At 40.7% G+C, this 71,238-nt stretch overlaps 1 protein-coding gene across 1 annotated transcript; it reads right to left on the reverse strand.

The window, feature by feature from the left end:
• Window positions 1-32,321: 32,321 nt before the first annotated feature.
• STMND1 (stathmin domain containing 1) lies at window positions 32,322-60,630 on the reverse strand. Its single transcript, XM_010352729.2, has 5 exons — window positions 60,343-60,630; window positions 48,287-48,464; window positions 42,651-42,802; window positions 34,147-34,278; window positions 32,322-33,103 (listed from the first exon to the last, which is right to left on the reverse strand). The coding sequence occupies exons 1-5, from the start codon at window positions 60,421-60,423 to the stop codon at window positions 32,816-32,818; spliced, it is 831 nt and encodes a 276-aa protein (XP_010351031.2). The 5' UTR covers window positions 60,424-60,630; the 3' UTR covers window positions 32,322-32,815.
• Between the last annotated feature and the right edge of the window lie 10,608 nt (window positions 60,631-71,238).

A 71,238-nucleotide genomic window follows, 5' to 3' on the forward strand; every position in this document is an offset into this window, starting at 1 on the left:
CAAGCTGCACAGACTTTCGCAAGTTTGGAGGGACAAAGGACTAAACAGACCTTCCTTGGATCATTAAAAGAAATGGTTCCAAGTTGTCTGGGCTAATTAAGCATTCGTTGGTTGTCACAATATTTCTGTGGAAATGGCAATTCCCTGGCATTTGCCAACTTCCTTGTAATGTTACATACAAGATCCAAAATGGAATTTTTCATTTTATTTAACTTATGAGATTAAATTTAAGACTGACTTAATAAACCAGCCTATTTATGTGGACAGTAGAATTATTTACAACAACTCCTAATACTAATAAATTAAAAATAAATAAACTTCCAACAACAGAGATCAACTAAATAAATAATAGTAATATCTTCTAACTTTTTTAGAATTGCAAACCCCTGAAGTAGTTTTAAAAGTATTATTACCAATTTTGAATGGCACTTGAAAAAGAATGGATTTTTTTTTTTTTTTTGAGACAGAGTCTCACTCTGTTGACCAGGCTGGAGTGCAGTGGCGCGATCTCGACTCACTGCAACTTCCACCTCCCAGGTTCAAGTGATTCTCATGTCTCAACCTCCTGAGTAGCTGGGACTATAGGTGTGTGCCACCATGCCCGGCTAATTTTTGTATTTTTAGTAGAGATGGGGTTTTGTCATGTTAGCCTGGCTGGTCTTGAACTCCTGACCTCAAGTGATCCACCTGCCTCGGCACCCCAAAGTGCTGGGATTATGGGTATGAGCCACCATGCCTGGCCAAGAATGGATTATTCAATAAAAATATTTTTGGCCCGGTGTGGTGACTTAAGCCTGTAATCCCAACACTTTGGGAGGCTGAGGTGGGTGGATCATGAGGTCAGGAGATTGAGACCATCCTGGCTAACATGGTGAAACCCCGTCTCTACTAAAAACACAAAAAATTAGCTGGGTGTGGTGGTGGGCACCTGTAGTCCCAGCTACTCAGGAGGCTGAGGCAGGAGAATGGCGTGAACCCGGGAGGCGGAGCTTGCAACGAGCCGAGATTGCTCCATCGCACTCCAGCCTGGGCGACAGAGCGAGACTCCATCTCAAAAAATATATATATATATATAAAATAAAATAAAAAAAATATTTTATATATATGTATTTTTAAAATTTTGATCAATATATTAAAGATTATGTTATAAAGTTTCCTTAAAATACAATAGCTGCAATTGGGTTTGAGAAGTTATTAGTTAATACAAATAGTTGTGAAATAGTAAGCTATATACATGTTGATCTCTGTCCCCAGTCCTGGGCCCACAGCTCCTACAAGCCTTGTAATTTCCTGAGTGATGGGGTGCTAGGAAAATCTTTTGTTCTAATGTTTGGTCTCTGTCCCAGTTTCTGACACAGCACTCTTCCTTCTCTTGAGATTTCCTGGGTGATAGCAGTGTCTTTTGTTCTAACGAGGTGACTCTTGATGGCTCCTGGCTGGGAGCTGATCACCAGATAGACCAAGCCGGGTTTAGAAGCTTGGAGCTTTCAGCACCGTCTCTCATTCTCTGGAGAGGGGAAAAGGGCTGGAAATGGAATTAGTAATCTGTCATGCCTGTGTGAGGACAGTGCCATAAAAATCCCTCAACTATGGGGTTCAGAGAGCTTCTGGGTTGGCAAACAAATCTCCATGCTCGAAGCGTGGCCCTCCCCAACTCCACAGGGACAGAAGGTCCTGCCCTTGGGACCTTTCTTTCACACCTTGCCCTATGCATCTCTTCCACCTGGCTATTCATCTGTAGCCTTTGTAATATCCTTTATAATAAATGGATAAATGTAAGGAAAGTGTTTCCCTGGATTTTGTGAGCCACTCTAGCAAATTAATTGAACCTGAGAAGGGGGCTGTGGGATCCCTGATTTATAGCCAGAAGTTTGGTAGTACTTAACAACCTACTGCTTGTGATTGGCAGCTGAAGTGGGAGGCAGTCTTGTGGGACTGAGCCCTTAGCCTGTGGGATCTGATGCTTTCTCCAGGTAGATCGTGTCATAATTGAATTGGATTAGAGAACACCCAGCTGGTGTCTGCTAGAGAACTGCTTGACTGTTGGTGGAGGGAAAGCACCACCCATTTTGGTGACCAGGGTTGAATTGTTCTGTGTTGTGTTGAGTGTATGAGAGTAGGAAAAGCACTTTGGCTTTTAAATAAATTAAATAAAACAGCTGGTAAAAATAGCATTAATAGGCCTTAGAATAGTCATAAGTGGTTCTTGGTAGGTATTCAACTTGACCCTTGTGTACAGGGTATACTCAGGCATGCTGGAAAGTTGTCTCCTAGTCTGGAATGTGGATCTTATTGTGGGCATTGCTCAGTGTGTTTACACACTAAATGGCAAGCATAGAGCAAACTTGAGCATGCCTCAAAATCACCGGGAGAGGCCAAGTGCGGTGGCTCATGCCTGTAATCCCAGCACTTTGGGAGGCTGAGGCAGGTGGATCACTTGAGCTCAGGAGTTCAAGAATCCCTGGGCAACATAGTGAAACCCCATCTCTACCAAAAATACAAAAAATTAGTCAGGTGTCGTGGCATGCACCTGTGTTCCCAGCTACTTGGGAGGCTGAGGTGGCAGGATTGCTTGAGTCCAGAAGGCAGAGATTGCAGTGAGCCAAGATTTTGCCACTTCACTCCAGTCTGGGCAAAAGAGTGAGACCCCATCTCAAAAAATAAAAATCACCGGGAGGCCTGGTTAAAATCCAGATTGCTGAGCCCCATGATCTGATACAGATAATCTGGAGTGGGGCCTGAGAACTTGCATTTATAACAAGTTCCCAGGTGATGCTGATGCAGCTGGTTAGGAATCACATTTTGAGATCAACTGGAATAGGCCACATACGCAAAAGATTACAACTAGACCCCTTCCTTACACCATATACAAAAATTAACTCATCACGGATTAAAGACTTAAAAGTAAAAAACCCAAAACTATAAAAACCCCATAAGATAACCTAGGCAATACCATTCTGGACTCAGGCACGGGCAAAAATTTAATGATGAAGATGCCAAAGCAATTGCTGCAAAAGCAAAAATTAACAAATGGGACCTAATTAAACCAAACAGCTTCTGCACAGCAAGAGAAACTAGCAACAGAGTAAACAGGCGACCTATAGAATGGAAGAAAATTTTTGCAAACTATGCATCTGACAAAGGTCTAATATCCAGCATCTATAAGGAACACAAACAACTTTTAAGAAGAACACAAACAACCCCATTAAAAAGTGGGTAAAATACATGAACAGACAGTTTTCAAAAGAAGACATACATGTGGTCAACAATCATGAAAAAAAGCTCATCACTGATCACTAGAAAATGCAAATTACACTGTTGCATTTACACTGTTGGTGGGAGTATAATTAGTTCCACCATTGTGAAAGATGGTGTGGTGATTCCAAGGACCTAGAAACCATTTGACCCAGCAATCCCATTACTGGGCTATACTTGAAGGAATATAAATCATTCTATTGTAAAGACACATGCACACATATGTTCATTGTATCACTATTCACAATAGCAAAGACATGGAATCGACCCAAATGCCCATCAATGATAGACCGGATTTAAAAAATGTGGTACATATACACCATGGAACACTACGCAGCCATAAAAAGGAATGAGATCATGTCCTTTGCAGGAACATGGATATAACTGAAGGCCATTATCCTTGGCAAACTAATGGATGAAGAGAAAACCAAATACTGCATGTTGTCACTTATAAGTGGGAGCCAAATGATGAGAACACATGGACACATAGAGGGGAACAACAGACACTGGGGCCTACTGGAGGGCAGAGAGTGGGAAAAGATAGAGGATCCAGAAAAATAACTAACGGGTGATAGGCTTAATACCTGGGTGATGAAATAATCTGCACAACAAACCCCCATGACACAAGCTTACCTATGTAACAAACCTGCACATGTACCTACCCTTGAACTTAAAAATTGAGAAAAAAAAAAAGAGATCCACTGGCATAGGCCAATCAAGCAAGCTGGTAAGTGGAGGTCAGTTAAGTGATAACCTCTGTAACAGTCTTTCTCTCATTTAACAAGTGAGCATTGTTGTTTATTTTAAATTAAGCAAGGAAAAGGATAAATTGTTGTCATATACATTTTTCCATGATACGTTGTATTTGGCTTAGAGATTGAACTGCATCAATATAGAGAGAAAGTTTATGTATTAATTACTGGAAATTACTAGGAATTGAGTTACTGCTTTCATGACCTGGATGTTTAGAATGATTTCATTTTGTGCTTAAAAATAGCCAATCATTTGATTTTTATGACTCACTTCTTGTTTCTAAATGACAAGAGAAAAAGTTTCAGACCCTTATCTACAAACACTTCTCTGCCAATAACATTTTGAAAATGTGGTTAGTCCTTATTCCTATCAATGAAAAGCCAATTTCGATATATGTAAATAACACTCATTTTTTTTTTCTCTTTATTACATGGACTTTTAAAAATCAAGCATACTTGAAGTCTCAGTGTGCTGAACTAAAATTGTCATGAGATGAATTCAACTTCCTGAACAGGAGAAGAGTCTGGAGGTGAATTTGCAAAACTGGTTGCATCAAGCTTCAGTGTTCGTTTACATTCATAGTCTTTGAGCGAAGAGCTCTGATCAAGAACAAAAACAATGGAAAGGAGTAATTGGGGAAAGTGAGAACAGCAGCTTCTGCTCTCTTCTGCTTTGATGGGAGAAATGTTCAAATTATTTTATTTTTCACCCAATTTCAAAACAGAAACAGAAACATAGGTTTTTGACTGTCTTTAACTATAGGAACCCTTAGAAACACAATAGGAGAGACTAATCAATATTAAGAGAGAACCTAACAGGAGAGATCATAGCATTAAGAATGGTACTGTGGAAGCAGATCTATTTATGTGGGAAGATATTGTATTCTTTAGTGAAAAAAGCAAGATACCAAGCAGCTTATGTAGGATAAGTCTATTTTTGCAAGGAGAAAGTATCGAAGTACCTATAACACAATGTGGCAAGATCAAGAAAAATGGCAGATAGGAGGCTCCCACTCGGACAGAGAGAGCAGTGTGTGGAGACTCACCCTGTGAACTTTTACTTCAAGAACTACCATAGGAACATACCAGGAAAGCCAAGAGAATCCACAGACCCTTTGAAAGAAGCGGCCCACCACTGCAGGCTCCATAAGACAGCTGAAAAATTGAGTGTCCAAAGTGTGAAAGGGGAAATGTCCACCCCCAAAGGTACATCCTCACCGGGGAATCTGAAGGACCGTATCATGGGAGAAGGATTTGACGTTACCTGGAGCTGAGATGAATTTAGAGAGCCAAGTGAAATGTAGGGGTAGAGGAAGCAGTGGGAAGAGCCTGTGGGCACTCTTGGTCCCCAGGGAAGCCATTTCTGACTTTGTCTCACAGAGGTCCTTGGGAAGGGCTGCCAGTGGAACTGGGGAAAGACCACAGGGAGAAGGAAACTTCCAGTTAAATTTTGTAACAATTTCGACCAAACACAAAGTTTCCCGGACAGAATCAGTGGGGAGGAAGCAATCTGGGAGTGCAGATAGGAGCACAGAAGCCATGGCAGGTGTGGAGGTGTGAAACCTGAAAACTCTGCTTGCTTTCTCAGTGGGGACGCTTGTAGCCTGGGGCAAGATCTCAGGCCTGCTCACTGGCTGCCTGGGTATAAACTTGGTGCTGTTGAGGGGACACAGTTGGAGTGACAATGGCCTTGCTGGCTGCATGGAAGCTGGGTAAGGCCTGTCACTAACAGCTTTTCCCCACTCCCCTGGAGACCTGCATGATGCAGTAGAGGCAGCCATAATCCCACTGGAAACAGCTCCATCAGCCTGAGAACCACAACCCCAACCCCCACAGCAGCCCAAGAAGAGTCTGAGCTCAGACATGCCTAGCTCTGCCCCGACCTGATGGTTTTTCTCTACCCACCCTGGTAGCCGAAGATGGAGGTCATAATCTCTTGGGGGCTCTGTGGCCCCACACACCACCTGAGAAATCCCAATACATATCCAGGCAATTTTAGGGCAAGCTTTATCCTCCCTACACTACTGCAACTGATGCTCTCTTACAAGTGCCACCTCCTGACTGGAGGTCAACCAACACTAAGCCAGCACACTAAACAAAACTACAACCAAGGACCCTCACAGAGTCCACTTCACTCCCCTGCTACCTCCACTGGAGCAGGTGCTGGTACTCATGGCTGAGACCTAAAGACAGATCACAATACAGGACTCTTTACAGATGCTCCCCAATACCAGCCTGGAGCCTGGTAGCTCGGCTGGGTAGCGAGACCCAGAAGAGAAATAACAATCACTGCAGTTTGGCTCTCAGGAAGCCCCATCCCTAGAGGAAGGAGAGAAAACATCACATTAAGGGAGCACCCTGAGTAGGGGTGGAGCAAGATGGCCGAATAGGAACAGCTCCAGTCTCCAACTCCCAGCGCGAGCGACACAGAAGACCGGTGATTTCTGCATTTTCAACTGAGGTACTGGGGTCATCTCACTGGGGAGTGCCGGACAATCGGTGCTGGTCAGCTGCTGCAGCCCGACCAGCGAGAGCTGAAGCAGGGCAAGGCATCGCCTCACCTGGGAAGCGCAAGGGGGAAGGGAATCCCTTTTCCTAGCCAGGGGAACTGAGACACACAACACCTGGAAAATCGGGTAACTCCCACCCCAATACTGCGCTTTAAGCAAACGGGCACACCAGGAGAATATATCCCACACCTGGCCGGGAGGGTCCCATGCCCACAGAGCCTCCCTCATTGCTAACACAGCAGTCTGCGGCGATCTATCCGCAAGGCAGCAGCGAGGCTGGGGGAGGGGCGCCCACCATTGCTGAGGCTTAAGTAGGTAAACAAAGCCCCTGGGAAGCTCGAACTGGGTGGAGCTCACAGCAGCTCAAGAAGGCCTGCCTGTCTCTGTAGACTCCACCTCTGGGGACAGGGCACAGTTAACAACAACAACAACAAAAGCAGCAGAACCTCTGTAGACGCAAATGACTCTGTCTGACAGCTTTGAAGAGAGCAGTGGATCTCCCAACACGGAGGTTGAGATCTGAGAAGGGACAGACGGCTCAAGTGGGTCCCTGACCCCTGAGTAGCCTAACTGGGAGACATCCCCCACTAGGGGCAGTCTGACACCCCACACCTCACAGGGTGGAGTACACCTCTGAGAGGAAGCTTCCAAAGTAAGAATCAGACAGGTACACTCGCTGTTCAGCAATATTCTATCTTCTGCAATCTCTGCTACTGATACCCAGGCAAACAGGGTCTGGAGTGGACCTCAAGCAATCTCCAACAGACCTACAGCTGAGGGTCCTAACTGTTAGAAGGAAAACTATCAAACAGGAAGGACACCTATACCAAAACCCCATCAGTACGTCACCATCATCAAAGACCAGAGGCAGATAAAACCACAAAGATGGGGAAAAAGCAGGGCAGAAAAGCTGGAAATTCAAAAAATAAGAGCTCCCCCGACAAAGGAGCGCAGCCCATCGCCAGCAACGGATCAAAGCTGGTCAGAGAATGACTTTGATGAGATGAGAGAAGAAGGCTTCAGTCCATCAAACTTCTCAGAGCTAAAGGAGGAATTATGTACCCAGCACAAAGAAACTAAAAATCTTGAAAAAAGAGTGGAAGAATTGACAGCTAGACTAATTAATGCAGAGAAGGTCATAAACGAAATGACAGAAATGAAAACCATGACACGAGAAATACATGACAAATGCACAAGCTTCAGTAACCGACTCGATCAACTGGAAGAAAGAGTATCAGCGATTGAGGATCAAATGAATGAAATGAAGCGAGAAGAGAAACCAAAAGAAAAAAGAAGAAAAAGAAATGAACAAAGCCTGCAAGAAGTATGGGATTATGTAAAAAGACCAAATCTACATCTGATTGGGGTGCCTGAAAGTGAGGGGGAAAATGGAACCAAGTTGGAAAACACTCTTCAGGATATCATTCAGGAGAACTTCCCCAACCTAGTAGGGCAGGCCAACATTCAAATTCAGGAAATACAGAGAACGCCACAAAGATACTCCTCGAGAAGAGCAACTCCAAGACACATAATTGCCAGATTCACCAAAGTTGAAATGAAGGAAAAAATGTTAAGGGCAGCCAGAGAGAAAGGTCGGGTTACCCACAAAGGGAAGCCCATCAGACTAACAGCAGATCGCTCGGCAGAAACTCTCCAAGCCAGAAGAGAGTGGGGGCCAATATTCAACGTTCTTAAAGAAAAGAATTTTCAACCCAGAATTTCATATCCAGCCAAACTAAGTTTCATAAGTGAAGGAGAAATAAAATCCTTTACAGATAAACAAATGCTTAGAGATTTTGTCACCACCAGGCCTGCCTTACAAGAGACCCTGAAGGAAGCACTAAACATGGAAAGGAACAACCGGTACCAGCCATTGCAAAAACATGCCAAAATGTAAAGACCATCGAGGCTAGGAAGAAACTGCATCAACTAACGAGCAAAATAACCAGTTAATATCATAATGGCAGGATCAAGTTCACACATAACAATATTAACCTTAAATGTAAATGGACTAAATGCTTCAATTAAAAGACACAGACTGGCAAAGTGGATAAAGAGTCAAGACCCATCAGTCTGCTGTATTCAGGAGACCCATCTCACATGCAGAGACATACATAGGCTCAAAATAAAGGGATGGAGGAAGATCTACCAAGCAAATGGAGAACAAAAAAAAGCAGGGGTTGCAATCCTAGTCTCTGATAAAACAGACTTTAAACCATCAAAGATCAAAAGAGACAAAGAAGACCATTACATAATGGTAAAGGGATCAATTCAACAGGAAGAGCTAACTCTCCTAAATATATATGCACCCAATACAGGAGCACCCAGATTCATAAAGGAAGTCCTTAGAGACTTACAAAGAGACTTAGACTCCCATACAATAATAATGGGAGACTTCAACACTCCACTGTCAACATTAGACAGATCAACGAGACAGAAAGTTAACAAGGATATCCAGGAATTGAACTCATCTCTGCACCAAGTGGACCGAATAGACATCTATAGAACTCTCCACCCCGAATCAACAGAATATACATTCTTCTCAGCACCACATCGCACTTATTCCAAAATTGACCACATAATTGGAAGTAAAGCACTCCTCAGCAAATGTAAAAGAACAGAAATTATAACAAACTGTCTCTCAGCCCACAGTGCAATCAAACTAGAACTCAGGACTAAGAAACTCAATCAAAATCGCTCAACTACATGGAAACTGAACAACCTGCTCCTGAATGACTACTGGGTACATAACGAAATGAAGGCAGAAATAAAGATGTTCTTTGAAACCAATGAGAACAAAGATACAACATACCAGAATCTCTGGGACACATTTAAAGCAGTGTGTAGAGGGAAATTTATAGCACTAAATGCCCAGAAGAGAAAGCAGGAAAGATCTAAAATTGACACTCTAACATCACAATTAAAAGAATTAGAGAGGCAAGAGCAAACACATTCAAAAGCTAGCAGAAGGCAAGAAATAACTAAGATCAGAGCAGAACTGAAGGAGATAGAGACACAAAAAACCCTCCAAAAAATCAATGAATCCAGGAGTTGGTTTTTTGAAAAGATCAACAAAATTGACAGACCGCTAGCAAGACTAATAAAGAAGAAAAGAGAGAGGAATCAAATAGACGCAATAAAAAATGATAAAGGGGATATCACCACCGACCCCACAGAAATACAAACTACCATCAGAGAATACTATAAACACCTCTACGCAAATCAACTAGAAAATCTAGAAGAAATGGATAATTTCCTGGACACTTACACTCTTCCAAGACTAAACCAGGAAGAAGTTGAATCTCTGAATAGACCAATAGCAGGCTCTGAAATTGAGGCAATAATTAACAGCCTACCAACCAAAAAAAGTCCAGGACCAGATGGATTCACAGCTGAATTCTACCAGAGGTACAAGGAGGAGCTGGTACCATTCCTTCTGAAACTATTCCAATCAATAGAAAAAGAGGAATCCTCCCGAACTCATTTTATGAGGCCAACATCATCCTGATACCAAAGCCTGGCAGAGACACAACAAAAAAAGAGAATTTTAGACCAATATCCCTGATGAACATCGATGCAAAAATCCTCAATAAAATACTGGCAAACCGGATTCAGCAGCACATCAAAAAGCTTATCCACCATGATCAAGTGGGCTTCATCCCTGGGATGCAAGGCTGGTTCAACATTCGCAAATCAATAAACGTAATCCAGCATATAAACAGAACCAAAGACAAGAATCACATGATTATCTCAATAGATGCAGAAAAGGCTTTTGACAGAATTCAACAGCCCTTCATGCTAAAAACGCTCAATAAATTCGGTATTGATGGAACGTACCTCAAAATAATAAGAGCTATTTATGACAAACCCACAGCTAATATCATACTGAATGGGCAAAAACTGGAAAAATTCCCTTTGAAAACTGGCACAAGACAGGGATGCCCTCTCTCACCACTCCTATTCAACATAGTGTTGGAAGTTCTGGCTAGGACAATCAAGCAAGAGAAAGAAATAAAGGGTATTCAGTTAGGAAAAGAAGAAGTCAAATTGTCCCTGTTTGCAGATGACATGATTGTATATTTAGAAAACCCCGTTGTCCCAGCCCAAAATCTCCTGAAGCTGATAAGCAGCTTCAGCAAAGTCTCAGGATACAAACTTAATGTGCAAAAATCACAAGCATTCTTATACACCAGTAACAGACAAACAGAGAGCCAAAGCATGAATGAACTTCCATTCACAATTGCTTCAAAGAGAATCAAATACCTAGGAATCCAACTTACAAGGGATGTAAAGGACCTCTTCAAGGAGAACTACAAACCACTGCTCAGTGAAATAAAAGAGGACACAAACAAATGGAAGAACATACCATGCTCATGGATAGGAAGAATCAATATCGTGAAAATGGCCATACTGCCCAAGGTTATTTATAGATTCAATGCCATCCCCATCAAGCTACCAATGAGTTTCTTCACAGAATTGGAAAAAACTGCTTTAAAGTTCATATGGAACCCAAAAAGAGCCCGCACTGCCAAGACAATCCTAAGTCAGAAGGACAAAGCCGGAGGCGTCACGCTACCTGACTTCAAACTATACTACAAGGCTACAGTAACCAAAACAGCATGGTACTGGTACCAAAACAGAGATATAGACCAATGGAACAGAACAGAGTCCTCGGAAATAATACCACACATCTACAGCCATCTGATCTTTGACAAACCTGAGAGAAACAAGAAATGGGGAAAGGATTCCCTATTTAATAAATGGTGCTGGGAAAATTGGCTAGCCATAAGTAGAAAGCTGAAACTGGATCCTTTCCTTACTCCTTATACGAAGATTAATTCAAGATGGATTAGAGACTTAAATGTTAGACCTAATACCATAAAAACCCTAGAAGAAAACCTAGGTAGTACCATTCAGGACATAGGCATGGGCAAGGACTTCATGTCTAAAACACCAAAAGCAACGGCAGCAAAAGCCAAAATTGACAAATGGGATCCCATTAAACTAAAGAGCTTCTGCACAGCAAAAGAAACTACCATCAGAGTGAACAGGCAACCTACAGAATGGGAGAAAATTTTTGCAATCTACTCATCTGACAAAGGGCTAATATCCAGAATCTACAAAGAACTCAAACAAATATACAAGAAAAAAACAAACAACCCCATCAAAAAGTGGGCAAAGGATATGAACAGACATTTCTCAAAAGAAGACATTCATACAGCCAACAGACACATGAAAAAATGCTCATCATCACTCGCCATCAGAGAAATGCAAATCAAAACCACAATGAGATACCATCTCACACCAGTTAGAATGGCAATCATTAAAAAGTCAGGAAACAACAGGTGTTGGAGAGGATGTGGAGAAATAGGAACACTTTTACACTGTTGGTGGGATTGTAAACTAGTTCAGCCATTATGGAAAACAGTATGGCAATTCCTCAAGGATCTAGAACTAGATGTACCATATGACCCAGCCATCCCACTACTGGGTATATACCCAAAGGATTATAAATTATTCTACTACAAAGACACATGCACACGTATGTTTATTGCGGCACTATTCACAATAGCAAAGACTTGAAATCAACCCAAATGTCCATCTGTGACAGACTGGATTAAGAAAATGTGGCACATATACACCATGGAATACTATGCAGCCATAAAAAAGGATGAGTTTGCGTCCTTTGTAGGGACATGGATGCAGCTGGAAACCATCATTCTTAGCAAACTATCACAAGAATAGAAAACCAAACACCACATGTTCTCACTCATAGGTGGGAACTGAACAATGAGATCACTTGGACTCGGGAAGGGGAACATCACACACCGGAGCCTATCATGGGGAGGGGGGAGGGGGGAGGGATTGCATTGGGAGTTATACCTGATGTAAATGATGAATTGATGGGTGCTGACGAGTTGATGGGTGCAGCACACCAACATGGCACAAGTATACGTATGTAACAAACCTGCACGTTATGCACGTGTACCCTGGAACTTAAAGTATAATAAAAAAAAAAAAAAAGGGAGCACCCTGTGGGACAAAAGAATCTGAACAACAACCCTTGAGGCCTAGATCTTCCCTCTGACATAGTCTACCTAAATGAGAAGGAACCAGATAAACAATTCTGGTAATATGACAAAACGAGGTTCTTTAACATCCCCAAAGATCACACTAGCTCATAAGCAATGGATCAAACCAAGAAGAAATCTCTGAATTGCCAGAAAAAGAATTCAGAAGGTCAATTATTAAGCTATTCAAGGAGGCACCAGAGAAAGGTGAATACTGACTTAAAGAAATTAAAAACAAGTTAGAGGATATGGATGAACAAATTTCTAGAGAAATATATAGCATAAATAATAAACAATCACAACTGCTAGAAATGAAGGACACACTTAAAGAAATGCAAAATACACTAGAAAGTCTCAAGAACAGAATCAAACAAGCAGAAGACAGAATTTCAGAGCCTAAAGACAAGGTTTTCAAATTAACCCAATCCAATAAAGACAAAGAAAATAGAATAAAAATAAGAAGAAAGCCTCCAAGAAGATTGGGATTATGTTAGATGACCAAATCTAAGAATAATTGGTGTTCCTGAGGAAGAGAAATCTAAAGGTTTGGAAAACATATTTGAAGGAATGATCAATGAAAATTTCCCTGGCCTTGGTAGAGATTTAGACATCCAAATACAAGAAGCTCAAAGGACACCTGATAAATTAATTGCAAAAAGATCATTGTCTTGGTACACAGTCATCAGGTTATCTAAAGTCAAGATCAAGGAAAGAATCTTAAGAGCTGTGAGACAAAAGCATCGGGTAACTTATAAAGGAAAACCTATCAGATTAACAGCAGATTTCTCAGCAGAAACCCTACAAGTCAGAAGGGATGGGGGTCCAATCTTTAGCCTCCTTAAACAAAATAATTATCAGCTAAGAATTTTTTATCCAGTGAAACTAAGCTTCACAAATGAAGGAAAGATACAGTCTTTTTCAGACAAACAAATGCTGAGAGAATTTGCCACTACCTAGCCAGCACTACAAGATCTGTTAAAAAGAGCTCTAAATCTTGAAACAAATCCTTGAAATACACCAAAATAGAACCTCCTTAAAGCATAAATCTCACAGTACCTATAAAACAGTAACACAATGGAAAAAAAAAAAAAAAAAAACCAAACCAAGATATTCAGGCAACAACTAGAATGATGAATAGAATAATACCTCACATCTCAATATTAATGTTGAATGGAAATGGCCTAAATGCTCTGCTTAAAAAACACGGTAGCAAAATGGACAAGAATTCACCAACCAAATATCTGTTGTTTTCAAGAGACTCACCTAACACATAAGAACTCACATAAACTTAAGGTAAAGGGGAGGAAAAAGATATTTCATGCAAAGGGACACCAAAGAAGGAGCAGGAGTAGCTATTTTTATTTCAGACAAAGCAGACTTTAAAGCAACATTAAAAAGGACAAAGAGGGACATTATATGATAATGCCCCTTATCATTATATGATGAAAGGACTAGTCCAACAAGAATGAAGAAGAATGAAACTGGATCCTCATCTCTCAGCTTATACAAAAATCAACTCAAGATGGATCAAAGACTTAAACCTAAGACCTGAAACCATAACAGTTCTAGAAGATAACATCGGAAAAACCCTCCTGGACATTGGCTTAGGCAAAGACTTCATGACCAAGAACCTAAAAGCAAATGCAGCAAAAACAAAGATAAATAGGTGAGACTTAATTAAACTAAAAAGCTTCTGCACAGCAAAAGAAATAATCCACAGAGTAAACAGAAAACCCAGAGAGTAGGAGACAATCTTTGCAAAGTATGCATCCAATGAAAAACTAATATCCAGAATCTGCAAGGAACTGAAACAAATCAGCAAGGAAAAAAACCAATCTCATCAAAAAGTGGGCTAAGGGTCAGGCGTGGTGGCTCATGCCTGTAATCCCAGCATTTTGGGAGGTCAAGGTAGGTGGCTCACAAGGTCAGGAGTTGGAGACCAGCCTGGCCAACATGGTGAAACCCTGTATCTACTAAAGACACAAAAAATTAGCCAGGCGTGGTGGTGTGTGCCTGTAATCCAAGCTACTCGGGAGGTTGAGGCTGGAGAATCACTTGAACCGGGGAGGCGGAGGTTGCAGTGAGCCAAGATCACACCATTGCACTCCAGCCTGGGTGACAGGGCGAGACTCCATCTTAGCCAAAAAAAAAAAAAAAAAAAAACAAAAAAGTGGGCTAAGGACATGAATATATAGACAATTCTCAACAGAAGATATACAAATGGTCAAACAACTTATGAAAAAATGTTCAATATCACTAATTATCATGGAAATGCAAATCAAAACCACAATGTGACACCACCTTACTCTTTTTTTTTTTTTTTTTTTTTTTTTTGAGGCGGAGTCTCGCTCTGTCGCCCGGAGTGGAGTGCAATGGCCAGATCTCAGCTCACTGCAAGCTCCGCCTCCCGGGTTTACGCGATTCTCCTGCCTCAGCCTCCCGAGTAGCTGGGACTACAGGCGCCCGCCACCTCGCCCGGCTAGTTTTTGTATTTTTAGTAGAGACGGGGTTTCACCGTGTTAGCCAGGATGGTCTCGATCTCCTGACCTCGTGATCCGCCCGTCTCGGCCTCCCAAAGTGCTGGGATTACAGGCTTGAGCCACCGCGCCCGGCCAACACCACCTTACTCTTGCAAGAACGGACAAAATAAAAAAATGTAAAAACAAAAGATGTTGGTACGGATGTGGCAAAAAGGGGACACTTTTAGACTGCTGGTGGGACTGTAAACTAGTACAACCATTACGGAAAACAATGCGGAGATTCCCTAAAGAACTAAAAGTAGACTGGGTGTGGTGGCTCACGCCTGTAATCCCAGCACTTTGGGAGGCTGAGGTGGGTGGATCACAAGGTCAGGAGATCGAGACCATCCTGGCTAACATGGTGAAACCCCATCTCTACTAAAAATACAAAAAATTAGCTGGGCATGGTGGCAGGCACCTGTAGTCTCAGTTACTCGGGAGGCTGAGGTAGGAGAATGTTGTGAACCTGGGAGGCGGAGCTTGCAGTGAGCCGAGATCATGCCACTGCACTCCAGCCTGGGTGATAGAGTGAGACTCTGCCAAAAAAAAAAAAAAAAAAAGAACTAAAAGTAGATCTATCATTGGATCCAGTAATCCCACTACTAGGTATCTACCCAGAGGAAAAGAAGTCGTTATACAAAAACAATACTTGAATTTATAGCAATTCACAACTGCAAAAATATGGAATCAGCCCAAATGTCCATCAATCAATAAATGGATAAAGAAAATGTGATATATATATATTCAGCCATAAAAAGGAACAAAACAATGGTATTTGCAGCCACGTGGGTGGTGTTGGAGACCATTATTCTAAGTGAAGTAACTCAGGAATGGATAACTAAACATCATATGTTCTCACTCACAAGTAGGAGCTAAGTCATGAGGACACAAAGGTATAAGAATGACACAATGGACTTTGGGACTCAGGGGAAAGGGTGGGAGGTGGGGGTGAAGAATGAAACAGTACATATTGGGTGCAGTGTACACTGCTTGGGTGGTGGGTGCACCAAAACCTAAGAAATCGCTGCTAAAGAGCTTATCCATGCAACCAAATACCACCTGTTCCCCAAAAACTATTGAAATAAAAAAATGTTGCTGCAGTTATTTTAAGGGGAGGTAAAAGCGTTGATTCTTGGTGTTGTTTTCTTCTTATAGTTTTTAATATTTCCTATTACATATTACTCATGTAATTTTTAAAAAACTGGCAGGGCGCAGCGGCTCATGCTTGTAATCCCAGCACTTTGGGAGACCAAGGCTGGCGGATCATGAGGTCAGGAGATCGAGACCATCCTGTTCAGCATGGTGAAACCCCGTCCCTACTAAAATTACAAAAAATCAGCTGGGCATGGTGGTGCGTGCCTGTAGTCTGTTACTGCGGAGATTGAAGCAGGAGAATCGCTTGAACCTGGCAGGCGGAGCTTGCAGTGAGCCAAGATTGGGTCACTGCACTCCAGCCTGGCGACAGAGCGAGACTCCGTCTCAAGAAAACAAAACCAAACCAAAGAGGCAGCTGTTATTTTTAAAAAGCAGATACAAGTGACACAAAGAGAATGTTAATTGTCATCTTTCACAGTTTATTTTACAATAATGCCCTTACGGAGCTGTCTGAGATATAGGCTCCACTCTGCCCTACATGAAGGTTTTGTTTATACAGATTATGTGGATGCAAAAGTGATGTATACACTGACACAACTGAGCATTACATATCTTTAGAATGTAGTACTTACTGTATCAATTCTTCTTCAAATACTAGCGATTTACTGATAATGAAATAATGAACACAGAAATAGGCACAGTCATACATTTCTGGTAGTCACTATAGCAACACTGTGATAAATCTGATTTTATCCCTGTGATTACAAAATTACTTTTGCAAAACAAGTATCTCACAATGTGAGTTATTTCAAATATATGTGAATATTTAAAAATACACCTCAAATATTATTTTAAATGTATTACCTTAAATATGAGTTATCCATAACTATTTTTTCCCACCTAGAATTAAAGAATTGCTAACTATCAAAGTACATTCTGTTAGACACAGCAAGGTCCCCTTTCACAAGGAAACCTATGCAGGCATTTTTCAGTTGCTACCAATTCAGATGATTGTAAAAATTTACCTAATCATGTGTTCCCTGCCTCATAACTACCAGAAGGTTGTGGTTTGATTTTAGTTGAAATACTCTGGTGGCTGTTCAAATATTTAGCTTTTAAGCATTAGAAAACCAACATTATTTTGATATATAAAATTGACATTATCCCAGAAGCTGTATTTTAGGTATCTCAATCTTTCTTTTAGATTACTCATCAGTACAAAACATCCTTTAAGAAGAAAGAAAAGAAAGATGATCAGGGAAAAAGCCACATATGCATTTGAAGTTTTTAAAAAATATTGAAGTAACGGAATTGATGGCATTTTGAAGGCAGAGTAGTATTCAAATACAAACTCCCTCTCTGGTTGATGGTAATGGCTCTGTGAGGGTGGGAAGTTGCTCAGGGTCTCTGATCTCTGTTTCCTTATCTCCAAACCCTGAGATGGTTTTTGTGAGTAGTAATGCACTTGGAACTTTAGAGAAGTTTCTGGGATCTAGGCACTCTGCAGTCTAATAATCGCTCTTCCCATCCTGTGAAAATGATATCACTAAGTAAATATACAAAGTAATACAAGGTAATTTCTATTTTATAAATTATAATAAATGATAATATGGTTACTTTCCTAGTGATATAATTATATAAATGGTATCATATAAATGATGATATACAGTACACTATTATCTGTGTATTTTCTTAGTAAAAATATACACATAAGAAAATACATTTTCTTAGTGAAAACATACAGATTATCATTTAGGATGTGTTTGTCTTTTGCATATGTAACTATATATGTAGAGAGGTTTTCAAGTCAGGATATCAATGATAATGATAATGTTCACATTTATACCGTATAGGTTTTTTTTTTTTTTTTTTTTTTTGCCAGAGTCTTGCTCTATCGCCCAGGCTGGAGTGCAGTGGCCTAATCTTGGCTCGCTGCAACCTCCACCTCCCAGGTTCAAGTGATTCTCCTGCCTCAGCCTCCCGAGTAGCTGGGACTATAGGTGTGTGCCACCATGTCCGGCTAATTTTTTGTATCTTTAGTAGAGATGGGATTTCACTGTGTTAGCCAGCATGGTCTCGATCTCCTGACATCATGATCAGCCTGCCTTGGCCTCCCAAAGTGCTGGAATTACAGGCGTGAGCCACTGCACCTGGCCTACCATATAGATTTTAATGCAATGAGCATGTCATCTGAGCCATTATAAATAACAGGCAAGAGCATAAGATTATAAGAGAAAATATTATTCCAGTATTTGTCAAATTTGGGAATTTAATTTGGAAGTACTATAAATTTGGGTTGAACATATTTTGTGGTCATTTAAATTTTATTATTTGCAGAGATACGAATGATACCCAAATCTTTTTAAAGTTGTCCTTGGACAATCATTTTAGCTACTCTAATATTTTATAAGATTGACACATGCCACCATATGAACACTTCCATAGAAAAGTCTCAGGATGGGTGGAAAATATCATGTTGCTTACACAGAATTTTAGACAACTTATATGCTGTAAAATAGTGGCATATTCTAGATTACATGGTACATTTTATTATTTATTTGTGTTTTAAATCTGAGATAGATTTATTTTAAATTTTAAATTTTACTTACTTTTTCAACTTTTATTTTGGATTTAGGAGCACATGCACAGGTTTGTTACAAGGGTATATTGCATGATACTGAGGTTTGGGCTATGAGTGATTGCATCACCCAGGTACTGAGCACAGTACCCAATAGTTAGTTTTTCAACCCTTGCTTCCTTCCCTTCTTCCCCCATCTAGTAGTCCTTAGTTTCTATTGCCATCTTTATGTCCATGAGTACCCAGTGTTTAGATCTCACTTATAAGTGAGAACATGTGGTATTTGATGTTCTGTTCCTGTGTTAACTCACTTAGGATAATGACCTCCAGTTCCCTCCATGTTGCTGCAAAGGACATGATTTCATTCTTTTTTATGGTTACATAGTATTCCACGGTATATATGTACCATATTTTCTTTATCCAGTCCACCATTGATGGGCACCTGGGTTGACTCCATGTCTTTTCTGTTGTAAAGAGTGTTGCAATGAACGTACAAGGCCATGTGTCATTTTGGTAGAAAGATTTGTTTCTTTTGGACATACACTCAGTGATGAGATTGCTGGGTCAAATGGTAGTTCTGTTCTCAGTTCTTTGAGGAATCTCCAAACTGTTTTCCATAGTGGCTGAATTTGCATTCCACCAAGTGTATAAACATTCCCTTTTCTGCATAAACCTTGCCAGCATCTGTTGTTTTTTGACTTTTTGATAGTAGCTATTCTGCCTACTGTGAGATGGTATCTCATTGTGGTTAGGATTTGCATTTCTCAGATGATCAGTGATGTGGAGCATTTTTTTTATGTTAACCACTTGTGTGTCTTCATTTGAGAAGTGTCTGCTCATGTATTTTGCCCATTTTTAATGGGGTTATTTGTTTTTTGCTTGTTCTATTGTTTAAATTCCTTATAGGTTCTGGAGATTAGACTTTTGTCAGATGCATAGTTTGCAAATATTTTCTCTCAATTTGTAAGTTGTCTGTTTACTTTGATGATAGTTATTTTTCTGTGTAGAAGTTCTTTAGTTTAATTAGCTCCCACTTGTCAATTTTTGTTTTTGTTGCTATTGCTTTTGAGGATATTGTCATAAATTTTTTCCCAAGGCTGATGTCTAACGTGTTTCCTAGGTTTTCTTCTAGGATTCTTATAGTTTGAAGTCTTATCTTTAACTCTTTGATCCATCTTGAGTTAATTTTTGTCGATGGTGAAAGGTAGGAGTCCAGTTTCATTCTGCGTATGAATAGCCAGCTATCCCAACACCATTTACTAAATAGGGAGTCCTTTCCCTCATTTGTTATTTTTGTCAACTTTGTCAAAGATCAGATGGTTGTAAGTGTACAGCTTTATTTCTGGGTTCTGTATTCTGTTCTGTTGGTCTATGTCTCTGTTTTTGTACCAGTACCATGCTGTTCTGGTTATTGTAGCCTCATAGTGTAGTTTGAAGTTGGGTAATGTGAAGCCTCCTGCTTTGTTCTTCTTGCTTGGGATTGCTTTGGCTATTCAGGCTCTTTTTTGGTTCCATATGAATTTTAGAATAATTTGTTTCTAGTTCTATGGATTTTAGGGTACTTTTTTCTAGTTGATAGTTGTGATAGGAATAGGGTTGAATCTGTAAATTGCTTTGGGCAGTATGGCTCTTTTAACAATATTGATTCTTCCAATCCATGAGCATGGAATGTTTTTCCTTTTGTTTGTGTCATCTGTAATTTCTTTCAGCAGTGTTTCATAGTTCTGCTTGTAGAAACAAAAAGGTATTTTGTTTTTGTGTGTGGCAATTGTAAATGGGATTGTGTTCTTGATGTGGCTCTCTGTATGAACGTTGTTGGTGTATAGAAATGCCACTGATTTTTATACATTGATTTTGCATCCTGAAACCTTACTGAAGTCATTTATTAGTTCCAGTAGCCTCTTGGTGGAATCTTTTCAGGCTTTTCTAGGTGTAGAATCTTTTTTTTTTTTTTTTTTTTTTTTTTTCTTTTTCTTTTTTTTTTTTTTATTATACTTTAAGTTCTAGGGTACAGGTGCATAACGTGCAGGTTTGTTACATATGTATACTTATGCCATGTTGGTGTGCTGCACCCATCAACTCGTCAGCACCCATCAATTCATCATTTATATCATGTATAACTCCCCAATGCAATCCCTCCCTCCTCCCCCCTCCCCCCTCCCCATGATAGACCCCAGTGTGTGATGTTCCCCTTCCCGAGTCCAGCTGATCTCATTGTTCAGTTCCCACCTATGAGTGAGAACATGCGGTGTTTGGTTTTCTCTTCTTGTGATAGTTTGCTAAGAATGATGGATTCCAGCTGCATCCATGTCCCTACAAAGGACGCAAACTCATCCTTTTTTATGGCTGCATAGTATTCCATGGTGTATATGTGCCACATTTTCTTAATCCAGTCTGTCACAGATGGACATTTGGGTTGATTCCAAGTCTTTGCTATTGTGAATAGTGCCGCAATAAACATATGTGTACATGTGTCTTTGTAGTAGACTAATTTATAATCCTTTGGGTATATACCCAGTAGTGGGATGGCTGGGTCATATGGTACATCTAGTTCTAGATCCTTGAGGAATTGCCATACTGTTTTCCATAATGGTTGAACTAGTTTACAATCCCACCAACAGTGTAAAAGTGTTCCTATTTCTCCACATCCTCTCCAACACCTGTTGTTTCCTGACTTTTTAATGATTGCCATTCTAACTGGTGTGAGATGGTATCTCATTGTGGTTTTGATTTGCATTTCTCTGATGGCCAGTGATGATGAGCATTTTTTCATGTGTCTGTTGGCTGTATGAATATCTTCTTTTGAGAAATGTCTGTTCATATCCTTTCCCCACTTTTTGATGGGGTTGTTTGTTTTTTTCTCGTATATTTGTTTGAGTTCTTTGTAGATTCTGGATATTAGCCCTTTGTCAGATGAGTAGGTTGCAAAAATTTTCTCCCATTCTGTAGGTTGCCTGTTCACTCTGATGGTAGTTTCTTTTGCTGTGCAAAAGCTCTTTAGTTTAATTAGATCCCATTTGTCAATTTTGGCTTTTGCTGCCGTTGCTTTTGGTGTTTTAGACATGAAGTCCTTGCCCATGCCTATGTCCTGAATGGTACTACCTAGATTTTCTTCTAGGGTTTTTATGGTATTAGGTCTAACATTTAAGTCTCTAATCCATCTTGAATTAATCTTCGTATAAGGGGTAAGGAAAGGATCCAGTTTCAGCTTTCTACTTATGGCTAGCCAATTTTCCCAGCACCATTTATTAAATAGGGAATCCTTTCCCCATTTCTTGTTTCTCTCAGGTTTGTCAAAGATCAGATGGCTGTAGATGTGCGGTATTATTTCTGAGGACTCTGTTCTGTTCCATTGGTCTATATCTCTGTTTTGGTACCAGTACCATGCTGTTTTGGTTACTGTAGCCTTGTAGTATAGTTTGAAGTCAGGTAGCGTGACGCCTCCAGCTTTGTCCTTTTGACTTAGGATTGTCTTGGCAATGCGGGCTCTTTTTTGGTTCCATATGAACTTTAAAGCAGTTTTTTCCAATTCTGTGAAGAAAGTCATTGGTAGCTTGATGGGGATGGCATTGAATCTATAAATAACCTTGGGCAGTATGGCCATTTTCACGATATTGATTCTTCCTATCCATGAGCATGGTATGTTCTTCCATTTGTTTGTGTCCTCTTTGATTTCACTGAGCAGTGGTTTGTAGTTCTCCTTGAAGAGGTCCTTTACATCCCTTGTAAGCTGGATTCCTAGGTATTTTATTCTCTTTGAAGCAATTGTGAATGGAAGTTCATTCCTGATTTGGCTCTCTGCTTGTCTGTTACTGGTGTATAAGAATGCTTGTGATTTTTGCACATTAATTTTGTATCCTGAGACTTTGCTGAAGTTGCTTATCAGCTTAAGGAGATTTTGGGCTGAGACGATGGGGTTTTCTAAATATACAATCATGTCATCTGCAAACAGGGACAATTTGACTTCTTCTTTTCCTAACTGGATACCCTTGATTTCTTTCTCTTGCCTGATTGCCCTAGCCAGAACTTCCAACACTATGTTGAATAGGAGTGGTGAGAGAGGGCATCCCTGTCTTGTGCCAGTTTTCAAAGGGAATTTTTCCAGTTTTTGCCCATTCAGTATGATATTAGCTGTGGGTTTGTCATAAATAGCTCTTATTATTTTGAGGTATGTTCCATCAATACCGAATTTATTGAGCGTTTTTAGCATGAAGGGCTGTTGAATTTTGTCAAAAGCCTTTTCTGCATCTATTGAGACAATCATGTGGTTCTTGTCTTTGGTTCTGTTTATATGCTGGATTACGTTTATTGATTTGCGAATGTTGAACCAGCCTTGCATCCCAGGGATGAAGCCCACTTGATCATGGTGGATAAGCTTTTTGATGTGCTGCTGAATCCGGTTTGCCAGTATTTTATTGAGGATTTTTGCATCAATGTTCATCAGGGATATTGGTCTAAAATTCTCTTTTTTTGTTGTGTCTCTGCCAGGCTTTGGTATCAGGATGATGTTGGCCTCATAAAATGAGTTAGGGAGGATTCCCTCTTTTTCTATTGATTGGAATAGTTTCAGAAGGAATGGTACCAGCTCCTCCTTGTACCTCTGGTAGAATTCAGCTGTGAATCCATCTGGTCCTGGACTTTTTTTGGTGGGTAGGCTATTAATTGTTGCCTCAATTTCAGAGCCTGCTATTGGTCTATTCAGGGATTCAACTTCTTCCTGGTTTAGCCTTGGGAGAGTGTAAGTGTCCAGGAAATTATCCATTTCTTCTAGATTTTCTAGTTGATTTGCGTAGAGGCGTTTATAGTATTCTCTGATGGTAGTTTGTATTTCTGTGGGGTCAGTGGTGATATCCCCTTTATCATTTTTTATTGCATCTATTTGATTCCTCTCTCTTTTTTTCTTTATTAGCCTTGCTAGTGGTCTGTCAATTTTGTTGATCTTTTCAAAAAACCAACTCCTGGATTCATTGATTTTTTGGAGGGTTTTTTGTGTCTCTATCTCCTTCAGTTCTGCTCTGATCTTAGTTATTTCTTGCCTTCTGCTAGCTTTTGAATGTGATTGCTCTTGCCTCTCTAGTTCTTTTAATTGTGATGTTAGAGTGTCGATTTTAGATCTTTCCTGCTTTCTCTTGTGGGCATTTAGTGCTATAAATTTCCCTCTACACACTGCTTTAAATGTGTCCCAGAGATTCTGGTATGTTGTATCTTTGTTCTCATTGGTTTCAAAGAACATCTTTATTTCCGCTTTCATTTCGTTATGTACCCAGTAGTCATTCAGGAGCAGGTTGTTCAGTTTCCATGTAGTTGAGCGGTTTTGATTGAGTTTCTTAGTCCTGAGTTCTAGTTTGATTGCACTGTGGTCTGAGAGACAGTTTGTTATAATTTCTGTTCTTTTACATTTGCTGAGGAGTACTTTACTTCCAATTATGTGGTCAATTTTGGAATAAGTGCGATGTGGTGCTGAGAAGAATGTATATTCTGTTGATTTGGGGTGGAGAGTTCTATAGATGTCTATTAGGTCCGCTTGGTGCAGAGATGAGTTCAATTCCTGGATATCCTTGTTAACTTTCTGTCTCGTTGATCTGTCTAATGTTGACAGCGGAGTGTTGAAGTCACCCATTATTATTGTATGGGAGTCTAAGTCTCTTTGTAAGTCTCTAAGGACTTGCTTTATGAATCTGGGTGCTCCTGTATTGGGTGCATATATATTTAGGAGAGTTAGCTCTTCCTGTTGAATTGATCCCTTTACCATTATGTAATGGCCTTCTTTGTCTCTTTTGATCTTTGATGGTTTAAAGTCTGTTTTATCAGAGACTAGGATTGCAACCCCTGCTTTTTTTTGTTCTCCATTTGCTTGGTAGATCTTCCTCCATCCCTTTATTTTGAGCCTATGTATGTCTCTGCATGTGAGATGGGTCTCCTGAATACAGCAGACTGATGGGTCTTGACTCTTTATCCAGTTTGCCAGTCTGTGTCTTTTAATTGGAGCATTTAGTCCATTTACATTTAAGGTTAATATTGTTATGTGTGAACTTGATCCTGTCATTACTGGTTATTTTGCTCGTTAGTTGATGCAGTTTCTTCCTAGCCTCGATGGTCTTTACATTTTGCCAAGTTTTTGCGATGGCTGGTATCGGTTGTTCCTTTCCATGTTTAGGGCTTCCTTCAGGGTCTCTTGTAAGGCAGGCCTGGTGGTGACAAAATCTCTAAGCATTTGCTTATCTGTAAAGGATTTTATTTCTCCTTCACTTATGAAACTTAGTTTGGCTGGATATGAAATTCTGGGTTTAAAATTCTTTTCTTTAAGAACGTTGAATATTGGCCCCCACTCTCTTCTGGCTTGTAGAGTTTCTGCCGAGAGATCTGCTGTTAGTCTGATGGGCTTCCCTTTGTGGGTGACCCGACCTTTCTCTCTGGCTGCCCTTAAGATTTTTTCCTTCATTTCAACTTTGGTGAATCTGGCAATTATGTGTCTTGGAGTTGCTCTTCTGGAGGAGTATCTTTGTGGCGTTCTCTGTATTTCCTGAATTTGAATGTTGGCCTGCCCTACTAGGTTGGGGAAGTTCTCCTGGATGATATCCTGAAGAGTGTTTTCCAACTTGGTTCCATTTTCCCCCTCACTTTCAGGCACCCCAATCAGACGTAGATTTGGTCTTTTTACGTAATCCCATACTTCTTGCAGGCTTTGCTCATTTCTTTTTCTTCTTTTTTCTTTTGGTTTCTCTTCTCGCTTCATTTCATTCATTTGATCTTCAATCGCTGATACTCTTTCTTCCAGTTGATCGAGTCGGTTACTGAAGCTTGTGCATTTGTCACGTATTTCTCGTGTCATGGTTTTCATCTCTGTCATTTCGTTTATGATCTTCTCTGCATTAATGAGTCTAGCTGTCAATTCTTCCACTCTTTTTTCAAGATTTTTAGTTTCTTTGCGCTGGGTACGTAATTCCTCCTTTAGCTCTGATAAGTTTGATGGACTGAAGCCTTCTTCTCTCCTCTCGTCCAAGTCATTCTCTGACCAGCTTTGATCCGTTGCTGGTGATGGGCTGCGCTCCTTTGCAGGGGGAGATGCGCTCTTATTTTTTGAATTTCCAGCTTTTCTGCCCTGCTTCTTCCCCATCTTTGTGGTTTTATCTGTCTCTGGTCTTTGATGGTGGTGACGAACTGATGGGGTTTTGGTATAGGTGTCCTTCCTGTTTGATAGTTTTCCTTCTGACAGTCAGAAGGACTCTCTGTTGGTCTGTTGGAGATTGCTTGAGGTCCACTCCAGACCCTGTTTGCCTGGGTATCAGCAGCAGAGGTTGCCGAAGATAGAATATTGCTGAACAGCGAGTGTACCTGTCTGATTCTTCCTTTGGAAGTGTCCTCTCAGGGGTGTACTCCACCCTGTGAGGTGTGGGGTGTCAGACTGCCCCTAGTGGGGGATTTCTCCCAGCTAGGCTACTCAGGGGTCAGGGACACACCTGAGCAGGCAGTCTGTCCGTTCTCAGATCTCAACCTCCGCGTTGGGAGATCCGCGGCTCTCCCCAAAGCTGTCAGACAGAGTCGTTCGCGTCTGCACCGGCTCCCGCTACTTCCCCTGTTGGTCTTCAGCTGTGCGCTGTCCCCAGAGGTGGAGACTACAGAGACAGGCAGGTTTCCTTGAGCTGCTGTGAGCTCCACCCAGTTCGAGCTTCCCAGCGGCTTTGTTTACCTACTTAAGCCTCAGCAATGGCGGGCGCCCCTCCCCCAGCCTCGCTGCTGCCTTGCGGATAGATCGCGGCAGACTGCTGTGTTAGCAGTGAGGGAGGCTTCGTGGGCGTGGGACCCTCCCGGCCAGGTGTGGGATATATTCTCCTGGAATGCCTGTATGCTTACAGCGCAGTAGGGGGGTGGGAGTTACCCGATTTTCCAGGTGTTGTGTGTCTCAGTTCCCCTGGCTAGGAAAACGGATCCCCTTCCCCCTTGCGCTTCCAGGTGAGGCGATGCCTCGCCCTGCTTCAGCTCTCGCTGGTCAGGCTGCAGCAGCTGACCAGCACCGATTGTCCGGCACTCCCTAGTGAGATGACCCCAGTACCTCAGTTGAAAATGCAGAAATCACTGGTCTTCTGTGTCGCTCGCGCTGGGAGTTGGAGACTGGAGTTGTTCCTATTCGGCCATCTTGCTCCGCCCCCCTACAATTCTAGGTGTAGAATCTTATCATCTGTGAAGGGAGATGGTTTGACTTTTTTTTTCTTCTTTTTTCTATTTAGATGCCTTTTATTTCCTTCTCTTGCCTGTTTGCTCTGGCTCACAGTTTCAGTACTATATTGGATAGTGAGACTGGGCATCCTTGTCTTGTTACGGTTCTCAGGGGGAAATGCTTCCAGTTGTTGCCCATTCAGCATGATGTTCACTGTGGGTTTGTCATAGATGGCTCTTATTAATTGGAGGCATGTTCCTTTGATGCTTAGTTTCTTGAGGGTTTTTATCATGAAGAGATGTTAGATTTTATGAAAAGCTTTGTCCATGTCTGTTGAGATGATCATATAGTTTTTGTTTTAGTTCTGTTAACGTGGTGAATAAAGTTATTGATTTGCATATGTTGAACCAATCTTGCATCCTAGGAATGAAGCCTACTTGATCATGAGGAGTTAACTTTTTGATGTGCTATTGGATTTGGTTTTCTAGTATTTTGTTGAGGATTTTCATGTCTATGTTCATCAGGAATATTGGCCCGTAGTTTTCTTTTTTAATTGTTGACTTTGTAGAATGAGTTAGGAAGGAGTCCCTCCTCCTAATTTTTTGGAATAGTTTCAGTGGAATTGGTACCAGCTCTTCTTTGTACATGTGGAGAATTCCACTGTGAATCCATCTAGTCTGGGGCTTTATTTGGTTGGTAGTTTTTTTCTATTATTATTATTGATTCCATTTTGGAACTAGATATTGGTCTGTTCAAGTTTCAATTTCTTCCTGATTCAATTTTGGGAGGTTGTGTGTTTCTACGAATTTATCCATTTCCTCTAGATTTTCTAGTTTGTGGGCATAGAGTTGTTCATAATAGTCTCTGGGGATCTTTTGTATTTCTGTGGGATCAGTTGTAATGTCGACTTTATTGTTTCTGAGTTTGCTTATTTGGATCTTTTCTTCTTTGTTAATGTAGCTATCCATATATTGATCTTTCTTATTCTTTTAGAATATTAACTTTTGGTTGCATTGATTCTTTGTATGAATTTTTGGGTCTCAATTTTGTTCAGTTCCATTCTGATTTCAGTTATTTCTTTTCTTCTGCTAGCTTTGGGGTTAGTTGGTTCTCGTTTCTCTAGTTCCACTAGGTGTGACATGAGATCATTTTTGAGATATTTCTAACTTTTTGAGGTAGGCATTTAATGCTTTAAATTTTCCTCTTAACACTGCTTTTGCTGCAATCCCACAGATTTTGGTATGTTGTGTCTCTGTTTTCATTTATTTCAAAGAATTTCTTGATTTCTGCATTAATTTTTTTGTTTACCCAAAAGAAATTCAGGAGCAAGTTGTTTAATTTCCATGTAATTGTGTGATTTTGAGAGGTATTCTTGATATCAATTTCTATTTTTATTCCACTGTAGTCCAAGAGTATGGTTGGTATAATTTCAATTTTTTTTAAACGTATTGAGACTTGCTTTATGGTTGATCATGTGGTCAATCGTGGAGTATGTTCTATGTGCAGTTGAGAAGAATGTTTATTCTGTGGTTGATGGGTGATGTGTTCATTCTGTAGATATCTATTAGGTCCAATTGATTAAGCGTTGAATGTAAGTCCAGAATTTCTTTGTTAGTGTTTTGCCTCAATAATGTGTCTAATGCTGTCAGTGGGGTGTTGAAATCCCCTACTGTTATTGTGTGGCTGTCTAACTCTTTTCATAGGTCTAGAAGTACTTGCTTTATAAATCTGGATGCTCCAATGTTGGGTGCATATGCATTTAGGATAGTTAAGTCTTCTTATTGAATTAAACCCTATGTCATTATGTAATGTCCTTCTATGTCCTTTTTTACTATTGTTGGTTTAAAGTGTATTTTTTCTGATGTAAGAATAGTGATCCCTGCTCTTTTTTTTTATTTTCTGTTTTTGTGGTAGATCTTTCTCCAACTCTTTACTTTGAGCCTGTGGGTGTCATTATGTATTAGATGGGTCTCTTGAGACAGCAGATAGACAGGTCTTGTGTCTTGTTATTTTATCCAGTTTGCTTCTCTGTGCCTTTTAAATGGAGCATTTAAACCACTTACATTTAAGGTTAATATTGATATGTGAGGTTTTGATTCTATCATGAAGTTGTTAGCTGGTTGCTTTCCAGTTTCGATTGTGTAGTTATAAGGTCTGTGTCAACTTAAGTGCCTTTTTGTGGTAGCAGATATTGTTCTTTTATTTCCATGTTTAGAATTCCAGTACAAATCTCTTGTAAGGCTGGTCTAGTGGTAACAGGTTCCCTTAGTGCTTGCTCATCTGGAAAAGATTTTATTTCTCCTATGCTTATGAAGCTTAGTTTGGCAGGATATGGAATTCTTGTTTGGATTTTCTTTTCTTTCAGAATTCTGAAAATAGGCCCACAATTTCTCCTGGCTCATAATATTTCTGTTGAGAAGTCTGCTATTAGCCTCATGGGGTTCCCTTTGTACATGATCTGGGATTTTTCTCTAGCTGCCTTTAATTTTTTTTTTTTTTTAGTGTTGACAATCTGGTGACTGTATGCCTTGTTGATCATTTTGTATAGTATCATGCAGGTGTTATCTGGATTTCTTGTATCTGGATGTTTACCTATCTAACAAGATTCGAGAAAATTTCTTGAATTATTCTCTCAAATATGTTTTCCAGGATTTTTTTTTCTTTTTTTCTCTCAGGAATACCAATAATTAATAGGTTTAGCCATTTAACATAATCCCATATTTCTCAAAGACTTTGTTCATTTTTAAAAATTATTTTTTCTTTATTTCAGTCTGACTGGGTTGATTTGAAAGACCAACCTTTAAGCTCTGAAATTCTTTCTTCTGCTTTATTCAGTTTATTGATAAAGCTTTCAGTTGTATTTGAAATTCCTTGAGTTTTTCAATTTCAGAAGCTCTGATTGATTTCTTTTTAAGATGTTTATGACTTCCTTTATTTTCTGGATTGCTTTAGAAGTTTCTTTGTACTGCTTTTCGATCTTGTCCTGTATCTCATTGAGCTTCCTTGCAATCCATGCTTTGAATTCTTTATCTGTCATTTCTGAGTTTCCATTTTAGTTAGAAACCATTGCTGGAGAGCTAGTGCAATCCTTTTGTTTGTCACTATATTCAGATTTTTCATGGTGCAGAATCCTTGTGCTGGTTCCTTCTCATCTGGAGATACTGGCACTTCTAATTTTTGTTATTATTTTCCTGAAGATAGGGTTTTTTCTTTTTCTTTCTTTTCCTACTATATATATATATATATATATTTTCTTTCCATTTCCTTTCCCCCTTCTCCCCGTACAGTTCCCGTTACTGGGGTACTGTACTGTACCCCAACAGTGTAGGGTCTTTTGGCTTTGCTTCTATAGTCCTATGCATTTCTTTCAGCAGGTTTTATATTGGGCTGTGCAGTTTGACCTACAAGCCCTTAGATGGCGCTTGTAAGTAGGAGCCAGCTGTGGCCAATATGGCTATGTATATACTTGATCTTTGTTTGTTGCAGAAACTGTCTGTTGCCTTAGGCAATGGGATGATTTGTGGAATTCACAGTGGTCTGAGTTCCCCTATGCAACCCTGGAGGGGGCAGGGGCAGGGGCCATGATGGGTGGGGCCAGACCAGGCAGGTTTGCCTGCACATTCCCCAGTGGCAGACACAAGCACAAGCTCTGAGGGATAATCTAGTGGTTGGCCACCAAGCATCCAGACTTGTGCCTAGGTGTGGAGCTGGGAAACCTCGTCAGTCCCAAGTTTTCTGCACAGGGATGGGAGTTGGCCCAGATTCCTAATGCAGGAGATTAGGTGCTCCAGATGCCTGATGATCTGCCTGGGAGTAGAGCAGAGAGGGCCCCTCTGCACCAAGATCTCTGCACAGGAAGGGTGGGGTGATTCAGGCTGCTGTTCCAGGTGAGTGGGTACTACAAATGCCTGGAGAGCTGTCTGGGCATGGACAGGGCACCCCTGAATCAAGATATCTGCATAGAAGGGGTGGGACAACTCAGTCTGCTGAAGCAAGCAGGTACACAGTATCTTTAAACACATTATTTCATTTGATTCAACTCTGTGACTGTGGCTATCCCAAATTAACATGTAAGGTAATCGAGACACAGAGAGCCTGCATGCCTCAGGGTCACACTGTAAGAAGTAGACTGACTCTAAAGCTTTTGGCTCTGCAATGAGTTTTGAAGAAGCCCCTCTACCCGCTTCTACCACCACCATCATACCTCACTGGCTGTAGGTGTCTGAAGTCCTACAGGCTATAGGAACATATACAACAGAGGTCCCCAACCTTTTGGCACCAGGGACTGGTTTCGTGGAAGACAAGTTTCCCATGAATGTGGGGGAGGGGGTGTGGATAGTTTCAAGATGATTCAAGTGCATTACATTTATTGTGCACTTTATTTCTATTCTTATTACATTGTCATATATAATTAGATAATTATACAACTCACCATAATGTAGAATCAGCGGGAGCCTGAGCTTGTTTTCCTGCAACTAGATGGTCCCATCTGGGGTGATGGGAGACAGTGACATCCGAATTGTGTTGCTTATGTCCAGTCTACTCCATAATCTCGTTTTGTTTGCTGTCACTGCAGAAAACCCTGCTGCACAAAGATAGGATGCTGGAAATGGAAGCAGGCTTTTCAGTGCTTTTGTGGCAATGTCAGGATATTCCACCAGGACTTTAATTCAGAACATACAGAGATTTGAAGTTGCCTTAAACATATTTTGAAGGCCACCAGATGCAGATGTACAACTGAAGTACATCGACTCACTTGCCACTCTACAGCCTGCCACCAGATGCAGCTTCATTGTCACTTGCCACTCACTGACTTTTGATATATGTTTGCAAGCAAATGAGGTGGGTGGATCATTTGAGCTCAGGAGTTTGAGACTAGCCTGGGCAACATGACAAAACCCCGTCTCTACAAAAAATTAGCCAGGTGAGGTGATGTGTGCCTGTAGTCCTAGCTACTTGGAGGTCTGAGGCTTGAGGATCGCTTGAGCTCCAGGAGGTCAAGGCTGCAGTGAGCCAAGATCATGTCACTGTACTCCAGCCTGGGTGACAAAGTGAGACCCTGTCTCCAAAAAAAAAAAGCATCTAGACTCATAAGACCTGACAATTGATTGGATGTGAGTGGTAAGGGAGAGAAGAACCAAGGTATAATTCCAATAAGATGAGAACCAGCAGCTTCTCAGCTCAGCATGCCTGCAGGGAAGACAGACACTGGTAGCAGGCTGACTCCCAGTCTATCCCCACCCTCACAACTTCCTTCCTTCCACCCCTAGCCTCAACTGAAGTTCTTCCGTTTGCGCAAGAAGAAAACTCCATTCTTCATATAATTCTGAGAATTAGATATTGCTAACATAAACTCTATGGATAAAACTGTAATTCAACCAACTTCAAGACATTGCTTTATTCCTTCACAACACAGAGAAAAAAATTTATAAAACCCTAGACATACAGCATAAAAAACATGCAAACCATTAAAATACTTAATACAAATCCATGCAATTTGTCTTAAAGGACGAGCAGAAGATGGACTCTGCCACAAGGCAGGAGTAAACAGGAAGGATTTCATTTGGCATGAACTTATTCATGTAAGCTGAAGGCACTTATAAATTCAAGACATCTCCATAATGTTTGAAGCCACACAAAGGAGAGTGCCAAATATCTATGCTGGTCAAGTCTCCCCCTTGCTCATTTTTTTAAAGCTAGCATAGCTACTTAATTTACTCAACTAACCTTCAGCCTGTGCAACCCACACAATCATCCTTAAGCCCAAGGCAGAAATTCCAGTGGAATGAGGTCAGTCAGTCAAAGAATATGAGACATACTACAAATGTCACAAATGGGGAGAATGGATGCTTTCTTATGAAATTCACAAAAAATGGCTTAATAGACTATGTCATCTTCTTGGTTGTAGGACATGTCTGACTCCACGACCCCAAAACTTTCATCACTTTTGTTTCTATCAATCAAGGTTGCATCACTTTTACTCTTCTTCCTCTTCAATGGTTTTCCTCCCTGCAGGTCAGATGGTTCAAATCCAGCAGATCTCACCTTTTGAAGTCCTTTGGCAAATGCAAGCTCAGCCCCACCTACTTCAGCTGAATCTGAACGATTAGCTGAAGGCAAAAGTCGGTCACTCCGTAACCTTTTCCTTATTTCTTCTTCTTTAGTCTGAAATGCAGTATTAAAGAATGAAAAAGAGCCTGAATAACTTTCTACAAGTTGTGATTAATGTTGCTTGTACTGAACATTCATGACTTCTCTATGTCATTATTCCGCCATATAACAAACATTTGTTGAGAAACTCTTGTTCAAGAAGGCAGACATGGGGCCTGCCCTCATGGAGCTTGGAGTCTGGTTCTTGCTCTCTGATAGGCCAATTAGAGAGCTGGGAAACGAAGGCTGTCGGACCCAGCTGTGAAGGCTGGGTCTGGCCAAGGGCATGTGGAGGGCTATGGGGGCCCTTGGTGAAAATGCAGCAGGAGTAATGCAGCCTGATGCTCTGCAGTGGTTTCTCTCAGTTTAACACCACAACCCAACCCTGTTTCTCCTCCTGCTCCCAGCCTCTATTGAAGTTTCTCTTTTCCCATATGAAGAATGCTCCATACTTCATTTAATTCCAAGAATTGGATGTTGCTTACTTAGGCTATATGGATGCAACTGTAATTTTCACCCAACCTGATTTATTCCTTTACAACAGAAAGGAAATTTTTAAGAAAAACCCACTAAACATATAACATATAATAAAAAGCATAAAGATCATTAAAATCCTAGCTAAAGACCAGACACAGTGACTCATGTCTGTAATCCCAACACTTTGGGAGACCAAGGCAGGAGGATCATTTGAGGCCAGGAGTTTAAGACCACCTGGGCTACATAACAAGACCCCATCTCTAAACAAAATTTTTTTTTTTTAAATCAGCCTCATGTAGTGGTATGGGCCTGTAGTCCTAGCTACTCAGGAGGCTGAGACAGGGGGACCACTTGAGCCGAAAAGTTCAAGGTTGCAGTGAGCTCTGAGCATGCCACTGTACTCCAGCCTGGGAAACACAGTGAGACTTTGTCTCTTAAAAAAATTACTAAAAACAAAAACAAAAAAACTGATTATAGATCCATGCAATTTGTCTTAAAACTGTTGATAGGAAAGGTCTGGCATGAGATCATTTTAGCAGACAGTGAACTCCTCAAGCCTAGAGCATCTGAGAGCTCAGTACCTTCCTGCGCTCCTCGGCGCCCTCCATCTTCTCCTTGATGTCCTTCATTGTGAAATCCTTCACTTGCTTTCCGATCGTGAGTTTTTTCAGTCTGGCAGGTGGCTTTCTCAATGGCTTCTCAGTCATGGTTAACTGGAATAAAAACATTTTTTTTTACATGAAGAAACAATCATATTCACTGGCAGAGGAGAAGGGCAAAAGAGTTAGAATAAACAATATAAAATGTACATTCTAGGCTGGGTGCAGTGGCTCATGTAATCCCAGCACTTTGGGAGGCTGAGGTGGGAAGACTGCTTGAGCCCAGGAGTTCGAGGCCAGCCTGGGCAACATAGTGAAACCTTGTCTCTACAAAAATACAAAAAATTAGCCAGGTGTGGTGGTGTGTGCCTGCAGTCCCAGCTACTTGGGAGGCTGAGGGTGGAGGATTGCTTGAGCCCAGGAGCTGGGGGTTGCAATGAGCCAAGATCATGCCACTGCACTCCAGTCTTGGCAACAGAGTGACACCCTGTCTCAAAATAAATAAATAAATAAATAAATAAATAAATAAATAAGTAAATAAAGTCAATTTTAAAAATCTAACTTTTCAGGGGCAGATTTAAAAAACAACGATGTAAAAGTTGGTAACAACAGAATTATAATGATAAGATCTATTCGATGCCTTAAAAGCACCAGGCTATTACAAAAAGGCCCTACGAATGCAGGTGTTCTTAGACTGCATAAAAGATGACCCCTTAGAAGGAAAAAATCTTGAGAATGAATATAAGATGAAAAGCAGTGGAGAATGGGGGTGAATTTGTAGTTCAAGGTGAAGAGTTCAACCTGATGATTTTATAATATTCCACACACTACAAGTTACTTCCATCTGGGGTAGAGATTAGTTCTCATTGCTTCTGGTTTTGTGGTAGAAAGAGATAATTAACGATTGCTGAACAACAACTCTGTGCTGGGCTTTGCTGGAGGAACTTGACAAACATTTTCATGACAGTGGGGGAAAAATCCCACTTCATATGATCAACTACGCTTTCAATAGTGCAAAGCGGTAATAATGACTTTCTAATTATAATTTCTAGTTCCAAAATAAGTAAAATTGTCATAAAGTATTTATGAAGAAAGTTTTAATGTATATGTTTTTGTTTTAAAAATTGGTTTTAAGATAATATAGATGGATTATAAAAAGTATAACTGATACACAAATCATCTCCTTATCCTCTATTTAACCACCCGGCCCCCAATCCCAGTCCTTAGCACGAATCTTTGTAAAGAGTTTAGTGTGTGTCTTCCCAGATATCTGCTCTGCACACATATATATACACATATATATATGTTAAGGATATCTGTAATGTTAAACAAAACCTAAATGGAGTTATACTATACACACTGCTCTGCAATTCACTTTCTTCAATTAACTTAATACGGACATCTTTCTATATAAATATAGATTTATTACAACTGGGTGGGGGGTGGTTAACTCCAAGGCTGCATTACAAAATGAACTGAATATTGTTCTAGATAATTTCTCTAAAGCCTTTTTTTTTTTTTTAAAGACAAAGGAGCTATTAATATTCACTGTAATTTCTAAAAGATTGTTTTTCCAGACCATAATGCTGTAGGTACCGACAAAATAAAACAAAGAGAGGCAGTTTAGCGCAGAGTAAAACAAGGTACCAGACTGAGACTTAGCCAGCCCTGGGTTTGAATCCTAGCTGGACTATTGAATGATTTTTTTTTTTTTTTTTGAGACCGAGTCTCACCCTGTCACCCAGGCTGGCGCACATTGACACGATCTTGGCTCACTGCAACCTCCGCCTCCCAGGTTCAAGCGATTCTCCTGCCTTAGCCTCCCAAGTAGCTGGGGTTACAGGTGTGTGTCACCATGCCTGGTTAATTTTTGTATTTTTAGTAGAGACTGGGCTTCACCATGTTGGCCAGGCTGGTCTTGAACTCCTGACCTCAGGTGTTCCACCTGCCTCAGCCACCCAAAGTGCTGGGATTACAGGCGTGAGCCACCACGCCCAGCGTGTGCATTGATTCTCTATGGTTCCATAAACTCTGCAATCTATGGTTTCCTCATTTGTAAAATAAGTTTAATAATACATATTTTGGAATTGGTTTTAAAAAAGAAAGAAAAGGATAAAGTAGCCATTCTGCAAATGATAGCTACTTTTCATTCAGTCAAAGCAGTGACTTTTTCCAAAGGTAGAACACAAACTCGTAACCAGGACAAAGCGGAAAGGGGCCGAAGCACAGAAGCACAGAGGAGAGGAAGGAGAGCCTGCAGTCGGGCGGGACCATCAGGCAGCAGGCCTGAGCTTCAGCTCTGGGGCGGCAGGAACGCCCAGCGCGTAGTGGAGACCCAGGCAGCTCTTCTCTTTGGACTCAATTTTCTCAACTGTGAAGCAGCAAGGGGGTGGAGGCCTATTAAGCTTTCTTTCAGCTCTAAAATCTATGATTCTTAGAAAGTCTTCTAAAGAAAAAACATGTATTGACGTTTTGGCTCCTTTAAACCCATCGGACAGTTTATACGGTGCAAAGGTTTCACTACTTGAAAACTGTGGAATGTTTGTCAAACCAAGTTCCCTCTGCCATCATCATTTTGCATTATTTTTTATGACAATTGGCTCTTGAGTTTCCTGCTGGCAAAAAGCACCCGCTGAAAAGAGGGAAATACTTGCTTTGGTGGCTCAACTAGAGATACTGTGAAATTAGCAAGAAAATGATTTTTTAGGGATGTTCATGCGTAGAAGGCTAAAAGAAAATTAAGTAGTAATCCAAGATCCACTAAAGAAATGCCAGATTAGGCTATACATAGGAGCCTGAATCTTGACTAAAATTCTGAGATCAGGAGTTCCGAGAGAACTTGAATTTTTCTGTTTTGGTCACCTCTTCCCGTGGCTTAATCCTACAATGATCCTCCCCATAGAGGAAGTTAATCCTACCTGTGCAAGCCATGTTCTTTCTTGAGTTCCACATTTTAGGTAAAAAAACAAAAATCATCTAGAAAGATATCTGTATTCTTTACAATTGAATTTTATGAAGTCAGAATTTATCAAATGTTGGCACTTAAAAATGTTAACAATGGGCTGGGCGCAGTGGCTCACGCTATAATCCCAGCACTTTAGGAGGCTGAGGCAGGCGGATTGCTTGAGTTTAGGAATTCAAGACCAGCCTGGGCAATGTAGTCAGACCCTGTCTTTTTAAAAAAATAATAATAATAACAATGATCACCTTATGCTTAGAGAGGTGTTACCAGTGGAAACAGCAACAAATTGGCCACAACAAAATCAACCTACAGAAGTTACCAGTTCAATTATTTTCTTAAAGAATACTTTGAGAGGACTGCCAAGTTCAAAATGCTACAATTAGATTAGAGTCCTGTTTTTAGCTACTAACTTGTATATTTTACTTCTTACATACACTGTGCATTCCTCAGAGCTTTCTTAATTAACTATTGACCTATGGATGAACCTGTCTTCATTTTGTTCCCTTAAGGGAGTCTTGTGGATAGAACAGGCCAGTCCTGCAAAAGATCCTTCATTCTTGTTTTGTCACTGTTAGGCCTCCTGGGGAAGGTCACTCAGATCATTAGCTGGCGTTACTGAGTCCTAACTCAGTCAGCTTCCTCCTCCTTAAAAACTCTCCGTGAGGTTCAACAAATAATGTTAGAGACTCTTATTTAATGTGAACAAACTCTCCAATTACACTTCAGGTTCCCAAGTACAGAAGTTGCACAGAGAAGGGAATAAACTTTGACCAGACACAGAGGTCAGTAGTGAATTCACAGGGCCTCAGGTAGGGAGACCCATGATGTGCTAAGTGGCAGGGAGAAATGAATTTGGGATAAAAGACGAACTCAATAATACCTATGTGGATAAATGAGAGCCAATTACATTTCTCTGAAGAGGTCTATACCAATCCATACACATATTGACATGTGTACATAAAACCAATGTTTGCTTATAATATAGTCACTTAAGTCTCATTAGAATGTTTAAAAATACACCGATTCACTCAACAATCTGATACTTAGCTTCTTAATCTTATATTTCTTACATATCATTTTAACTCTTAATTTTTTTTTTTTTTTTTTAAGAAATGGCATCTTACCATGTTGCCCAGGCTGGTCTTGAACACCTGGACTCAAGGGATGCTCCCAGCTTAGCCTCCTAAAGCACTAGGATTACAAATGTGAGCCTAGCACATTTAACTCTTTTTTTTTTTTAATTGGGTTTTTTATTTGACAGGGTTTCGCTCTTTCACCCAGGCTGGAGTGCAGTGGTACAATCAAGGCTCATTGCAGCCTTGACCTTCTAGGCTCAAGTAATCCTCCAGCCTCAGCCTCCTAAGTAGCTGGAACTACAGGTGCACACCACCAAGCCCAGCTAATTTTTTTTTTTTTTTAGAGATGGGTTTTTACCATGTTGCCCAGGTGATCTCAAACTCCTGGGCTCAAGCCATCTGCCTGTCTTGGTCTCCCAAAGTGCTGGGATTACAGGCATGAGCCACCTAGCTCAGCCTGATTTTCACTCTTAAGTAAACATAAAATATTCTAGCATAAACATTTTTGAAAGATGGCTATCCAGAGAGTACTATGAAATTACTGTGGTGTTCACTAGCAAGCTTACAAAGAAAATTAAGAAAAAAGACAAAGGGGGCTCTGTGGTGGACACAGATCCTCTCCTTACCTCTAGGGAGAGACTAGCTTATGGGGGATGCCCCTGCTTCAGAAGAGGGACCTTCATGAAGGTGAACCCTCAATTTTCAACATCCTTTATTCAATTTCACTCTAAATAACTCAATGAAAGATAATGACCTGGCTAAGAAGCAGCCAGATCTAAGTCTGAAATGTCCTCGTATATAAATACACTATTGTTCCACATAAGAAGTCTTATTTTTAAATTATTCTCCTTGGCTGCTTGGCTTGTTCAGTTGGTAGAGCATGAGACTCAAAGTATTTTCACATTTATTCCATTTTTCCCATAATATTTTATTTAAAAGAATGTTTTCCCCTAGAGCAATGAAGAAATAATATTTACATGTCTGTTAAGATTCACCACATTGTAGTAACTGCTGACATAATATCTTTTATTGACTATCCCTTTTTTGTTTCCCTTGACTTCTTATTTTGTTTTTAGCCAGTTTTATCAGTCTGGGTTTGAAAAACTTACTAAATATTAGATATTCAAAGTATTAATATTATTAATGATTAATATTATCTTATAATATTTCCATTCTTAATACGGTTCCCCTCTCAGTCCTTCAATATTCATTCTCATCTTTTTACATTGGCCTCATAACTCTTCCCAAAATATGCAAGACACCTGGTGTCTGACACACATATGTTCTCAGTTACCCCTGAATTGAAAGAAGTTTTATCTGTGACACAGAAACTGCATCTCTTTTATTTCCTTAGGCTTCCTGAGTATAATCTTAGTTCCTATTCCTGAAATGGTATATTTTCAGGAATATTTCAGAATTTTCTTTCACAATGAATAGGGAATCAAGAATGATTTCAAATGCTTTAACCCTTCCCAGCTTTGGTAATGAATTTGGGAGCATTGTGTAGAGTTTTGGTGACACTTCAGGGCAGTAGTTCTCAACCTGGGCTGCCCATGGGAATCGCCTGGGAGCTTTCAGAAGTGTGAAAGCAGGGCCACATGCCCAGGCTGTGTGGTAGGAAGTGGTACCTAGACACTGGGATGTCTGAAATATCCCCAGGTGACTCCAATGTACCGGCAGGTTAAGGACCACTGGATTAGGCGATGAAACAAGAGAGTTGTGTGTTACTGCCTGGTCTGTTGCAAGCCTGGCTTATGCTGGGGTATCTTGGCCTAATACCAAAGTCAAAAAAACAAAATTGTGCCATTCCTGAAGGCTGTCACATTTAAATCCTTTTGAGAACATTCCCAACAACCATTCTATGCCTATATAATATGAAAAATAGTCTTCATCTTTGGTTCACTTAATGATGCTATTAAAAGTCCAGCCCATAGTTATTATTTTTTTAAAGGTGCATCTCTTTCACAAGGTAGTTTATATTAATTAACCTTGCAGGCTCCCTTGCGAAGTCTAAGTCAGAACTCATTCATCTCTGGCAATTGAATCACGGAGAATGTTTTAATGTGATTCCTACTGGTGTATGTATGCAGACATAGAAGTGTCTATAGCATTTTCCTTAAGGAGACATTGTTTAGCTACTGAATGTTTCCACAATCTATTTGCCTCCTCTCAAACTTGCTTTCCTTTTTCTTTTGACATGCCTTCTTTTTTTCTGACCCCTACAGACTGACCTACAGCTAGAAAAAAATCTTTCCTCTCCCCTTTGATATTAAAAACCCCATCCTTCTTCTAGTACTTTCAAATAAGATAAGGCACTCTAAAATGCCTTGTATCATGAGAGCGTTGTGCAAATGTAAATTGTCATATGTTGGCATTATCTTTTCCATTATATAATCCATTTTTACCTTCCTTTCTGCCCTCCCCCCACCCCCCGACATCCTCTTATTATTGGCAGCCTGATAATGTTATTCACAAGGTTTGGCAATCTCCTTTCCTTTCTCCCAAATACTTTCTGCAGGATTTATTTTCCTTTTTCAAAAGAAAATGCCACTTTGGCTTTTATTCATGAGTTCTCAACATTCCCCACACACAAAGAAGGAAATTAACTTTATTCAAACACTAAGTAACTCAGTCTAGGTGGCAAATTTGATTGAAATGAGTTTTTAATTCCTAATGGACTGTTTTCCCTACAACACAGGGATAGACAACCATTAAGTAGCCTTTGGGTAGTTTCTGGTCTCTATTTCCACCATTTCCTTTTCTTTCTTTTCTTTTTCATTCATTTTTTTCTCTGGCTTCTTTTCTTTTCTTTTTTTTCTCTGACTTCTTTTCACTGTTATTTCTTTTTTTTTTCTTTCACTTTCTCTCTTCTGCCTGTACTTCAAGGACTACTGGGAGTGCCTGGGAGCATTGGCTTAAAAAAAAAAAAAAACCCAAACAAACAAGAAAACAAAACAAAATAACAGCAACAACTAAGTCTGCTATCTTCTTCACAGGCTTCCACATAATTTATTTAACAATTTAGAACTCAGTCAGGGCAGGGCGCAATGGCTCACACCTGTAATCTCAGCACTTTGGGAGGCCGAGGCGGGTGAATCACGATGTCAGGAGTTCAAGACCAGCCTGGCCAAGATGGCGAAACTCCATCTCTACTAAAAATACAAAAATTAGTCAGGCATGGTGGCGGGCACCTGTAATCCCAGCTTCCAGGGAGGCTGAGGAAGAAGAATCGCTTGAACCCAGTAGGCAGAGGTTGCAGTGAGCCAAGATCGCACCACTGTAATCTAGCCTGGGCGACAAAGCAAGACTCCATCTCAAAAAAAAAAAAAAATTTAGAACTCTAGACTTTAACCAAGCTAGTTAAAATCATAGTAAAAATATTATTCATGCTGAGGAAAAACTATGACAGATTAATCAGGATAAATTAACAAAGAAAAATAATAGTACAGCAATTTCTAGAATTCTATTTAATTCTTCATGTTCGATTTTGGGGTGTGCATATGGATAAATGTATAGCCATATTTGTTTTAGCTTTGGCATTTAGGTCTATTTTTTTCTCTTTTAAAGTTTTACTTTATTTTTAATGGACATGGAATTGTATATATTTATAGGGTACAGTATGATGTTTTGATACATGTGTAATGATGAAGTCAGGGTAATTAGCATATCCATCACCTCAAACACTTGTCGGGCCTATTTTCTTACTGAATAAATCAGATTCAGTTTTACATTTCTAATTCCCGCACAATGCCTATTACATAGGTAGTGCTCAAGAAAAACTGTTGAAAGAATGAAAGTATGTTATTCAGTGGGGCCTATTGTTTCTGAAATTTAGTAAAACCCAATATATGTTTTACTGGATCAATTAATCATTAATAATTGGAGCAATTCCTGAGTCCACAAAGAAGGATGGTGTATTAGTCTGTTCTCACATTGCTATAAGGAAATACCTGAGACTGGGTATTTTTCTTTATAAATTATGTTTATTTATAATAACTTTATAAAGAAAAGAGGTTTAATTGATTCACAGTTTTACATGGCTGGGAAGGCCTCAGGAAACTTACAATCATGGTGGAAGGAACCTTTTCAGAAGGCGGTAGGAGAGTGCAAGCAGGGGAAATGCCAGACATTTATAAAACCATCAGATTTCGTGAGACTCACTCACTATCATGAGAACAGCATAGGGGAAACCACCTGCATGATTCAATTACCTCCACCTGGTTCCACCCTTGACACCTGAGGATTACAATTCAAGGTGAGATTTGAATGGGAGCACAGAACCAAACCATATGAGATGGTGTGTGGAGGTGTGGGGGGAATTTAAGGGACTTAAATAAATGCTGTTATCTGTATTGTAACTTGCATATGCTGGAAATAATGACTCATGATCCATCATATTCTATTGCTAATTTTAACTATAAGCTAATGTTAATTACAAAATTACTTGCCGTGACATCATATGACTCTCCATTTCTAAATACTTTGCTGTGGCTTTGTATAATTCCTTGAACAATTAGTTCCTCCAGGATATCTGATGACTTCTGTCGCTCTCGACTGTCTAGGGGTTGGGATTTATTGATTAATCCATTGGTCACTAGATCTTCCAAAAAAGAGGAAAAGAAAAAAGAAAGCAAAATGTAAGAACCAAGATTTTTTTCAATCAAATGCTAAATGGATGCCTTACAAACCATGCTACTTAATTAGATCTTAGCTTCAACACTTAATATATTTCTATTATAAGTCTTTGTAATCCTTTGAAGTTCAAATTATTCATGTTCTTACAGAGGATACACATCAACATAATATACTGGTTACTTAGCAGATCACATATTAAGATAACAAAAAGCCTTTCTGTGTGCTGCTGTGGACTGCCTTTTTGTGGTAACAACACCTATACACTTGGGTACGACGACGTTGGTTTGCTTGAGTAATTATGAAGCTAAACCACAGCTAAGAATCAGATATTCTTTTGGTGATTCTTTGAGTTGTGGTTTGGTTTCCATGCTTTGTATACAAAGGATAAACAGCGTGATGTTGCCAAGAGACTTCTAGTTCTGCAACCCTAAGTTTATAATTATGCCATCTGCCAAGTCTACATAAGTAAAAGTGTGCCTTTTTGAAAAGAGTCTTTGAACCAAATCAGAATTGGAGTTAGAGTGATATTAGCTAAATTTTTATTCATGATTCTAAAAATGAGCACTGAAACAGTTTATGGGGGAGTCTTTATAAGCTGCACTAATGAGAGAGGCTCCCCCATCACAAATCATCCAATTACATAAATAAGCAAATAAGCAGCCATGGTTATGCCATCACATTATAAAACAAACGGCGCTGGCCTGTTGGGCCAAAGACACTTTTGCTTTTCCTGTCTGTAACAGTGCAATAGGAAGTCCTGAGAAGGGAGCTATCTTCTATGCTGTCATCATCAGGAAGTCCTGATGTAACCAAGTCCATTCTATTTAGTGGATGGCATCTTCCCATAAAAAATTCTTTCCTTTTTTTTTTTTTTTTGAGATTAAATTTCACTCTTGTCACTCAGGCTGGAGTGCAATGGCGAGATCTCAGCTCACTGCAATCTCCTCCTCCTGGGTTCAAGCGATTCTCTTGCCTCAGCCTCCCAAGCAGCTGGGACTACAGGTGTGTGCCACCATGCCTAATTTGTGTATTTTTAGTAGAGATGGGATTTCACCATGTTGGACAGGCTGGTCTCAAACTCCTGACCTCAGGTGGTCTGCCCACCTTGGCCTCCTGAAGAGCTGGGATTACAGGCATGAGCCACTTTGCCCGGCGAAAATTTCTAATCTCAGTGGTTAGCAGTGAGACCTCTCATGAATTTATGCTGGGAAGATAGAAGACACACACACACACACACTCACACTCACACACACTCGCACACACTAATCAGATGTCTCTCACTTCAACATATTAACCTCTCCGGTATAAGAGATTTCCAGGATTGGCCACTGCAAGTAACTCCAACAGTTTTCCTCCTATCAGTATCTGTCTAGTGCTGTTTTTTCTACTCTTGCAAGTGTTTGAAATAGAGCCGCTTCTGATTTTAAAGTGCTCTGTACAGATTTTGGCACGGGGTAGTAAAACACGTCAGACAGGGAGGTCAACGAGAAACTTGAAACAATGGAGAAGATTTCAATGACAAGGTCAGAAGTGAATCCCCTTCAAGGAACTGGAATGATTTTTTTGGTTAGAAGGTGGCCTTGTTTGGAAGGGTCAAAATAATAATAATGATCATTTACTGAGCACTTAGGCACCTGCACTACACTAAGTACTTGACACACTGTGACATCAAATGCAAACATCAACTCAGAGTGCTATTATTATCCCTATTTTAGAAATAAACACTGATGTGAGAGAAGCTAATTAACTTACCATGGTGACACAGGTAGCATGTGTGTTACGCAGGGCTAAATCTAAGTCTGCTTGGCTCCAACCCTCACTCTCTCAACTGTCCCACTGTTCTCCCAAATACGTCATGTAAGCAGCTCCACTGTCAGTGGTTCATTTCTCTCCCAGGATGTTTCTAAAAGGAATGTCATGTTTGACATCTGTTGCTAACGTAATAAAATCATTGTAACCATTGCGATCCGTTCTTTTTGGAGTTCTCTAAAGTATTTGGCTTGATATTTACAGCAACTAACTTATACAGAGATTCCTGGAATATGTCAGTCATTTCAACAATTTTCATGCTTTCTTGGGACATTGGAGAATATTGGAGATTGTTTAAAAACCATGTTGTGCTTCTTTTGATTATAAAAGTAATAGTTACTGTAGTAAACTTAGAAAATACAGAAACTAGTAAAAGATTAGAAAAATGCCTATGCTTTCACCACTCAGAGATTACCATTGTTAATATACAAAATTTTATTTTTATAAGTTCGACATCATACTGAACATACAGTTTCATTTCTTATCTAGCTAATATTTATATGAGCATTTTCTGATGTCACTGGAAACTCTTCATAAGCATAAGTGTAAAAAGTGAAATTATACAAGAAAACACGGGTGAATTCATCTTTAACCTTGGTGTAGGGAAAGGCTTTCTAACTGTGACTCAAAATCCAAATTGAATTTTAAACATTTATAAAAGTTACTAGATTAAAAATGACTTTTGCAAAACAAAACTCCCCATAAACATAATGAGTTGAGTATAGATATAATGTACCTCTTAATTTTATGTATTAAGAAAGACACAATATCATTTTTGGTATTCTTGCTAAAACTGTATAACCCTGGCTCATGCCTGTAATCCCAGCACTTTGGGAGGCCAAGGCAGGTGGATCACTTGAGGTTAGGAGTTCAAGATCAGCCTGGCTAACATGGTGAAACCCCGTCTCTACTAAAAACAAACAAAAAACCTGAGTGTGGTGGCAGGCACCTGTAATCCCAGCTAGTCGACAGGCTGAGGCAGACAGAATTGCTTGAATCTGGGAGGCGGAGGTTGCAGTGAGCTGAGATTGTGCCACTGCACTCCAGCCTGGGTGACAAAACAAGACTCTGTCTCCAAAAAAAAAAAAAAAAAAATGCGTAACCCAAATCCAATCAGGAGGAAAGCTCAAACAAACCCAAATTGATAAACATTCTGCAAAATAAATGTTTTATACTTTTCAAAGATATCAAGTTCATAAAAGACTAAGAAAAACTGAGGAGTTGTTCAGATTAAAGAAGACTAAAGACCATAGATGACTGAATTAAAAATGTGATCCTGGATTAGATAGATCCTGCATCAGAAATTCATTTATAAAGAATAGTTGTGAGACAATTGACCAAATTTGAATATGATCTATAGATGAGATAACAGTACTACATCAAAGGTAATTTCCTGGCTGGACGTGGTGGCTCATGCCTATAATCCCAGCACTTGGAGAGGCCGAAGCGGGCAGATCACCTGAGGTCAGGAGTTTGAGATCAGACTGACCAATCTGATGAAACCTCGTCTCTACTAAAAATACAAAAATTAGCCAGGCATGGTGGCGGGCGCCTGTAAACTCAGCTACTCGGGAGGCTGAGGCAGGAGAATCGCTTGAACCTGGGAGGCGGAGGTTGCAGTGAGCTGAGATTGCGTCATTGCCCTCCAGCCTGGGCAACAAGAGCAAAATTCTGTCTCTAAAAAAAAAAAAAAAAAAAAAAAAAGAAGAGTAATTTCCCAATTTTGATCCTTGTACAGAGATTATGCAAAGAGTGTCCTTGTGTCCTTGTTTTTAGGAAATACACAAAGGAGTATGTGAAAGCAAAGTGCCATTATGTCTGTAACTTATTAACAAAAAAAAATCTGCTTGTATAAGGGGGTATATGATAATGCAATGTGGCAGAAGGTTAACATTTGGGGAATCTGAGTGAAAGAATATAAGTGTTCTTTGTTTTTTGTACCTTTTCTTGACTCTGAAATTATACGAAATAAATATTTTAAAAAAGGAAACACTTGGGGAATGTTAGTGTTAAACTTGATGGTCTTAAGAAATATACTCTGCAGGGCCAGGTGCAGTGGCCCGTGCCTGTAATCCCAACACTTTGGGAGGCTGAGGGGCATGTGTATCACTTGAGGTCAGGAGTTCGAGACCAGCCTGGCCAACATGGTGAAACCCTGTCTCTACTAAAAATACAAAAATTAGCCAGGCGTGATGGCTCATGCCTGTAATCCCAGCTACTCAGAAGGCTGAGGCAGGAGTACTGCTTGAACCTGGGAGGTGGAAGTTGCAGTGAGCCGAGATTGCGCCACTGCACTCCAGCCCGGGTGACAGAGCAAGACTCTGTCGCAAAAAGAGAAGAAGTATACCCTGCAGATTTGAAGAGCAGAGACACAAAAAGGAGGATGCCAAGGGCTGAGACAGAGAGTGGAAACTGGGCAGAGGACAAATAGAAAGTTCAGGGTATTAGGTCCTACTCACTCTGTGGTAAGATGCTTCCTGAGGACTCCTTGATGCTGCATTTTAGAAACATCTGCTTTGGTGGGTGACTTCCTCCCTAGCTGTTCTCTCTCAACACCTTTCTGCTTACCTGTCACCCTCTTTAACATTGTACATACACCTGGCAGCACTGACTGTCCTGGGTCACCAGGTCCCTGTCTGCCTGACACTCTGCAGTCTGTGACCAACATTGATATTTAGCATTCATGTTGCTGTCTAGAGGGAAGTTGCATCAACAAAATTATTGGAAAGAAAAAAGATGTATTTGTCAACCTAACACATAGAAGGGAGGGAGAGGCCATTCCTGTGCTGCATTCCTCAACCTCCTAGTCATTCTGAGAGGTCACGCTGACTACATCAGAACAGCAAGGGGAGGGCGAATAGAAAATCTGTGATAACCTGAGTGTGCCAGGAAAGTTCAAGAAATAGAATCGCATGTATGAACCCATCTGTTTTCCAATCCCAACTTGTACCTAGAGAAGAAATAACAGTGGTGGGGAGCAAAAGTCTTCCCCCCCAAAATAAAAAGAGTACTTTTCCTTGAGGGCTGTGAAGTTCAATATGTTTCAAAGGCTGACCGAATATAAATAAGATGACTTAAATCGACACCAGACAGTAATTCAAGTTGAGGGAAAACGCACCATAGTAAAACCCACAAATAGTTTCTAAATAGCACAAGTCAGTCATAACTACCTCTTTCACATTTCTGAAAGATTCCTTTGTTGTATATTTGCTGATACTTTGGATGGGGAAAGACAGGGAAAACAGTTTATTGTAAGTTTTATTTATTTGTGTATATGTAGAACTTTTCCTTGGAAAGATATTATCATCGTGGGAGTTTAAATTCCTTGGAACTATGCAAGTTCCATTCCTAAAGTCTGGCCTTAACTCCCAATAAAGCCTCTTAGTTTATTTATTTATTTATTTTTAAAAGATGGTCTTAATTACTTCATCGACAAGAAGATTAATGCTTAGCACGCTTGACTCACGTAATGAAGGCCTAAGGCTAAATTCTAATGTTTCAGAGATAAAAACATTGCCATTTAACATACTTCATGGCCCAGAAAGCAATGATAAAAGGACCACCAAGTAAACCTTGTAGACGTATTTAGAGAAACAGTATTTTGTGAAGGTCTATGTGAATGGGGGCAGAGGGAGGTTACCTGAATTTCCTCGTCTGTTTCTTTCACTAGGAGATGGAGAATTTTCTGAAATGGTTCCAGGTAAGCTTCCCACCTGGACTTGTTCCAGGCCTTCTGCAGGGTCCACAGTATTCTCGGTCAGAGCAGCTTCCATCTGGGGGTTGCAGTTTTCGCTACTATGAGGCACACCAACATCAGCCTGTGAAAAGGGAACAGCTTTGTTAGAATCAAGATTTCTTGGTAAATAAAAACAATGTTCCAGGGTCTGCTTTGTGAATATTTAGCCAGCTAGTATCTGTGGTGGGCTGTATAGTACCCAGAAAGCCATAGATCAGGGGTCCCCAGCCCCTCCGGGCCACATACTAGTACTGGTCCGTGACCTGTTAGGAACCAGACTGCAGAGCAGGAGGTGAGGAGCGGGCTAGCCAGCGAAGCTTCATCTTTATTTACAGCTGCTCCTCATCACTCACATTACCCCAGAGCTCTGCCTCCTGTCAGATCAGCAGTGGCGTTAGATTCTCATAGGAGCACAAACCCTATTGTGAACTGCACATGTGAGGGATCTAGGTTGCTTACTCCTTTTAAGAATCTAATGCGGCCGGGCACGGTAGCTCAGGCCTGTTATCCCAGCACCTTGTGAGGCTGAGGCAGGGGGATCACCTGAGGTCAGGAGTTTGAGACCAGCCTGCCCAACATGGTGAAATCCTGTCTCTACTAAAAATACAAAAAATTAGCCAGGCATGGTGGCGAGTGCCTGTAATCTGAGCTACTAGGGAGGCTTAGGCATGAGAATTGCTTGAACCCAGGAGGCGGAGGCTGCAGTGAGCCGAGATCGCATCACTGCACTTCAATTTCGGCCACAAGAGTGAAACTCTGTCTCAAAAAAAAAAAAAAAGAATCTAATGCCTTATAATCTGTCACTGTTTTCCATTACCCCCAGATGGGACTGTCTAGTTGCAGGAAGACAAGCTCAAGGCTTCCACTAATTCTACATTATGGTGAGTTGTATAATTATTTCATTATATATTACAATGTAATAATAATAGAAATAAAGTATACTATAGATGTAATGCCGTTGAGTCATCCTGAAACCATCCCCCCAACCCTAGTTCATGGAAAAACTGTCTTCCACAAAACTGGTCCCTGGTGTCAAAAAGGTTGGCGACTACTGTTTTAAGCCACTAAACTTGTGTGAATTGGCTATAGCAGCAATAGAAAACAAATATAGTACCTAATAGGCATCTACCAGGTAAAAGCTACTATGCTGAGCATTCTGGAGGATACCAAGAAAGACAAGTTCAGCCTTGAGTGTGAGAGTAGAGGTACTACAGTATTAAAACAATTTATAATAATGAAGCTATATTGTTTTTGCTGATTAAAAAAGTAATACAGACTGGATGTGGTGGCTCATGCCTGTAACCCCAGCACTTTGGGAGGTGGGGGAGGGAGGATCACTGGAGCCCAGGAGTTCGAGACTAGCCTGGGTGAGATGGGGAAACCCCATCGCAAAAAAAAAAAAAAAAAAAAAAAAAAAAACACAAAAAAAAACAGTGATGCCGACTTTGACTTATTGTAAAAAATAATTAAATAATATAAAAGAGAATTGCAGTGGTTAGTTTTATGTGTCAACTGGGCTAGGCTATAGTAGCCAGTTATTCTATCAAACACAAATCTTAGTGGTACTGTAAATGTTGTTTGTAGATGTGGTAAATATATGTAATCAATTGACTTTAAGTAAAGGAGATTACCCTTGATAATCTGGGTAGGTCTCATCCAGTCAATTGAAAGGCTTCAAGAGTAGAACTGAGGTCTTCCTGAGGAAGAGGAAATCTGCCTGTGAAATGTAGCTTCAACTCCAGCCTGTTCTTTTTGACTGCCTGCCCTATCCTATGGATTTTGATTTTCTTAGCCAGCCTTCATGACTGTATCAGCCAGTTCCTTACAATTTACCTATCTACCTGTCTATCTATCTGTCTATCCTACTGGTTCTTTCCCTCTGGTAGAACCTTGATTGATAAACACAGTAGAAAATAAGAAATAATATCTTCTAGAGAGAAGCACTACTAACATTTTAGTATATCATTGCCCAGATGTATTTGCTCATATAACCTTTAAAAATACATTGGAACTGGCCAATAAGCACACGAGAAGATGTTCAATATTACTAATCAGTAGGGGAATGCAAATCAAAACCACAGTGAGATACCACTTCATATCCCCTAGGATAACTATAATGAAAATGACACATAACAACAAGTGTTGGTGAAGATGTGGGGAAATTCGAACCCTCATATATTGCTGGGCAAATGTGAAACGGTGCAGCACTTTAGAAAACACTGAGAGCTCTTCAAAAAGTGAAACATAGAGTTACCATGTGACCCAGAAATTTCACCCCTAAGTATGTCCCCAAGCAAAATAAAAACATCTGTTCTTGCAAAAACTTGCACACGAATATTCACAATTATTATTTATAATACCCCCAAAGTGGAAACAACCCAAGTATCCATCAGCTGATGAATGTATAAATAAAATGCGGTACAGTCAGCCAAAGGAATATTATCTGGCAAGAAAAAGAAATTAAACACTGACATATGTTTCAACATAGATAATACTTGGAAATATTATGCTAAGTGAAAAAAGCCAATCACAAAGGCCATTCATATTGAGAATAGGCAAATTTATAGAAACAGAAAATAGATTTATTGATTGCCTAGGGTGGGGGAATGAGGATTGACTATTAATGGGTAGTCATTTCTTTGTGGAGGGCAAAATGTTCTAAAATTAGATTGTGGTAATGGCTGTTAATTGTACATTTTAAAGGGATGCTATGGTTTGAATGTGTCCCTTTCAAATTCAGGTGTTACCAATGTGATATTAAGAGGTGGGACCTTCAAGAGCTGATTAGGCCATGCGGGATCCTCCCTCATTAATGGGATTAAGGTGTTATAAAGAAAAGCTTCACACAGATTCAGTTAACTTGCTCTGCTTTTCTGCCATGTGAGGACACAGAAGGGCAGCCCTCACCAGACAATCAAACCTTCCATTGCCTTGATCTTGGACTTCCTATAAAAAGAAATTTCTGTTTTTTATAATTTACCCAGCCCATGGTATTCTGTTATAGCAGCACAAACAGACTAAGAGAGTAGGTGAATCATGTGAATTGTATTTTAATAAAGCTGTTTTAAAAATAAAATGGAAAGAATTATATATTAAACGATATTACATTTCTGTAACCTGCTTAACAATATATAAGAAACATTTACCTATATCAACATACATAGGCCTACCTCATTCTATTTAGTGATAAGGAGTAGCTACTTATCTGACGATGGCATTGGAGCTCCTTATGTAACTATGCCACAGTGTATTTAGCCAAGTCCTACTGAAGGACATCTAGGTGTTTCTAACTTTTCAATAATATAAACTGTGTTGGAATAATATATGTGAATATATATCACTGTGAACCCATGAACCCATCCAATCATTCCATGAGAATAAATTCCTGGATGTGGATATGCTGGGTCTAAGGATATGCACATTTTATATTAATATGTGTTTCCAGAAGGTTCTCCATAAATACTGCACTAATTTATAATCCCACCTTCTCCTTTCAAGGGTGTCTGTTTCTTCGAACCACAGTTCCATTGCTTGTAAATAGGTCAAAACAAAGCATAAAAATGGTCTCTCGATGATTTAGTAAAAATCATTGATGACAAAATGCTGGTCCATGTTATATTTTTCACAGTTCCACAGCAAAATAAGAACAATGTAATGGGTTTTTCACAAAGCTGAATTAATTCAATTTAAAGAACTGTCATTTATTTTTAGAGGAAGTAAATTTTAAATGTCAATGTGTTCAGAAAGACTTTTATGGTATCTCCCTTGACTACCATGTCTTCTCTCTCCAGGTGCTGGCCCTCTTTCATTGCAAGTTTCCCACTTCTCATTTCAATAGATGTTATCAACATCTTCTCCATCTAAGACACACATACCAGAGGAAGTCTCCTCAGTGTCTCCAGAAGCAGTAAGAACACAAAGAACACATGCATCTTCCACTCGGTAATGTCTTCCCAGGAGTCTTTTAATTTCTTTTCTTTTCTTTTTTTTTTGAGACAGCGTCTTGTTCTGTCACCCAGGCTTGAGTGCAGTGGTGTGATCTCGGCTCACTGCAACCTCTGCCTCTTGGGTTCAAGTGATTCTCCTGCCTCAGCCTTCCGAGTAACTGGGATTACAGGCATGCACCACCACGCCCGGGTAATTTTTGTATTTTTAGTGGAGACAGGGTTTCACCATGTTGGTCAGGCTGGTCTCGAATTCCTGACCTCGTGATCCGCCCACCTCGGCCTCCCAAAGTGCTGGGATTACAGGCATGAGCCATCGTGACCGGACTCATTTGATGTCTATTGATTTTACCTGTTGGCCCAAGGGGCACTTTTCTTTCCTGCCCAGTCTTTGAAAGACCTCAGGACTCTGCCCTCCACTTCCTACTCTTTTTTTTTAGAGACAGGGTCTGCATATGTTGCCCAGGCTGGGGTGCAGTGGCTATTCACAGGCACAATCAAAGGGCATGGATTCAAGCAATCCTCCTGCCTTAGTCTCTCCAGTAGCTAGGACTACAGGCACCTGACGCTGTGCCCAACCTCCCAATCTCTGCAGCAAAGCCTTGCTGTACTGTGATAAAAGTTTATATCTTGTTGGAGGGAGCAAAAGGTATGAAAGAAGAGAAAATGCCTGAATTGGTTCTTGATAAATGAGCTTCCAGTGGACAAGGAGAAAAGGACATTCTAGGCAGAGGGAAAAGCATACACAAGACAGGGAAATGAAACCACATCGTGTGTCCAGGAATATGAATTCCTCCAGTGTAGCAGAAACAGATTGGGGTAGACAGTGGAAGGTGCTGAGGTGAAAAAGTGAAGTATTTTGTGACAAGCAAAGGAGATTGATTCTATTTTGAATGCAACAGGAATCCTGTGTAGGATTTTTATCCATGGAAAAACATGAAAATCATCAGGAGGGTTTTCAGAAAAAATCACTCTTGGGTTCATGCAAGTGACAGGAGTGGATGGAAGGAACAGAACAGGGTGATCAGTTGCAATTATTGCAGTTGTCAAGGTGAGAAGTGATTAAACATGAACAAAGATGGCAACAGCGAAAATGGGGGAAGAAGTGGGTCCAGAAATATTAGAAAGTGCACTGTGAGAAGCAACCTCTCAGAGCTTCAGTTTGAAGATGGGAGGTCCTCTGGCTCTAAAATTATGACTCTGGGCAGGAAACATTTTCTTTAAGAAAAATGAATTAAGGCCGGGCGCGGTGGCTCAAGCCTGTAATCCCAGCACTTTGGGAGGCCGAGACGGGTGGATCACGAGGTCAGAAGATCGAGACCATCCTGGCTAACACGGTGAAACGCCGTCTCTACTAAAAAATACAAAAAAAAAAAAACTAGCCGGGCAAGGTGGCGGGCGCCTGTAGTCCCGGCTACTCGGGAGGCTGAGGCAGGAGAATGGCGTAAACCCGGGAGGCGGAGCTTGCAGTGAGCCAAGATCGCGCCACTGCACTCCAGCCTGGGTGACACAGCGAGACTCTGTCTCAAAAAAAAAAAAAAAAGAAAAGAAAAATGAATTAAAAATTAATTCATGAAACTTTTGGTACTTTCACAGTGAAAGTCATACAAATTTTAAAAAAATATACAAGCATGTTTAATCACTTTCTGGAATTACTCTAACGTTTGAAGTTCGTCAGAGGCTAAGTAGAAATCGCAGTGGCTAGGTTATGGTGGTGTCTGTCACGATCAGGTTTTCATAATTCAGTTAGGGATTCTTCCATGCTTGTAGTGGGACTTAACATAGCTCCTTAACACTGTGTTTACACAGCTAAACCAATATCAGTTCCTTGTGTTAAGGGTTAATTATTTCTGTGTCTCAGGGCTACATAGGAAATAATGAAAAACCATCCAAACAAACAAGAAAGTAATCAAAAACTCAGTGGACATGAAATCGGAATTGGCACAAGGAGAAAGCCTAAAAGCAACGATGTGCTTTTCGCTGTCTCCGTCTATCTGTTCTTCTTCATGGACAGTTACTGCCCATCCTGTCCCTGTAGAGTAAGCAGAACCAAGAAAGGAGTCTTTACATACAACATATTACATGTCACATATGTGCATATGTTATATATATGTGTGTTATATATGTATATAAAACATATAACAAAAGAAAAGGAGATTGGGAGCCCGAGGCAGGCAGATCACCTGAGGTCAGGAGTTCGAGACTAGCCTGGCCAACGTGGCAAAACCCCATCTCCAATAAAAACACAAAAATTAGCTGAGTGTGGCTGTAGGCACCTGTATTCCCAGCCACTCAGGAAGCTGAGGCAGGAGAATCACTTGAACTCAAGAGGCGGAGGTTGTGGTGAGCCGAGATTGCACCACTGCACTCCAGTCTGGGCCACAGCGAGACTCCATCTCCATCTCGAAAAAAATAAAAAAAAAGAAAAGAAAAGAAAAGGAAGGAGACCCTATCTGATGCTCACAGTTCATGCTAAAGGTAAAGATGCACATCATGTAAGTCATGTTGAACACTGTTTTCCTTCTTTCCAAATAAACTACTAAAAGCCAGTATCTGCGGTGACAGTAAGACAAGTATTTTCACAAGTTTATTTTGGTTTGCAAATCCATCATTTTTTGATCCTAGAGAAGCACTGAGTTACAAACAGGGTCTGATTTTGTCATTTAACATTTCCAAGTGGAGACTCTTGGAAGACTCTTGGACTTTTTCCAAATAGAAAAATTTTAATGATTTAACAATAGTAACAACAACAACAACAATAGCAAAATGCCCACATTGGAATTGAGAGCGAATCTGAATATTTTCAGTCTAAACGATGGCTTTTCACAAAGACTTTCTGTACATTACAACTTGGCATAGATGTAAATACCACAACCTCAGTGACCTCACAATTGTGTTATCAAAGCTACTATAACTACTTGGATTTGGAATCCAGGCCTTAGCAAGGATCTCTACCCATCTGTTCTTATTTAGAGACAGTCTGCCTTTGAGCTCTGCTGGTGACCAAAACCTAAATTGTAGCAGACAAAACACAGTCTTTTATCATGAAACAACATAAACCAGCCTTCAGTTTCCAGAGCAGAAATTTAAGGTTCTTCTCTTTTGAAAACTCAGAATGTCTTTCAAATATCTTACCCATGTGTAACACATTCTGGAAATTTTAACCCAATTTCATAATGAGTGTAGACTTGAGAACAGACATAGTTTAAAGACCAGACATATTTATAAGTTAATTAGATCTATGCCTCTCAGGGATATAGCAGTGTTCATATTCTACACACACATGAAGAATTTATATTTTCACACCAATAAGAAGTATACCTACATTAAGCCTTGGCAACATGGCGGGACTCATTTCTACAAAGCATCAAAAATTAGCCGGGCGTGGTGGCTCATGCTTGTATTCCCAGCTACTCAGCAGGCTGAGGTGAGAGGATCTCTTGAGCTAGGGGAGACTGAGGCTGCAGAGAGCCGTGATTGCACCACTGCACTTCAACTTGGGTGACAGAGTGAGACCCTGTCTCAGAAGAAGAAGAAAGAAGAAAGAAGGAAGAAGGAAGAAAAAGAAAAGAAGTGTATCTGTATTATTATATAGGTAATGATACTTGGGGAGGGGATGGGATGGTGAGTGGAATGCTCTATTTTTTCCTTGGGGGTACAGATTCAATGTGTTTCTACATTTTATGAACTTTATTTTATACCTCAGTGTCTTGGGGATAAAATTGTTTATCAATTTTAGGTAGAATTAAAAAGTTGTGAATTATAAGCTAACAACTATGCACAGAAATCATCAGCATTCCAAATAAGGTATTGCTTTAACTATGGACAGATGTTTTTTGTTTGTTTGTTTGTTTGTTGTGTGTTTTTGTTTATTTGTTTTTTGGTATGGATGTACTACATTTATTCTATAGCTTTTGGGAAACATATTTACCAAACAGCTTGAAGGGAATAATTTGTCAAGGCACCCTGGAGTTAAAACCTTCTTAAGTCAAATTATTGGCAGACGCATTTTGTGAATGTATTTGTCTATAGACATATAGGAAGAATTTCTTCAAAATGTGATTTTTTTCTAGTTTACCTCTAATAAATGTAATTTTAAATAGCAACTATACAAAGAACATTCAGAAATATGATTGCTTAAAAAGTTGGATTTTAAGAAGTAATTTACTCCCCTTCACTGACAATCAACTAGAATTTTCTTATCACGTATTTGGAAAAAACTGTGCAGGGTCCTTGGAGACCATCTCTTCCAATCCAGCCTCTCCTCTTTTATAACAGGCAAGGAATTTTGAGTTATTCTTATAGATGAATAACATTTCTCCGACTAGGAAGTTTTCCATGCTTTTTCTTATTATTATGCATTATTTTATTACTGTATCTTCTCACCACTTTAGACTAAAGTAAAAGTGAAGGGTAAGTCTATATATAGGTTTCAAGAAATTTGACTTAGAATATTTTAAAGTGGTGTTACTAAGAAACATAAATATTTCATGCAAGCAAGCATGTTCATTTCATTTTAAAGATACTGCTGAACTACTGAACCCTAAGCCTTATGCATTTATGAAAACTGTGAAAGAAATTATTATTCTAATAGCTATACAGTGTTTAATTAATGATAATCATACCTTTCCCAGATCAGATTTCCAAAGTCAAGTGCTTGGGGCTAGAAAAGAAGGTATATGCATGAATCGACTCTCATTCTATTTTCAGATTATTTTTAAATTGAATTTCCTCCTTGCAGACTGTCATTAGTCTAGTTATGCTACTAGGAGACAAGAAGACATTAAGGAATCTTGGAAGCAGGAGGGACATGCATTCACTCAAGAAAGATTCATTAGTGCCTGATCAGTATCAGGCAATGTAGTAAGAATTGGAGATACAAAGATTAAAAAACAGTGCCTGTCCTCAAGGAGGTAACTGCACAGGATGAAAGGCAAATATAGAAGCAAATAAATATAATAAAATGCTTTGAAATATGATAGTAGAAGGTATAAGATCAACCCTACCAGCATGGTGGCAGAGGTTGGGGATGGGAGGTCATGAAGAGCTTCAGGAGGAGTGACCTTGAGTGTCTTGTAAAATGGGTACACATTTATCATGTGACCCAGGAGAGGGAGAAGGAAAAGTCCGGAAGGAGAGGAAAGAGTAGGTGCAAAGGCATGGAGCTAGGGACAGAATGGGCCTGGGGAACAAGTCCTAAGGTTTGTCTACGGGGTGAGTGTGGGGAGAGACAAGACTGGAGGAGTTAGCAGAAGTCAGCTCCAAGATGGGCCACGACAGCATGCTAAGTAAGGATTTAGGTTTTATTTTATTTTGTTTTGTTTTTTGTTTTGTTTTGTTTTGTTTTATTTTATTTATTTTATCTTTTGAGATGGAGTTTTGCTCTTGTTGCCCAGGCTGGAGTGCAGTGGCATGATCTCAGCTCACCCTGCAATCTCTGCCTCCCGGGTTCAAGCTATTCTCCTGCCTCAGCCCCCCGAATAGGTGGGATTACAGGCATGTGCCATCACGCCTGGCTAATTTTGTATTTTTCGTAGGGACGGGGTTTCTCCATGTTGGTCAGGCTGGTCTCAAACTCCTGACCTCAGGTGATCCACCCGCCTCGGCCTCCCAAAGTGCTGGGATTATAAGCGTGAGCCACCGCATCTGACCAGGATTTTATTTTATAATAATAATTGAAATAACTTATATCATGCACTTATTCCGAGTCAGCATTAGTATGAGCACTTTATGTATATTGAGTTTATTTAACCCTCACAACAACTCTACAAAATAAGTACAGTCATCCTCAGCATTAGTGGGGGATTGGTTCCAGGACTTCCCTCGGATACCAACACCCACGGATGTTCAAGTCCTTTATAGAAAATGGTGTAGTATTTGCATACAATCCATGCACATCCTTCCGTATACTTTAAATCACTTGTAGATTATTCATAAATACCTAAAACAATGTTAATGCTATGTAAATAGTTGTTGTACTGTATGTTTAAGGCATAATAACAAGGCCAGCAAAATAAATAAAAAATAAAAGAAAGATTTTTATATGAAAAAGGGGACAAGAACAATGGATTAGCACTTTTAAGTGACATTAATGTATTTGTAGAAAATGGGAGAAAAAAGTATTTCTACATATTAGTCCAAAGTGATCATGAGTTCACCAGACCAATAGGAGAGGGTAACAGGGAGGGCATCCCAGGAAGAGGGAATGGCACAGGTAAAGGCATGGAGGTGTGAGAAGCCTGGAAGAACTGAGCCCTGAGAGTCATTTGGCTTAGCAGACCCAAGAGCCCATGAGTGACAGGCACTGGCAGAAGAGAAGAGAAGAGGATGACATTAGAGGGACAGGATAGACTATAAACTAAAGGGTTTTGCACACGAAGGGAAATTTTTTCCTTGGCAAGATAGGTGGCAGTGTGGAGGAGAAACTTGTTAGGATCCTGGGAGGAGAGGCAGAAAGACCCCATAAAAGGTAATGGGTCTCAGTAGGGTGTGGTGGGTTACAGGTGTAACCTCAGCACTTTGGGAGGCCGAGGCGGGTGGATCACAAGCTCAGGAGTTCAAGACCAGCCTGACCAACATGGAGAAACTCTGTCTGTAATAAAAAAATACAAAAATTAGCCGGGCATGGTGGCGCACACCTGTGATCCCAGCTACTCAGGAGGCTGAGGAGAATTGCCTGAACCTGGGAGGCGGAGGTTGCAGTGAGCTGAGATCGCGCCATTGCACTCCAGCTTGGGTGACAGAGCAAGACTCCGTCTCAAAAAAAAAAAAAAAAAAAAAGTAATGGGTCCCTATACACAGACAGTGGCAGTTTCAGGATGGAAAGCAGAAAACAGTGTTAAGATGGGTGGCCATTTGGGCACAAGCTTTCCCCAGGGCACCAGGTACTAAGTCTGGAGTCAGCCTTCACTAGATTCTGGTTTGCTTGTTTCAAAATGTACTCCAAGAGCCCAACAGATGTGCCCTACATGAAGTAGGTGCTGTAACTGGCACTTAATAGTGTCTTGCACAGTGCCTGCTGAGACCAAGTGTGTGCTCCTTGAACAGTAGCTCCAAAAATGACCCTCTGGAAAGGTAGCTATAAGTCCCAGTTTGCTGGGCTTCAGCCAGAGTCTTTGGGAAAATGTATTAATAGGGTTTCCTTTCACTCTTAAAAGCATAATTTTGATGACAAATTATATGGTAGCCTTATCTTTGGGTGTAACCCCTCCGAAGTGGACCCTTGAGGGTTGCTAGTGCTGTCTGTGCAATCTGGAGAGTGGTAAGGATGCAAAGAAATCATGGACCTCATTTCCGCCTCAACCAACTCATCCCTTTAGGTCTTGCTCTGGAAAAAAGTCCTCATAATGTCTCCAGAATTACAGGGCATGCAACTTTGAGGAATTAGGGAAAAGAGTATTGGAACGAAACTCTTGAAAACTAAATTCTACCTTTGCTGTGCCCCCAAATTAGCTGTGCAGCCTTGGGCAAGTCGCCTCTCTGGGCCTCATGATCCTCATCTATGAATCGAGAGGACGCAGCCAGATGGTTCTGAGATCTCTCCCAGCTTTAAGAAACGACCAAAGGGCCTATTTTCCAGAAGCCAATAATATATGGCAGTTCCTAGGGACTCCAACCTTCTCTCGAGAATCACGGTCAACCCTCGCTCTGTGCAGAACACACTGCTCATCCCGTTATTCCGTGCCTCTACCCTGGGGTGTGATCACCTTCGCAATCTCTTTAAACTCCAAAGGCTCTCAAAATTGATCCTATAGCCATATATCTGTATCTATACTTTCTATCGATATAGATAGATATATTTTGATATTTTTCCATCTATCTGTCTAGTCCCGGTTAAGACAGCAGTTAAACACCGGCAGAATAAAGTTGCTCCCACCTGTTAACTAGGCTAGCTGTGGACCTCGACCCACCCTGCTCCAGCCAACTCTTGTCGCCCCCAAGCATGGGAATCGCGAGACCTCCCAGGCAAAAGGCTTTATGTCTGTCTGTCTGTTTGTTTATTTATTTATTTATTACCTTGCATCCCTCTTTCCAAACCTTCTTGGGCGCGGGGACATGTCTCCGGTCTTCAGTAGGTTGGGAAGGTCCGCAGCCCATGCTGCGCGCGCGCGCGCTCGCTCCTCCTCCACGGGCTTGGCCGCTGTGCGCCGCCGCCAGCGTTCCCTGCCGTGCTCAGGCACCGGTGGTCCCGCGCTCCTGGGCCCTGTGCCCCTGCCCCTGCGCTCAGGCGCCACGCGCCTCTCCCACTTGCCGCGCTTAAACCCCGGGCACGACGCACTGGGTTTCTGGGCAGTTGCCAGGAATGGTTGCCACAATAAATTACGTCATGCAGACCTGGGACCTGGGCGGCGATGGGACTCTGGTAACTGAAAACTAGAAGGTTGGAGGCGTTTAAATCACAGCTAGGATGCAAATGGCAGCCCTAACCAGAGCGAGGGGCCAGGGGAAGGCCCGCTGCCTGGCTGCGTTACTTTGAAAAGTACCAGAGTCGCAAGCATCTTGCGGGAACCTCTTATTTTTCCTCTTTGTAAAACACGGTGTGTGTGACACGCCCCTACCCCTGGTGCCTGGACCACACCCTTGTTTTTAGACACTGTCTGAACTGTGTAGAAGGCGATCGTGTGGAATGCGAGGCAGGTGTCCAGTCTCTCTTGAGGGCCGGAGGACGGAGTGGAGGCGTGGCGGACAGCACCAGGAGGCAGTGGCACAAGGTGACCTCAGAAAGACAGTCGCACAAATGGAAACCCACACAATGAAGAAAAGCAGATATAGTTAGGACCATAAACAGCTCAGCAGTCACCAAATGGGTCACGCAAATCATTTTAATGGCAGGTGCATTTTATGAGCCGTTAGGCTGTATGGAAAGAGCATGGCTATGCATAATTCGAACAGAGAATTAAATCAAGAAGGTGTTATCCGTCAAAAAAGGCAGACCAGGAAGACTGCTCAAATGAGCAACAAGTTTGTCTTTTCTGGATATTTTCTTTTAATCTTAATTTTTATTTATTTATTTTTTAAAAGAATTAAAACAGGAACTAAAAGGAATCTTAGAGGTCTCCTATCAACTCTTTTTTTAGGTTCAGAGAAACTGAGTGACTTTCCCAAGGTCAACGGGAAGCTAGTTAATGAAGGTAGAATGAGGAACTAGAGGGCCTGACTCAGTTTCTCTGTGTCTCCATAATACCAGGAAAGTACAACTGAGGATTCTTGGAGGTGTAAAAATCCTGGGTCCTTCCAAGGAAACTAACGCTCAGCTCTGTGACAGGAAGCTGATTACTTACAAGATTTCAACTCATTTCACTGTTACTGGATGTTGCTGTCAATTTTCCTTTTACTAAAATTGAGGAAGAGGAAAGACGAGGAAATGAAACTCAACTCAAAGTATTACAATTATGGAGCAAGAAACATTGAAGATTTATTGAATGAGGAGTTGAAACAAAGCTAAAATGGTGTTGCGGGAACAGCTCTGCCAGTATTAACTCATGGGTGTCATAAGTCACATGTAATGCCCCAACTGGAAACTGGGGGAAATTCTTAATTAGAATATTCCAACACAAAGAACACCAATAAAATGTTCTTCAGCAAGTTCAAAATGGATGTTTGTAGAATTGTAAGGGTAAAATACGGCATACAATTTTTTTGTTTTTTTTTTCTTTTAAGGCTCTCCATGAACAGAGATTTGGTAAGAACGAGTAGGTGGTACCCTAGTGTGTTGTGCAGGTGTAATCTGCAGCATCCTAGGACTACAGTGTGTAAACTAAAATAAAATCCTAAGCCCACCATAACAGAACAGACCCCCTCTGAGCCAAGGGGACCCCAGAAAAACTTAAAAACCAAGTTCCTGGTTATGACGGAATGAGAGGTCAGACATGCCTCTTGGTTTAGACACAACATTAATGTTGATCAGCATTAATGTTAAAATAGAGACCAGAAGATTGACAGAACAGGCGGTGGCTCACATCTGTAATCCCAGCACTTTGGGAGGCCAAGGCAGGTGGATCACCTTAGGTCAGGAGTTCGAGACCAACCTGGCCAACCTGGCGAAACACTGTCTCTACTAAAATTATAAAAATTAGCGGATGTGGTGGCAGGTGCCTGTAATCCCAGATACTTGGGAGGCGGAGGCAGGGAGAATTGCTTGAACCCGGAAGGTGGAGAGTGCCATGAACCGAGATGGCACCATTGCACTACAGCCTGGGTGACAGAGCAAGGCTCTGTCTCAAAAAAAAAAAAAAAGAAAGAAAGAAGATTGACAGAACAGACTTTTCGTGGCAGTAACACCAAATTATAAACAGGACCTAAGGCAATGCCAGGCAATGGTTAAGTCATACACCTCTACATTTAAAGAAGAAACTATGTTCTAATCTTGCTATGAAGTTTTTCTTTAGCAGCTAAACAAGCACTGGCCGGAAATAAGTAATATTGAAACAATTACAGCTTATCCAGCTCACAGACTCTGACTAACTGACCTCAAGCGACACCAGCCCTAACTACAGCTTTGATTGGACAAGAGATCAATTTCAGTAACTTTCTCCTGATAAGAAGACCACCACCATGGACTGTTTCTGGCCAGTTGACAGAGGTTATATACTTGCGTGCTTCATTTCCTCAAAAGACATTTTGATGTATAGGATGTAATACATTCAAATGTTAAATCACCCCAAAGTGAACATGGGGTCATATGTTAACATGCATGTTTGTTTAATACCTACGCATCCGAACTACCTTTATGAATATTCATAGCTCCTCCTACAACCTGTTGAATATGTATATTTAGCCAGCCTGTTCAGGATAAAGCTGTTACCCCAACCCCTCCTCCTTTGAAGTGCCTGCCTCTGGTCTTTGCAAGAGGCAAGCTTCCCAGCCCAAAGGATGGCCACCTTGCAGGCTGTAATCCTTTATAAGAAATGAAATTTTCTCTCCTTTCCACATTTCTAGATATTGTGTGTGTTTTTTAAGTTAACATATCAAAAATTGTGAAAAGGCCCTTTTTCTAGGGGTCTGTTAGGGCCAGTTTTTACTGGCTGATGAGAACTGATTAACAGGAAATGTGGCCCCAGTTGTTAAATATAGCTGTTATTAAAATTAAATTATATAAACTTAAAATTCAATTGGCTATGTTAAAAAAACCATAGGTAATAAATACAACCGGATTTCGAATAGCAAGGCTGTAGAACACCTCTGAATATTAAATCATTACTGCAAAAACAGAAAATAGAAAAGAAAAATGGAAGACAGGAGAAAGAAGTGAGGAGGAAAATGAAGGAGAAGAATCAAGACAAAGTCCATTAGACAATCAAGTATAGAAGAAAAGAAACACTGGCCTCATTTTATCAAGGAATTTTCAGTCTAGGAAGATCTTTATGCATAAAATTACAACTAGGAGCCCGGATGTTACAGCAGCTGCTTATTTCTCTGCCCTGGTAGAGAAGGTATCTTTGTATTTAGTGGGTCAGAGTGAAGGAGAAAAGAAAATCCTTGCCTGCCATTACCCAAACCTAGGAGTCGGTTTTCTCTCTGTTCTGGTAGAAAGTTAACCCACACGGGATGCAGGATAAACCAGAGAGCAGCCATGTCTCCCTGCAGCACTCTGAGCAATAGTGTATTAGGGCAGAGTGAGTCATAGGCAGCCCAGAGGCTTCAAATTCCAAGTGGAAGCTTTCTGATTTCAGTTCCAACTCCAAGCTTTTCTAAGAAGTGGAAAGTCACACAGAAAAATCAGTTCTAAACCCAATACCACATTTACTGAGTTTACTGGCATTCTTCCATAAATAGAAAAATTATGTGCTGATTTTCATTCCCAAACATGTCTCAATGGACTAATTATTACAATAATAGCTAATATTTTGAGTGCTTGTTAAGGATCGGGTAAATGAGGGCAGCCAGTGGCTAATGTTGGCATTTCTACTTTATCAGCCCACTATTAGTCTAAAGCAAAGACTAGAAAACCCACCGACCACATCTTGCTCACTCTGTCTTTATAGGACGCATGAGCTAAGAATGGATTTTGTTTTAAGTGGCTGAAAAAAAATGGAGAGTACGATTTAGTGATTTCTGAAAATTATATGAAATTCAAATGTGTTTGTAAATAAAGTTTTATTGGAACATAGATGTTCCCATTTGTTTACATATTATCATTAACGGCTACTTTTCTGGCACAGTTGAGTAGTTATGGAAGAGATCATACGGCCTGCAAAGCCTAAAATCTTTATTATCCAGCCTCTTATGGAACATGTTTGCTGATCCCAGATTTAAAATGATAAAGTAACTCCCACAAACTTAATAAATCATTACACGGAACCCGAGCAGCCAGAAAGAGTTTGTGCTACTTTCAGAAGGGCAAAAAGCTCTGAGGGTATAAATGCCACACTAGGGAATTTATCTCATTAAATAACAGAATTCCCAAGCCTGTAAAACATGTTAAGTGGTTTCATTCAGCTGATAAGCCCTCCCATGCTTCGCTGAAGCACTCTGTTCAACAGGAGGGCTATAGGGTGGGAACGAAACTTCACTGTGTTGCCCTGCTGTGTTGCATTTGAGATGTAGTGCAGGGAGCACCGTGGCTTCTGGAAAAAGACAAGAGGGCACCAGCTTGTAAGAAACAGGTGGCATTTTGAGTGTCATCTTGAATTCAAGATCAAACTTTATTTTTAAATTAAACTTATTTTATTCTATTTTGAGATGGAGTTTTGCTCGTTGCCCAGGCTGGAGTGCAGTAGCGCTATCTCGGCTCACTGCAACCTCCGCCTCCTGCGTCCAAGTAATTCTCCTGCCTCAGCCTCCCAAGTAGCTGGGATTACAGGTGCCCGCCACCACACCCAGCTAATTTTTGTATTTTAGTAGAGACAGGATTTCACCATGTTGACCGGGCTGGTCTCGAACTCCTGACCTCAGGTGATCCTGCCTCAGCCTCCCAAAGTGCTGGGCTTACAGGCATGAGCCACCGTGCCCAGCCTAAGATCTAATTTTAAAATCTCATGTTGTTCTGGTTCTTCACATCCCTTTGCCAGACATTTCAACCCAAACATTCCATTACTTGAAAACAGTCACCCCTCATCCCTCATATACATACATTGTGTTGCTCAGATATGAGGGGTCTCTGAAGTTTCTGGCTTCTGAACCTGCTGGGGCAGGTTGCCTCAGTAACTCCACCAAGCACGTTTAGGAAGCTCACAAATCTGTCTATGAATAGTTGTGTGATAAAGAAAACTACTATTGCTAAAGGAAATCTGTATCAGAATATTGTCATTAAAAACACACACACACACACAAACACATTTGCATAATCAAGATTTTTGCAATTCATGTGCCAATGCTTGCAATAACACCAGTGATGAATGAATGGTGTTGCCCCCAAATACAGAGTCCAAGCATATTTTAGGTATCCCTTTAAGAGAGTTGGTTTGACAGATTCTTGCAGAGAACAACTAGAAATAAATAAATAAATAAGCTCACAAACAGGGGAACAATTGTTTGTTGAACCTTGGCATTAAGCCAACAATCTTGATGTTTGCTCATTCAACACAAACTGGGTAAATACAGAGAGTAAAACACCAATCTCAGGGTAATAACTCAGAGAATGGCAGCGTAACAGTAAATTTAGCTGTAATAATCTCACAGAATTGTAAGACTTCCGTTTACATCTATGTTAAGAAGCAGTTCTGAACTGCATTTAGATATTGTATAGGTCTAATACTGTGCTGAGTTTAATGGGGATGTGTAAAAGTAGAAACAATACTTGCTGAATGGCAGGTTGGAAAGGCAAGCTTGCTTTTTAGAAAGCTGTAACAACTCTTAAGGTTACACATGGCAATTTTCACACACTGATATTCTCACAATTAAAGAAAAGTATTATTTAAATGATTTTCACTGCTTCCAATTTTGGCAGTATGTGGGCACAAAGCACTGAGACTTTTCGAATTAGTAGTGTGAGTTTTCCGTGCTGGCCTTGAACATATTGTTTGACGCTCCAGGGGAGTTTGGCTGCTTGAAGAACTGAAAAAATGAGGGGAAGAACAAAGCTCTCTCAGAAACCTGAATTTTTTCTCCACTGGAATGTGGTGGAAAGAATGCTGGACCGGCTGGGTCCCTTCTGATCCCAGCCCTGTTCTGTCGTGGAGCTGCCTTGAGGAAGCCATTTACTCTCTGGGGGCTGGACTAGGAGGTGCTGGATGTTTAACAGTTCCTGGAGCTCTGGTTCTCCAAGCGAGGCACTACAGCATCTGTTTTAGAATAGCCTCTGCTGCTTGTCATCAATGCATATTCCCAGCAACAAGAACAAGTGTGCTGGATGAGAACCTGCAGGACTGGTGCCTGGGAATCTGTTTTCAACAAGTACGTCAGGTTATTCACATGCACAGGGATAACTGACACATTGCAGAGAGCAGCGTAGAGAAGAACTTGGGCTTCCGAGGGAGACTGACTTGGTTTCACCTTTGACCTTGGGATGTTATTTCACCTTCCTAAGTCCTAGTTTACTCTTCTTTAAGAAAGGAGATAGTAGGCTAGGCGCAGTGGCTCACGGCTGTAATTCCAACACTTTGGGAGGCTGAGGCGGGCACATCACCTGAGGTCAGGAGTTTGAGATCACCCTGGCCAACACGATGAAACCCTGTCTCTACTCTAAATACAAAAATCAGCCAGGCATGGTGGCGTGTGCCTGCAGTCCCAGCTGCTTGGGAGAATAAGGCAGAATTGCTTGAACCTGGGAGGCAGAAGCTGTAGTGAGCCGAGATTGCGCCACTGCACTCCAGCCTAGGCAACAGAGTGAGACTCTGTATCAGGAAAAAAAAAAAAAGAAAAGAAAAGGAAAGAAGCTAGTAATAATACCTATATTCTAGGGTTATTGGGAAAATTAAATTAGAAAAAAAAAAGGTCTGAAAAGTGCTTCCTTGACAATAATTATGCAATATATGGCAACTGAGATGATTTACACATTTGACATTTAGGGTAGATGTATTTTTAATTGTAAAAGAGATAAAATTATAAATTCTGACTGAAATTCACAAACTTATCAAATTAGCCTTATTGCAAGTGAAGAAAAAGTTTTTGTCAAATAATCTGGTTTTAAACAGGATTTTGTTTTTTTTTAAACCACAAGTTTGATTACATCTCATTTTTAGACCAACATAGTTCAACTGATATGTCAAGCCACAAAGCTTTAGGAAAATCAGGGCTGGGTGTGGTGGCTCATGCCTGCCATGGCAGCACTTTGGGAGGTTGACGTAGATTAACTGAGTCCAGGAGTTCGAGACCAGCCTAGGCAACATACCAAAAAATTAGCTGGGCATGGTGGCATGTAGTCCCAGCCATCTGGTTGGCTGAGACAGGAGAATCACCTGACCCTGGGAGGTTGAGGCTGCAGTGAGCTGAGATCTCACCACCGCACTGTAGCCTGTACTCCAGCCTGGGCGACAGAGTAAGACCCTGTCTCTAAATAAAAATGAAAAAACAACAAATAAAGAAAATCAGAAAAGTGTGCAAGTACCGTGTGGTATATATCACCAACTAGACTCAAGCATTACCCTCATCGCAGTGGCTGTCCCCACTGTCCCTCTCAGGAAGGTCCCTCCTGAGCACGGATGGGGTTTGTGTAAGTCCCATGATTCTCGCTTCTTTTGCTCACACCCTCCTTCCCTCTGTCTTCTCTCATTTGGCTCTGCAATTATAGCAGCTACAGAGAGCTGCCTGTTCTCTGTTCTTTTTCAGAACAAGCTGCAGTGAGGGCCTGATAGTCAAAATTACTTGGAAGAAAATTACAGCTCTTCTCCCCTAGAAAGTCTGCGAGTCTCACCAGGATAATCTCAGAGGGAGGCTGCTACCAATTCTCTCTGCAAGTACTGTGAAACTCAGGTACAAGCCTAGTAGGGTGGGAGTAGGGTGGGGAAGCGAGGAAGGGGCGGGGGGAGGGGGGTGAGAGAGACAGAGAGGAGAGAGACAGAGAGAGAGAGACAGAGAGAGAGAGAGAGAGAGAGAGAGAGAGAGAGAGAGAGAGAGAGATTGAGAAAGGTTTGGGACACCTTTCCCAAACAGATGAGGGTGCGTAAGTGTGCTGGGGACCAGTCTCCACTGGGAAAGAGAAATTCCATTCTTCAACCTTCCCCTGCCTGAAGGGGCTTCATCCTCACACCAGGTGGCACCAGCGTCATTGCTTGCAGAAGTGGCTCTGCCACTTTTAATTTCTGAAACATGTATTGTGCACCTATTATGTGCTCAGCTGGGCCCCCCGTTGGCCCACCTTTCAGCTGTGTGTTGGCAGATGGCATCCTCATAATGACAACCATTAAGGGAGTAGAGGAGCCCCGGCGAGACTGACGCACTGCGAATATGAAAATGTCATTTATTCTTAAAAAAAATAAAATAACAAAGTCGGTGCCATCTTGGAAGGGGAATGTGCCAGTAGAAAACTCTAGCTCAGTTTTGTAAATGGTCCTGTGCAGATACTGTTCAGGTCAGTTTGTAAATGTGGTTATCTACCTTGCCACCACACTTCCAGGTGCTAACGTTAAGTAAGAGTGTCGGTCAAAAAAAGGTTATGCTGTTTCACACTCCACAGGGTATACAGTCGGCCCTTGGTATCAGGGTATCTGGTGTCTGCAGGTTTCACATCCACAGATTCAGCCACCACAGATTAAAAATGTATAAAATAAGAATCCAACAATAAAAAATAAAGCTAATTAAAAACAATACAGTATAACAAGTACTTACATAGCATTTACATTGTATTAGGTATTGTAAATAATCTAGAGAGGATTTAAGGCATATGGGAGGATGTGTGTAGTTTATATACAATGATATGTTGGTTTATATAAGGGACTCGAGCATCCATGGATTTTGGTATCTGCAGGGTCCTGGAACCTGGGGAGATTGAGGGACAACTGTACATCAGCCTGCTGAGAAATGTTTTGCAAGACTCATGATTGAGGATCTTCGTACTAAGCCTTTCTTGAGGGAGTGTCTCAGACTCAACCATCTTCGTACTAAGCCTTTCTTGAGGGAGTGTCTCAGACTCAACCAGCCTCAATTTTCCCATGAATTCTTCATTGCCTTCCTAGATTGCTACTCCACATCTCAGCTGACCCCATACCAACAAACTCCAGTAGCATCTCCAATTGCGTGCTGTGTTGAATTTTAACTTTATAACCAAACATCATCGCTACTTCCATCTGACCAAGCCAGTTTCCTTATGATGCACACACATTTGTTTAGCTCACAATTTGTTCTATATGCTTGCTCATTCATTCAGCAAGTATTTATGGAGCCCCTACTGTGCACCAGCTGCTGTCTCAGGTGCTGGGGAGACAGGAAGATCAAAATAAAACCCCTGCCTTCGTGTGCCTTATTGTTTAAGCGTCAATAGAATAAACACAAAAGTGAATATATATCATGTGAGGCTGGGCAGAAAATAAAGGTTGGAAAAGAATGGAAAGCACTGGAGGGGTGGTGTGATTTTAGGCTGGAGCGTCAGGAAAAGTAGAGAAGAAATGACTGTTACAGACTAAGTGGGTGGAATGCTTCAGGCAGTGGGAACAGCAAGTGAAAGCACCCTATGGTAGAAGCTTATGTGGCACGTGAGGGACTGCATGAAGGCCAGTGTGGCTGCAAGGGGGTTTGGAAGATGTAGGGACGAGGTCAGAGAGGTAGCCAATGCCAGCATCATTGCTGTTAGGACTGGGTGGGACCCCAAAAGAAGTATTAAATAGTACCGTCTAGTTTTTGTTCTTGAGGATAGGAGGTCACGTGTTAATATACTGATTGTATGAGGTGCAAGAGAGTCAAAAAGGGGATAATGTATCGAGGTACAAGCCTAGGATATGGGTTGCTCCTGTTGCCCCTAGTCTACTACACTTGCACAGATTCTGCTAGTTCTTATCTCCTTTGAAGAATTTCTCTGGCACTCAGCAGAGGATGATACCGTATTGCATGACAAAATGCCTTCATTTTTTTTTTCCAAATATAGTTTACTTTACAAACAGGTGGTGTTCTTAGTGATGGGGATGTTGCTCAGACATTGATGTAACTTCAGGAAACACTGCAGCAGGGAACATTCTTCTCCCCTGACAGGTTTTATAGCTAACAGCACCATCAGTCCTTTTTAGCACAGTCTCTGAAAACTTAAAAGGAGTAATTGAAGAATTCGCCATAATGGGAGGGCCTAAAACTTTCCTGCTGAATTTATTCTTGTTCCCCTTTAGAGTTAATCCCAACTGACTATTAATTAGACTGAATATTTACCAGATAAATGCGGAACGGACAACAGTGATAGATATTTGCAGTGATCTTAGCAAGGATGTTCGCCTAGCAGGGAGAATCTTAATTTCAAAGGATTCTAAATAATGTAGTAAGATTGTACTTTCAATTGTTCAGAGCAGATGTGGTAACACCTCAAACTACTAAAGGGAAAAATTCAGCTTGTTATCTTCTTAGACTTTTAATTTGCTTTGAGTTAAATTCACCAATAATTTTACAATTCTTTTATTTCTCATTCTGTTAGGAAAACAAGTTTTACAATATTTATAAATTCCTGCAAGAGAAAAATAGATGCATCTCACCTGTCCCCTTGTCTCAGTCTATTATGTAAAAAGAAATGGAGAGTAAAACAGAAAACTATCTCAATTGTATGATTACCGTATATCTAGACAGCTTCTAAAAATTCAGTAGAATGATGACTCTCACCTGCCCTTTCTTCTGATGCAACATGGTTCAGATAGACTTCTGCTTCCAGTCAAGACAGAGTAACAAACACTAGATTTTAACAAACACCAAATTGTGTAAAACAATGGTTGTTAAGACATTGGACATCAGGCAATGAAGGACAGTGATCCTTGAGAGATGGAAAGCTAAGGGGGTGAGCTCTACGCTTAACCCCAGCTAACTACTTTGAAGGTGTTTATAGATGGTAGTGCAGAGAGA

This window comes from Rhinopithecus roxellana, chromosome 4 (genome assembly GCF_007565055.1).
Source record: "Rhinopithecus roxellana isolate Shanxi Qingling chromosome 4, ASM756505v1, whole genome shotgun sequence".
NCBI lineage: Eukaryota > Metazoa > Chordata > Mammalia > Primates > Cercopithecidae > Rhinopithecus > Rhinopithecus roxellana.

Coding starts and splice junctions, on each gene's coding strand:
- STMND1 (XM_010352729.2), bottom strand. CDS start 60,423: ATGGGCTGCGGACCTTCCCAACCTACTGAAGACCGGAGACATGTCCCC. Junction 34,279..42,650: donor GAGAGTCATATGATGTCACG/GCAAGTAATTTT, acceptor TTTTTATTCCAG/TTAACCATGACTGAGAAGCC. Junction 33,104..34,146: donor GCGCCGAGGAGCGCAGGAAG/GTACTGAGCTCT, acceptor ACTGCATTTCAG/ACTAAAGAAGAAGAAATAAG.